This window comes from Nicotiana sylvestris, chromosome 3, assembly GCF_000393655.2.
Source record: "Nicotiana sylvestris chromosome 3, ASM39365v2, whole genome shotgun sequence".
NCBI lineage: Eukaryota > Viridiplantae > Streptophyta > Magnoliopsida > Solanales > Solanaceae > Nicotiana > Nicotiana sylvestris.
In genome coordinates, this window is record NC_091059.1 from 19,416,400 (window position 1) to 19,488,488 (window position 72,089).

Here is a 72,089-nt window from a genome sequence, read left to right on the forward strand (position 1 = left end):
ACCAACCATCCATGGCCTGAGAAGCCATGGATTCCGGTGAAAGACGGTTGAAAATGGGTTAGGAGGAGGCTAGGGTTCCGAAGAGTTTTGAGAGAGTTTGGGAGTTCAGAGGCGGCTGAGAGGTGGAAATGAAGGATTAGGGTAGGTCTTTTGAGTTTAATTATGGAAGGGTAAATTATGGCCGTTGATCTGTATGATCAACGGCCTAGATCTAAGAGGGTAGGTGGGAACCGGGTAGGGCCATTTGGATTGGGTTATGGGTTGGGTAAAATAAAAAATGGGCCTGTCCGGTTGGGGTTAGGATTGGGTCAATTTAAGGGCTAAAATTGAAATGAAATGGGGCTGTAATTGAAATGAAATGGGGCTAAATGTTAAATAGACAGTTTTCCTTTTTATTTTATAAAAAATAGTAAAAAATAATTTTAAAAGAAAATTAAAAGAACTGAGCCAATTAATAATATATAAATATCAATTTTAAAATACTGGAACCAATTTTACAATTATAAAATGCTATTAATCTTAAAGTAGGCTAGAATTGCAATTGTATGCAATTTAGTCTTTTAAATACCAAATAAATTTGTAAAAATATACAAAAATTATATTAACTATATTTTGGTATGAAAATGGGAATAAAATAAATTATTCACCAAAATTGATGATTTTGGGAATAATTATGGATTTTGTACTACTAAAATGGATAGTAAATTAATTTTAAAACTCTTTAAAAGATTGGAAAAATACTAAAACACTTGGGTATGCTTATATATGCATATATATGATATTTTGAAAGTATTTTGTATATAAAAATACATAGGGAAAAATTGGGTATCAACACCAGCTAGAGGCCATCCTAGAGATGTAGTTCAGAGTGGTGGGGCACATCCCTGATGTTATGCTTTCCTAGCCAAGGCTAAAGCTGAGTCATCTGACACTGTTATCACAAGTATTGTTCTAGTTTTCCATAGAGACGCTTCAGTTCTATTTGATCCGGGCTATTTGAGTGCTCATGTGTATGTATCCACACCTGTAGGAGATTCTATTATTAAAGATTGTGTCTATCGTTCGTGTGTAGTTACTATTGGAGTCTTGAGACTAGCTTAGATCTCCTACTTCTCGATATGCTAGATTTTGATGTCATTTTGGGTATGGATTGACTGACACCTTATCACACTATATTGAATTATCATGCCAAGACGGTGACATTAGCCTTGACGGGTTTGCCTCGATTAGAGTGGAGAGGGACTCCTGGCCATTCTACTAGTAGGGTTATCTCCTATGTGAATGCTCCACATATGGCCGAGAAGGGGTGTCTAGCTTATTTGGCTTATGTCCACGATTTTAGTGCAGAGGTTTCTTCCATGGATTTAGTACCAGTTGTTCGTGAGTTTCCAGAGGTGCTTCCTACAGATCTGCCGCGGATGCCACCTAATCTGTCATCCTATTTTTCTTCCTATATGGTTATGCCTTGTGATTCTTTGAGTGCTTTTGTGTATATATCCACACTTGTGGGAGATTCTGTTGTTGTAGATCGTGTCTATCGTTCGTGTGTAGTTACTATTGGAGTCTTGAGACTCGCTTAGATCTCCTACTTCTCGATATGGTAGATTTTGTTGTCATTTTGGGTATGGATTGACTGTCACCTTATCACGCTATATTAAATTATCACACCAAGACGGTGACCTTAGCCTTGCCGGGGTTGCTTCGATTGGAGTGGAGAGGGAATTTTGGCCATTCTACCAGTAGGGTTATCTTCTATGTGAAGGCTCGACATATGGTCGAGAAGGGGTGTCTAGCTTATTTGGCTTATGTCCGCGATTCTAGTGCAGAGGTTACTTCCATAGATTCAGTAACAGTTGTTCGTGAGTTTCCAGAGGTGCTTCCTACAGATCTGTCGCGGATACCACCTATTATGTCATCCTATTTTGCTTCCTATATGGTTATGCCTTGTGATTCTTTGAGTGCTCCTGTGTATGTATCCACACTTGTGAGAGATTCTATTGTTGTAGATCATGTCTATCATTCGTGTGTAGTTACTATTGGAGTCTTGAGACTAGCTTGGATCTCCTACTTCTCGATATGGTAAATTTTGATGTCATTTTGGGTATCGATTGACTGTCACCTTATCACTCTATATTGAATATCACGCCAAGACGGTGACCTTAGCCTTGCCAGGGTTGCCTCTATTAGAGTGGAGAGGGACTCCTAGCCATTCTACCAGCAGGGTTATCTCCTAGGTGAAGGCTCGACATATGGTCGAGAAGGGGTGTCTAGCTTATTTGGCTTATGTCCACGATTCTAGTACGGAGGTTTCTTCCATGGATTCAGTACCAGTTGTTCGTGAATTTCCAGAGGTGCTTCTTAGAGATCTGCCGCGAATGCCACCCGATTGAGATATTGACTTCTGTATTGATTTGGCTCCGGGTACTCAGTCTATTTCTATTCTGCCATATTGTATGGACCGGCCAGAGTTGAAAGAATTGAAGGAGCAGTTGCAAGATTTACTTGATAAGGGCTTCATCAGACCTAATGTCTTGCCCTGGGGTACGCCTGTGTTGTTTGTGAAGAAGAAATATGGGTAGATGAGGATATGCATAGATTACCAATAGTTGAACAAAGTCACCATCAATAACAAGTATCCACTGCCGAGGATTATGACTTATTTGATCACCTTCAGGGTGCCAAGGTGTTTTCAAAGATTGATTTGAGATCTGGCTACGATCAATTGAAGATTAGGGCATCCAATGTCCCTAAGATAGCTTTTCGGACTCGATATGGGCATTATGAGTTTTTAGTGATGTCATTTGGGCTGACAAATGCCCCGACAACATTTATGGATTTGATGAACCGGGTGTTCAAACCCTATTTGGATTCCTTTGTGATTGTGTTTATTGATGATATCTTGATCTACTCCCGCAATCTAGAGGAGCATGAGCAGCATCTTCAGGTTGTACTTCAGACTTTGAGAGATAGCCAGTTATATGCCAAGTTTTCAAAGTGCGAGTTTTGGTTGGACTTAGTCGCTTTCTTGGGGCACATAGTATCGACAGAGGGCATTCAGGTGGATCCTAAGAAGATTGAGTTAGTTCAGAATTGGCCTAGACCCTCTTCAGCTATGGAGATCTGGAGTTTCTTGGGTTTGGCGGGATATTACCGTCGGGTTTTGGAGGGGTTTTGATCTATAGCAGCCCTATTGACCAGGTTGACCTAGAAAGATGCCCCGTTCAGATGGTCAGACGAGTGTGAGGCGAGCTTTCAGAAGCTCAAGACTGTTTTGACTATGGCGCCAGTATTGGTATTGCCCAAAGGTTTAGGGTGTTACACAGTATATTGTGATGCATCTCGTATTGGACTTGGTGCGGTATTGATGCAGGATGGCAGGGTGATTGCCTATGCATCACGACAGTTGAAGGTTCATGAGAAGAATTACCATGTTCATGACTTAGAGTTGGCAGCAATTGTTCATGCACTGAAGATTTGGAGGCACTATATTTACGGCGTGTTGTGTAAGGTATTCACGGATCATCGGAGCTTGATATTTGTTCAAACAAAAATATCTTAATTTGAGGCAAAGGAGGTGGTTGGAGCTGTTGAAAGACTATGATATCACCATCTTGTATCATCTCGAGATGGCCAATGTGGTGGCCAATGCCTTGAGTAGAAAGGCAGTGAGTATGGGAAGCCTTGCATACATTCCAGTCGGTGAGAGACCGTTTGCATAAGATGTTTAGGCTTTGGCCAATCAGTTCGTGAGGTTGTATGTCTCAGAGCCCAGTCGTGTTCTAGCTTGTACAGTCACTCGGTCTTCCTTGTTTGAATGCATCAGGGAGCGGTAGTATGTTGACCCTCATTTGTTTGTCCTCAGGGACACAGTGCAGAACGGTGGTTCCAAGCAGGTTGCTGTTGGAAATGATGGAGTTTTGAGGATGCAGGGTCGTGTTTGTGTGCCCAATGTAGATGGACTTTGTGAGTTGATTCTTGAGGAGGCCCATAGTTCCCGGTATTCAATTCATTCGGGTGCCGCCAAGATGTATCAGAACTTGCGTCAATTGGTGGAGAAGGATGAAAAAGGATATAGTTGCATATGTAGCTCGGTGTCTAAATTGTCAGCAAATAACGTATGAATATCATAGACCCGACGGTTTGCTTCAGAAGATAGAGATTCCCGAGTGGAAGTAGGAGTATATCACTATGGATTTTGTTGTTGGACTCCCACGGACTCAGAGGAAGTTCGGTGTGGTATGGGTCATTGTGGACAGGCTGACCAAGTCAGCGCATTTCATTCCTGTGGTAGTTACCTATTCTTCAGAGCGGTTGGGTGAGATTTACATCCGCGAGATCATCCATCTTCATGGTGTGCCAGTGCCTATCATTTCTGATCAAGGTACGCAGTTCACCTCGCACTTCTGAAGGGCAGTACAGCGTGAGTTGGGGACACAGGTTAAGTTAAGCACAACATTTCAACCTCAGACGGACGAACCGTCCGAGCGCACTATTCAGATATTGGAGGATATGCTCCATGTTTGCGTTATAGATTTTAGGGGTTCTTGGGATCCGTTCTTGCCACTTATGAAGTTTGCCTACAACAACAACTACCAATCGAGCATTCAGATGGATCCCTATGAGGCATTTTATGGGAAGCGATGTTGATCGCCAGTTGGATGGTTCGAGCTAGGGGAGGCTCAGTTATTGGATATAGATTTGGTACAGGATGCCTTGGATAAGGTCAAGATTATTCAGGATCGACTTCGTACATCTCAGTCTATGTAGAAGAGTTATGCCGACCGCAGGGTTCGTGATATTGCATTCATGGTTGTAGAGAGAGTATTGCTCTGGGTTTCACCCATGAAGGGTGTGATGAGGTTCAGAAAGAAGGGCAAGTTGAGCCCTACATATATCGGATCCTTTGAGATTCTTGACAGAGTGGGTGAGGTGGCTTACAGGCTCGCATTGCCATCTAGTTTATCAGTAGTCCATCCGATGTTCCATGTGTCTATGCTCCGGAAGTATCACGGTTATCCGTCCCATGTATTAGATTTCAGCTCAGTCCAGTTGGACAAGGATTTAACTTATGAGGAGGAGCCGGTGGCTATTATAGCCCGGTAGGTTCGACAGTTGAGGTCAAAGAGTTATTATTCAGTTAGAGTGCAGTTGAGAGGTCAGTCGGTCGAGGCAGCTACTCGGGAGTCCGAGTAGGACATGCAGAGTAGATATCCACACCTTTTCACCAGCCCAGGTACTTTTCTATATCCGTTCGAGGATGAACGATTGTTTCAAAGGTGGAGAGTGTGATGAACCGATAGGTCATCTAGAGTTTTAAACCCTAATTTTGTATTTCAAAACCTCAAACATCTCATTTAGCCTTCCTCGATTTGCATGCGTAGTTCGGATATTTTTCTGGAAGGCTTTTATGTTAAAAACTAATAAAATATAAAATTTTGCTTTAAAATCCATTTGAGTTGACGTCGGTCAAATTTTTGAGCAAATGGACCCAGATCCGTATTTTTACGGTGTTGCTGGATCCATATCGTGATTTGGGACCTGGGCATATGCCCAGAATCGAATTCGGAGGTCCCTAGCTCGAGTTATCGCTTTTTGTCGAAAATTGAAAGTTTAAATGATGATTTTAAAGAATTTACCAATGTTTGACTATGTTGACACCGGGTCCGTATTTTAGTTCTGAAACCTGGTATAGGTCCATTTCTATATTTATGACTTGTCTATCAAATTTAGTGAGAAACGGAGTTGATTTGACGTGATTCGGACATCCGGTTTGTTAAAATAGAAGTTTTTTCATTTGATTTGGTGTCTGATTCATAGTTCCAGGCATTATTTTGGTTTTTTGATCGGGCGAGCGAGTTCGTATGAGGTTTTTGGACTTGTGTGCATAGTTGGTCTGGAGCCCTGAGGGCTCGGGTGAATTTCGGATAGACTACGGATGATTGGAACTTAAAAATTTTGCTGGTTTTTCACTTCTGCTGGTGTTTCCTTATTCACGGTCACGAATATACTCCCACGATCGTGAAGGGTAAACTGGGCTAGGGGAGACTTTATTCTACACAAACTCCAGACCTTGGTCGTGAACGCGGAGCATTGGGGGGCTTGATCTTCGCGAACGCGGCCAGTCAATCGCGAACGCATAGTGAGATAGAGGTGGAGGCTAGGAGTTGACTGTTGCTCTATGCGAATGCGATACAAGGATCGCGAACGCGGAGGCTAGGGGGCTAAGCCTACACGAACGCGTAGATCAACTCGCGATCGCATAAGCCATCTGGGATCTGCTCTTTGCGAACGCGTCAGGGTTCACATGACGCGATGAACACATGACGCCAACGATTAAACAGTCCCAAAAACAGGATTTTACTCATTCTTTCAAAATTTCAAAACTAGAAGACCCTAGAGACGATTTTCCCAAGAGTTTTTCTTCCCTAATTTATTTATAAGTAATTCTAACCTACTTCCTTTCAATTATCCATTACATTTCATAAGATTTTCCCCTAAAATCTAGGATTTTCATGGTAGAAATTGAGGGTTTGGGTAGAATTAGGGATTTTTGTAAAATTGAAAAATATACCTCAAATTGAGGTCGAATTTCGAAACAATTACTTAACCGGGCTCGGAGGTGAATGGGTAATCGTATTTTGGTTTGAATTTTGGGCTTTGACTAAGCAGGTACGGGGTCAATTTTTGACGTTTTGGGAAAAAGTTTGGAAATTCTAAATTTATGTGTTGTAATTGATTCCTTTAGTAATATTTGATATTATTGAGTCAATTATGGTTAGATACGAGTGGTTTGGAGGCATATTCTAGGGGAAAGGCCTCGATAGAGCTTTGAGTTGACTGCAGAGTGAGGTAAGTGTTGAGTTTAACCTTGATTTGAGGGAATTATGAACCCTCAAATTATGTGCTATGTGAATTTCATGTGTTGCACCGTATATGTGAGGTGACGAGTGCTTATACGCCGTCGAATTACTTGTTCCCCTAATTTCCGGCTTTTTCTTAACTGTTATATGCTTTAAATGTCTTCCATGCTTATTTGCTACATGTTAATCAGTATTTTCTCCTGTTAACAATGTTAGATCTTCTCATATCTTCATGATTCGCTGCTATTTGCCTTAATTGACTTGCTTGCCCCTTCTAATTGTCATTTACTTGACTTGTCTTGTTGTGTAGTATTATATATGTGAATTCCCATGTTGTAAAAGGTTTCCTTTTCTGGTTCAGCTTGGTATTCATTGATCATAGAGGTTCTTGTGATTTGAATTATTAATTTAACTGTGCTCATTGAGTACTTGGTACTGATATGCTGGGATCGGTTTGCACGCTGCAACAAGTGAAATAAGGATGTATTGATATGGTGTAATAAGGGTAAATTTCATCTGGTACGGTAGGATCGGATTGCAGGCCACGACGGATGAAATAAGGGTGGATTGATACGGTGAAATAAGGGTAAATTATGATACTGATATTGTTATATAGTGGGATCGGGTTGTGCGCCGCAACATATATATATATATATATATATATATATATGATTGTATATATATTTATTTATGATTGTTGATGTTGTTACAATGGAATAAGGGAGGATTTTGTATTATACGGTGGGATCGGGTTGCGCGCCGCAATAATCTATGTGTTTCTATTTTATGGAGTTGTGTTGGTTTTCGGTATTTACTTAAAGAAATTTAAGGATTGGTAATTCTAATTGACACTGATTCGTCTTTGAGGATTTAGCTATTTCCTTCAGTTAATTGCCTTATTTTGTTCCGCATTTTTCTTTTACTGTCTCTATTATATATTGTGTACAGGTTATAGTGTAGGTGACCCGCCTTATCCTCGTCACTACTTTGTCAAGGTTAGGCTCGATACTTACAGAGTACATGTGGTCGGTTGTACTCATACTACACTCTGCACTTCTTGTGCAGATTTTGGAGTCGGTCCCAGCGGTGGTTATTAGCGTGCTTGGATTGACCAGCTTTGTGGAGTCTTGAGGTATAGCTGCTCAGCGTCCGCAACTACTAGAGTCCCTTTTTTTATTAGTTGTGTACTTTCTTTCAGACAACTTTATGTTATATTCAGATCCTTATTTGTATAAGATATTTTAGTTGTTGTAGCTTCCGCACTTTACTTTGGGTTATTGCAGTTATTTCAGTTCTTTCTCATTATTTAATTTAAATTGTTGAAAATGGATAAATTGTTCTAACGTTGGCTTGCCTAGCAAGTGAAATATTAGGCGTCATCACGGTCCCGATGGTTGGAATTTTGGGTCATGACAAATATCGTTTTTTCTTTAGCACAAGCTCCCAAACAACTCGAATCTAGTTAATTAATACTTAAATAAGTCAAAACAAGCTTTAAAAACTATCCTAGTATAAAAAAAAGGTTCAATCTTCATCATATTTGAAAAGGTCAACAAAAAGTTCGTACCCCTCCCTCCCGGTCGAAATCTGAAATCAAGACCAAATCTAGGATACTCATTCTTTCACGAGTCTAAATGTTTGATTTATATAAAAATCGAACCTCAAATCGAGGTCTAAATTCCAAAAATTAACTCTCTTAAATTTTAATCCAAAATCCCAATTTCTACACTTAAATTTCTAGTTTTAAGAGTGAAAATCTATTTACTAAATCATGGAAATAAATAAAAACTAAGTCAAAATTACTAACCATTGAAGTTGGGGCAAAAATCCCTTGTAAAATCGCCTCAATCTTTGGTGTGGGTCTCAAAAATGGTAAAAAATGGCTAAAACCTCAGCCCTTTAAATACATGGGCGTTAGGTGCTATTCGGATCCATGATGCACCTCTTGCATTCGCAAAGGCCAATGGTCAACTGACCATTGCATTCGCAAATAATATTATAGGCATCGTTCACATGCAAGTTTAATATTATGAATTTTATGTACTTGTATTATATGGTAGAACTGTATAGTCATGACCCAAACCGATGGGCCACGACGAGTGCCCGAGTCCTACCTATCGAACACCCTTAAGCATGAGACTAAGATATAAACATGAATAGTATCTACTGATTATGAGAGTAACATGCGCGAGGAAAAACTATCCAAAAGACATATATACATATACGTGCGGATTATAGTGGACGAACCGACAAGGTCGCGATAGACAACTATATACCCAAAACTGAAAGCCGACAAGGCCACATACTATCCAACTGTATATAACTATCTACAGACCTCTAATAGAAATACAACTGTACAAAGATAGGACCAAGCCACGTCATACTCATATATATACAAGCATATCGTACCAAAATCAAAAGCAGCTCCAGATCAAGTGGAGCACGTCAACTCTCGCTGATTAAGGATCATAAGAAGGGGGACCATCAGCTTGCTTACCTGCACTTGTGGGCATGAAATGCAGGCCCTGTGAAATAGGGCATCAGTACGAAAAATGTACTGAGCATGTAAGGCATGAAAATCAGTAAGTAAAAGACATAGATGAAACATGGAAATAAGAAAACCATCTGTAAGTCTGAATATCTTTGTAAATTCTGAAACATTTATAATGTCATGCACGTGCATATAAATGTCGTGTCATGCATAGGTATATGTATACATAATATCATCAAGCCTCTGAGGGCATCCCATCATATCGTCTCATCCACTGTGGGCAACATCAATAACATATACCAACTAATCAGGTGGTGGTATGTATATAACGCCGTAACCTTTTCCTATATCCCATATATATATATATATATATATATATATATATATATATATATATACATATACATATATAATACACGTATATAACGCCATCTGGTCATGGGTCGATGTACCTGTATAAATGCATGAAATGAATGAAAATAGGTTAATAATCTCAATATTCCTTTCGGATAAACTTTATCAAATGCGTATTATTTTGAGACCCATGAACAGAAGATATACTAATATGTCACATGGGGAATCAAGAACATAGAGACCCCTAGTATTTCTATGAATAGAGTAGTTTATGAAAACTGTGCATTTGCTTGTTTCTTCTGTATAACTTGGATCATGCCGAAAAGAAAGAAGGGATAACCTTAACATACTTGGAGTAGGGGAAATCCGTATAATATTCTTGTAGGAGAATTTAGCCAGAAATCTTGTTGTTAGTGTCTTGTTTCTAATGTTCTATTGGTGTCTTTGTTTTTAAGAAATGAAAAATAAGCTTTGTTGAAAGCTTGAAAATGGCTAACATTTCCAAGAATGTTAAGAAGGCTAATACTTTTGGATTGCAAAATTCTAATGTCATTGAATTGTAAAGAGTTCCTAATGTTCTGATGGTAAGAATTGTGTAATGATCAATTAACTGAAGACGAAACTTTAATGTACGAAAACGCGAAATGTAACATCCTTTCCCCCTTATAAACATTCGTCCTCGAATGTTTAATTCTCCGGGACCTTTATAACCTTGGCAGAGTCGCCTTTTTAACAATACTACTACACACTCTTCCTGTAGAAACTCAATAATTCAACGCCATATAGGACCACAATAATCAATAACGACCAATGATTATAACTAACACAAGAATCCATACACGTACCTTAAGGTCGTGACGTCTCAGTCGGACCCTTCTCTGGAGGAGGAAATAAGTAGGGATATCTAGACTTTATGTCTTCCTCGGCCTCCAAAGTCTTTTCTTTCACATTGTTGTTTCTCCAAAGTACTTTCACCGAAGCTACGTCTTGTTCGTATGCCCCTATGTCCGTGCAAGCAGTGGCCCCTTGGCTCTAAGCCTGATAGTGGTCTTAGTGTAAGGAAGCAAGCAACCTAAATATGGCACATGTCGCAGGGCCCCACTCGGATGACTGGTTTTGAGGCAGGCATCTCAATCTCGATAGCTGACTGGCAGAGGGTGAAAGCCTAGAAGACGCCTAGAACTCATAAGGAATAGGCACTGTACCGGCAGCGAACTCTAAGGTTTGGCTTTTTCTTTTATTGACTTTCTTGAGTCAATGTCGCATTTCGCGTGCTTGGTTAGATCTCCTAACCTAATGTAATGAACGAGAAGGTGAAAAATTCAGTCTTAGCTAAGCATTCGAATTCTGGGTAAGAGAGGAAATCTTTCTTTCTAGGGAATCTGTGCTTACTAAGCCTTTGTTTGAAGGACCGGTCTTAAAGTGAAGTGCAAGACTAGCTGGACCCGGACTGACTAATCGCTAACATCCCGGGTTCTCTCGGGACCGGGAGAACTCTCAGTTAAGTACGGCATTCAGTAAGAAGTAAGCCAAGATGCATTGAGTTGAGAGTCAAAGGATAAAGAAGTAGAAAACCTTATAACTGAAAAAGATTCGAGTGAAAGCCAGCTGCATGAAGTCCATCAATAGTACTTTAGCTTTTCCAATCAATCTTCTTTTGATTTTATTCTCGGCTGGTTTTAGTTCTCAATCTCCGAATCTGTATGTCTAATATAGCAATGGGAGTTTCTTCATATGATAGCTTCTCTGTGACCCTTAACATTGTCAACTGACACAATTCTGGAAGGATCTCCGATACATTTACGGAGCATAGACACATGAAACACTGGATGTACAGACTCCAAGTTCGAAGGCAAGTCCAACTCATGTGCTACCTGGCCTACCTTGCGTATGATCCTATATGGTCCAATGTATCGAGGGATAAGTTTTTTTTTTCTGAACTTCATAACGCCTTTCATTGATAATACCTTTAGGAATACCCAATTGTCAACCTTAAATTCCAATTCTTGCTGCCGATTATCCGCATAAGACTTCTGACAACTTTGAGCTACTAATAGCCTTTCTTGTATAAGCTTAATTTTTTTGATTGCCTGTTGTACCAATTCTGGTCCTACTAATGTAGTTTCCCCAATATCGAACCACCCCATAGGCAACCTACACTTCTGTTCGTAAAGAGTTTCCTATAGAGCCATCTGAATACTGGAATGGTAGCTATTATTATATACGAATTCAATAAGTGGAAGATGATCATACCAGCTACCTTTGAAGTCTATTACACAAGCTCGTAACATATCTTCAAGTGTATGAATAGCACGCTCATCCTGTCCGTCTGTCTAGGGATGAAATGTTATACTAAGACTTACCTGAGTCCCCAATCCTTTTGTGGAAGGACCTCCAGAAGTTAGCTGTAAATTGAGCTCCTCCATCCGAGATAATAGATACAGGGACACCATACAGTCGTACTATCTCCTTAATATAAAGCCTTACATAATCCTCTGCGGAATATGTAGTCCTAACGGGCAGAAAATGGGCTGACTTTGTAAGCGTATCAACAATCACACATATCGAATCAAACTTACGCTAGGTACGAGGTAAGCCTACGATGAAATCCATATTGATTACTTCCCATTTCCAAGTCGGAATCTCCATAGCCTGCAATAATCCCCTGGGTTTCTGATGCTCAATCTTAACTTGCTGACAGTTAGGACATCGAGCAACAACCTCCGCTATATCCTTTTTCATTCCGTCCCACCAATATACTTCCCTGATATCATGATACATCTTTGTCACTCCTGGATGGAGAGAATAACGAGAATAGTGAGTTTCCCCTATAACCTGCTAACGCAACCCTGCAATATTAGGGACACATAATCATCCTTAATATTTGAGGACTCTATCTTCTGTAATCTCAAACAGTGTCTTCTCTTTCTGAGAGGTGGTATCCCTATAATGAACTAACACAGGATCCTCGTACTGGCGTTCCTTCACTTCAGTTACTGATGAGGGTGTTGTTGTATCCTGAATAGTAATTCCAATATCACCTAATTCTAGTAATCGAACTCTAAGACTAGCTAGCTGATGAATTTCATGGGTTATTCCCCTCTTCTCTAGCTGTAAATATGACAGGCTACCCCTCGATCTACCGCTGAGGGCGTCGGCTACCACGTTCGCCTTCCCCGGATGGTATAAAATATCAACATCATAGTCTTTAAGTAGCTACAACCATCTTCTTTGACGTAAATTCAATTCCTTTTGCCTGAAGATATACTGGAGGCTCTTATGATCCGTATAGATATCAACATGAATTCCATACAAGTAGTACCTCCACATCTTTAGTGCATGAATCACTGTGGCTAACTCTAAATCGTGGGTCGGGTAATTCTTCTCGTTCTTTCTTAGTTGTCTAGAAGCATAAGCTACAACCTTACCATGCTGCATCAGCACACAACCCAGCTCAATGCCTGAAGCGTCAAAATAGATAACGTAACCGTCGGTCCCTTCTGGGAGCGTTAGAACCAGTGCTGAATTTAATCTGTCCTTTAATGCCTGGAAATTCCATTCACAAGCGTCAGTTCATTAAAACTTTTCTCCCTTCTGAGTTAACTTTGTCAAAGGTGCTGAAAGGGAAGAAAATCCCTCTACAAATCTCCTGTAATAGCCTGCCAAACCAAGAAAGCTATGAACCTCCGTCGGTGTTGTGGGTCTAGGCCAAGTCTTTGCTGCCTCAATCTTTTGTGTATCCACCCAAATGCCTTCACCCGAAATGATATGCCTCAGGAAAGCTATAGAGTTCTACCAGAATTCACATTTAGAGAATTTTTCATACAACTTCCCTTTTTGTAGAACTCTGAGCACAGTACGCAGATGATCTACATGCTCAGCCTCTGAATGAGAATACACCAATATATCGTCAATAAATACAATTACGAATAGATCTAAAAAGGGATTGAACGCATGGTTCATCAAATCCATGAATACTATTGGGGCATTGGTCAAACCGAACGACATAACACGAAACTCAAAGTTCCCGTATCTGGTCCTAAATGTTGTCTTCGGAATATCTTCCTCCTTAAACCTTACCTGATGGTACCCGGACCTCAAGTCTATCTTTGAAAAACACTTGGCACCTTGCAACTGATGAAATAAATCATCAATCCTCGGGGGCGGGTACTTATTCTTGATTGTTACCTTATTCAACTGTATATAATCAATACACATCCGTAAGAAACCATCTTTCTTCCATACAAATAACACAGGCGATCCCCACAGTGATGTACTAGGTCTGATAAAGCCCTTTTCAAGCAAGTCCTTTAGTTGTTTCTTCAACTCTTTCAACTCTGCAGAGGCCATTCTATTGGGAGGAATAGATATTGGATGAGTATCTGGTAGTAGGTCAATAGCAAACTCAATTTCTCGCTCTTGCGGAAGACCCGAAAGTTCATCAGAAAAAATATCGGGAAACTCATTAACCACAAGGATGGACTGAATGGTTGGTGACTCTACTTCCATATCCTGAGCCCGAACTAAGTGATAAATACAGCCCTTTCTAATCATCTTCCTTGCCTTGAGATAGAAAATAAATCCACCTCTCGGTGATGTCGTATTACCTTTCCACTCCAAAATAGGCTCCCCTGGAAATTGAAATCAGACTATCTTTGATCTACAATCAACGTTGGCATGACAAGAAGCCAACCTATCCATACCCATGATAATATCATATTATACTATCTCTAACTCGATTAGGTCCTTTACGGTAGATCGGCTATAAGCTACCATTATACAACCCCTTTATACTCGCTTAGCTATCACTGAGTCCCCAACAGGTGTAGACACCTCAAAAGGTTTAACCAATTCAGGTTTTATTCCAAACTTACTAGCAACCAATGGAGTAACATATGATAAGGTGGAACCTAGGTCAATTAGTGCATATACATCATATGATGAGACTAATAATATATCTGTAACAACATCAGGCGATGACTCCTGATCCTATCGTCTTGCAAACACATAAATGTGGTTTTGAGGACCACTCGAGCTAGATGTTACGCCTATGCCTTTACCACGACTCATTGGCTCTTGTGAACCTTGCCAGGGGAGGCATATTGATGATGACGAACCATCCCACTGGCTGATCTATGCTTGCATCACCTCTCACCGGACAATCCCTCATAACGTGGTGGCCTGGATAACCACAAGTATAACAAACACCCAATCCCATACAACACTACCCAGCTTGTTGCTTACCACACTGGGCACATAGTGGCAAGGGCAGCCTCATCTGACTTGACTCACCCCTATATTGAGAACCTGAGGCCCTAGAATTCTGAATAAGCCTTAAATATGTGGAACGATCGAATCTCCTACCGCCAAACTGAGGGGGTGCGCTAGCCGATGGCTGGGCTGGATATCTCGGGTACTGTTGTCTCTGACCACCTCAAAACTCACCAGAAGGACCCGAAGACCTTGCTCTCTATTCTGGGCCCTATTATGCTCACGATCAGCCCTCTATTTCTGCTTACGCTCCTCTACACCCTAAGCGTATGCCTGAATATGAGAAATATCCATGCCTGGCTGAAGTGAGACCGACATACAATCGTTAAGCAAGTGAGGCTCTAATCCCATCACGAATCGGTGAACCCGATCCTCCATCTTAGATACAATAGTGGGAGCATACCTAGCCAACAAATCAAACTGAAGATTGTACTCCCGAACTCTCATGTTACACTACCGAAGGGGTCAAGAACCTATAAACTCTGGCCCGTCTAAGCTCTGGTGGCAGATAATGATAAAAAAAGCTTATGTAAACTCCTGGCATACTGTTGGAGGGGCATCCTCACCTCTGGACAATTCCCAAAACTTGTACCAATTAACTACAACATATCAGAGTCTATAGGAAGCTAGCTCAACTGACTCAGTCGTAGTGGCCTTCATTACCCTTAACATCCTCTGCATTCTATCAATAAATACCTGAGGGTCCTCGTTTGGATCTGCCCCAGTAAATACTAGAGGGTCTAAATTAATGAAGTCATGAACCCTTGCACTAACAGACCTATCTGCATGACCAATACCAACTTCCTGACGCCAGCCTGTGCGGCTACTACTCGGGTTAATAGCTGAATAGCATCTCTCATCTCCTGAACCGGTGCATCTGGTTAAGGAGCTAGGCGTATAGAGGCGAGCGTTGGAGCTGGTGTCCCTCAGAGCTCTTCTGGAAAGGGCGGGGTATGTGAAGTCTGAGATGGAATCTCACTATGAGACTCTCCCCAAGCCCTGGTAACTCGTGGTGCTTGACTAATAGTCTCGCCAGCCACAGACTTTCCCTTCTGGACAGCTGTAGTCTTCGGAGGCATCGCTGAAAATGTAACATATTGTTAGGAACATGAATTCTTATATCGCACGATCTAAGATAAAAAGAGAGTTTAACATCCTATATGTCCTGTAGCCTCCTATTTATAAGTGTGGTGCACAACACACCCATAAATAAGACTCTACTAGACACGGTCTGTAGACAACCCTAGGATAGAACTGCTCTGATACCACTTTTGTCATGACCCAAACCGATGGGCCACGACGAGTGCCTGAGTCCTCCCTGTCGAACACCCTTAAGCATGCGACTAAGATATAAACATGAATAATATCTGCTAAATTACAAGAGTAACATGCTCAAGGAAAACCTGTCCAAAAGGCATATATACATATACGTGCGGATTACAGTGGGATAGCCGACAAGGCCGCGATAGACATCTATATACCCAAAACTGAAAGCCGACAAGGCGACATACTATCCAACTGTACATAACTATCTACAGACCTCTAATAGAAATATAACTATACAAAGACGGGATCGAGCCACATCATACCCATATATATATATATATATATATATATATATACAATCATATCGTACCAAAATCAAAAGCACCTTCGGATCAAGTGGAGCATGCCAACTCTCGCTGATCAAGGATACTAAGAAGGGGGACCGTCAACTTGCCTACTTGCACCTGCGGGCATGAAATGCAGGCCTCGTGAAATAGGGCATCAGTACGAAAAATGTACTGAGTATGTAAGGCATAAAAATCAGTACGTAAAAGACATAGATGAAACATGGAAAAAAGAAATCCATCTGTAAATCTGATTATCTTTGAAAAATTTTGAAACATTTATAATATCATGCACGTACATATAAATGTCGTGTCATGCATAGGTATAGGTGTACATAATATTATCACGCCTCTGAAGGCATTCCATCATATCGTCTCGGCCACTGTGGGCAACATCATCAACATATACCAACTGATCAGGTGGTGGTGCGTATATAACGCCATAACCTTTTCCCATATCTCATATACATATTGTAACGACCCGACAGGTCGTTTTGAGCTTTTGCACTTTGATCACCAGTTCTCGGGCATAACTAGCCCCGTGTAATGTATTATGACTAATGTAGATTGTTGGTTTTGGTTTTCAGGAAAATTTGGAATGAATTTGAAAGAACAGTCTCAGTTGAAAGCTTTGAATTTGAAAGGTTTGACCAATAGTTGACTTATTTTAATATGATCTCGGATCAGAATTTTTATGATTTGGTTAGTTTCGTTGGGTGATTTATGACTTAGTAGCGCGATCGGAATTAATTTTGGAGGTCCGGTGAAGAAATTAGCTCATTTTGGCGAAGTTAGTGTTTTGGCGATTTCCGATTGATAGGTGAAATTTTGATCCGACGGTCGGAATGGAATTCCGAGAATTTCTGTAGCTTCGTTATGCCATTTTGGACTTGTGTGCAAAATTTGAAGTCAATCGGACGTGATTTGATAGGTTTCGGCATCGGAAATAGAAGTTGGAAATTCTAAAGTTCATAAAACTTGGATTGGAGGTTGATTCATGATTTTAGCATTGTTTGATGTGATTTGAGGCCTCAAGCAAGTCCATAATGTATTTTGGGGCTGGTTCGTTTTATTGGTCAGGGTCCCGGGGGCCTCGGGTGTGTTTCGGATGCCCAACGGGTCATTTTTGGAAGATTTTTGTCGTTTTGAGCATAAATGTAATGATCTAAAGGTTTATTTTTAGTTCTAGATATCCAAATTTGATTTCGAGACTTCCAAAATGTAAATCATGAATTATAGGAATGATCTGGAAATTTTGGTTTAATTTCATCAAGTCGCGATTGGGTTTTTGACGTGAAATGTGAGTTAATTGTTTAACGAGCGAAATGGGTATTGAACTAGGAAAACGAGTTCTGAATTGAGTTTTGATTGAAGGGTTGTGTTTATATTATTATTTGTGACTCATAGGAACGAGAATCGTCTAATTCCGAGTTCGTATGATGGAGTTAGAGCCATTTTAGTGAAAAATGGTTGTGCTACAAATTTCTTAAAAGCTGCTATATTTTCTGCAGCAGTGAACAGTACCCGCGCGTGAACAGTAACCGCGTGGGTGAACAGTGAACAATGACCTCACGCGCAAGAACAGTGCCCCCGCGTGAACAGTACCGAAAATTTCTGGATAGATTTAATGTCCAGCAGTCCGAGTTTGGTCATTTTTTTTGACTTTCAAGCTCAGATTTTGGGCGACTTTTAGCAAGAAATCTTGGGAAATCTTGAGGTAAGTCACTTGTTATTATTTCGACTCCATAATATTGAATTATCATCGAATAATCCGACTATATTACATGTTTTTGAGGAGTAAATTGAAGATTTAGGCCTAGGGATTTGAAAATAAGATTTGAAGATTTGAGGGGTCATTTGAACTCCGATTTTGGTAAATTTTATATGTACGGACTCGTGGAGAGACGAGGAATCCGGTGATGTGACTTTCGTAATTTTTCGAGAAGTGGGCCCGGGGCTCGGGTTTTGTGAATTTCGTGAATTTCGATATTTTTCGAGTCTTTTCGATTGGGTTATATTCCCTTAGCCTATTGTAATGTATTCGTTGTGGTTTTGACCAGATTCGACATGCAAAGAGGTAAATTCGAGAGACAAGGACATAGCGGAGTAGACATTGGACCGTCTTGAGGTGAGTAATGATTTTAAATGATGCACTGAGGGTTTGAAACCCCGGATTGCACAACATACTGCTATGTTGAGATGAGACACGCGTTGTATGACGAGCGCGGGGTCATTTACTATTGGGGATTGTGACTTGGTCCATCCCAGTTGATATTTTTACCGCGTAATTGATAAAGATTTATTGTTTTTCACTATGATTGGGCTTATTGCCATATTTGGGCTTCGTGCCAATTATCTGAAATCTTTTGTGAATTTACATCACTATTTTCCTCACGAATTGAAATATTATTTGAACTCAGTCCAATTGAATTATATTATTTTGTGAACTCAGCTACATTTATACTCAACTCGAGATTTAATGATATTTATAATGCTGTTGAGCTGAGCACTATTGTTTTACTGATGCCCAAGAGGCTTATGATTATTTTCTGGACTGATTGAGGCCGAGGGCCATACGTGAGGATATGTTGAGTGATGTGAGGAGGCTTTCAGGCCTCGAGTGTTATATGAGGAGGCTTTCAGGCCTCGTGTGTGATGTGTGAAGGCTTTCAGGCCTATTGATATTGCGCTTGGGCTGTAGGAGCCCCTCCGGAGTCTGTACACACCCCCAGTGAGCGCAGGGTACCCAGGTGAGTTGGGAGTGGGCCCGAGAGGCCGTTGCTTGTGTGTGGTGAGTTGGGAGTGAGCCCAAGGGGCTGATGTTGTGTGCTGGTGAGTTGGGAGTGAGCCCGAGGGGCTGATGTTGTGTGCTGGTGAGTTGGGAGTGAGCCCGAGGGGCTGATACTATACTGAGATTTACATATTGAGCCCGAGGGGCAAGCTTTTGATTTATCCTTTCTGTGGAAATTATTTGTCTTTACTGTTTTAAAAGAAGAATTATCTGATACTCACTATTTTACTGTATAACTGATTTTACTGCTTGGGATAGCGCTATATTGTGCCGTTATGAGATTTCATGTTTTCAGTCGTTATTTATTTTTATTACTCACTGGGTCGGAGTACTCACATTACTCCCTGCACCATGTGTGCAGATACAGGCAGAGCTGAGTTCGCTCCTGAGCGCTGATTCTTTCCAGACCAGGCGGTGACTAGGAGTAACGAGGTAGCTGTTGACGTCCGCAGCCCCGTTTTCTCCCTTATCTTTGTTATTTATGATAATTCCAGACTTTGTAAAATATTAGTATACTCTGTAGTAGCTCATGACTTGTAACACCCCGATTTCGGGCTGAGTTGGGAGGGTTTTCCTTGTTCTATCACGTTTATTTCGCATTTAAGATTATATTGCCCATGATTTAGACTTATTCCTGCTAAGTAATTATAAAGAGATGTACTGTTTTGTTGATTGACTGGCCTTGTCCTCACGAGAGGCGCCATCACGACCGGGTTGGGATTTTGGGTCGTGACACATATATATACATATAAATACGCGTATATAATGTCATCTGGTCATGGGTCGTTGTACCTGTATAAATGCATGAAATGCATGAAAATATGTTAATAATCTCAATATTCCCTTTGATAAATTTTATCAACTGTGTATTATTTTGAGACCCATGAACAAAAGATATAATAATATGTCACATGGGGAATCAAGAACATAGAGATCCCTAGTATTTCTATGAATAGAGTCGTTTATGAAAACTATGCGTTTGCTCATTTCTTCTATATAACTTGGATCATGCCGAAAAGAAAGAAGTGATAGCCTTAACATACCTGGAGTAGGGAAAAATTCGTATAATATTCTTGTAGGAGAATTTGATTGCAAGAAATCTTGTTGCTAATGTCTTGTTTCTAACGTTCTGTTGGTGTCTTTGTTTTCAAGAAATGAAAAATGAGCTTTGTTGAAAGCTTGAAAATGGCTAACATTTCCAAGAATGTTAAGAATATTTTTGGATTGCAAAATTCTAATGTCTTTGAATTGTAAAGAGTTCCTAATGTTCTGATGGTGAGAATTGTGTAATGATTATAAGAAATGTAGTGTCCCTTTATTGGCTAACTTAGTTGTCACCTATCAAAATAACAAAGGAGTCATTTGCCTTAGGTTGTGGCGAGCTGCCACATTTTTTGAGGGGTGGGGTAAGAATTATTAATCTTTATCCACTTATTAGGTAATTAGGCAATATCCATTACCCGATAATTAATCAATTGCCCGCATAATTAAGAATTATCTCAAATTACCTGAAAATACTACTCGCTTTTTTAATATACTTTATACATCATACTGTCACGGTCATATGGTACCTTGTATGGTACTACTCTATAAATATCGGATATTATCGCTCGACCCGTATTTTATCTCAAATCGGCAACCTTCAACGAAACTCGTTCTCTTTAATTCGTGTACCCTTTATCCTTCATGACACTTACTTATCGCTTGTTATAATTAGCATAAATACGTTAACCTCAAGATAATCTCATCCCCGAGTCTACGTCAATCAACTGAAGACGAAACTTTAACGTACGAAAACGTGAGATATAACATATATATATATATATATATATATATATATATATATATATATATATATATATATATATATATATATATAGTTCTCATCATTCATTTTGACAATTTCGGCATGTGGATTCACGTTCCTGTATTGAGGTTCTGTTTAGGTTTGTGGATTCACGTTCTTGATAGAGACATTTGTTGGTGTGTGAATTCACGTTCCTGTATTGAGATATTTATTCAGGCATATGGTTTACATACTGACTGCGTGTGAATATGAATCCATCCCTCTAGAGTCACTGACTACTGAAATTCTGCACCGGCATTGTGCGCGCAATGGACACATGAATTTATGTCGGACACATGTATTTGTGCAGGACACATGGATTTGCATCGGTTTGGTACTAAGTTTGAGTTTCTTTATTATGCATGAACATTCTAGACTCATGCAGACATTTAATCATATAATTTACATATGTGTATTCATGCATTTTATATATGCATGTAATTTGATAGTAGGTTGGACACTTGGAGAGTATCAGATTGACGTAAAGTTTGAGTCTTTATTATGTGTTGCATTTCTCCTTTATATTCCAAATTGGTACATTTGTATAAGCTTTTGGCCTTGTTATCCGAAAAAGCATGCTTATTATCCCCCTCTTTGACCGTGCACCTTATTATTGATATTTGTTGTTCCTTGATTGTTTCTCTGTTATTATATATGCTTATGAGTTGTGTCGGTTATATAAAGTGAGTATCTTTAACTAAAATTTTGTCACTATTTTGTTGAGGTTAGTCTTGATACTTACTAGGTACATGGGATCGGTTGTACCCATACTACACCTATACACCTTACGCATAGATTTTAGAGCTCAGCTGTTGCGGAGTTCGGGAGCGAGCATTGAAGATACGTTAACATTTCAGTTATTAGCTTTTATCGTGTTCATGGTAGTTTAGAACTTGTGTTTCTCTCTCTCGGTGTGTGTATATATATATATGTATTCAAATATATAATGCATTTTTTTCATACCAATATTATATTCTATATCTTAGTAGCTTATGACTTGTATTACTAATTTTTGAGGTAGTTTGCATTAAATTTGCATTCTTATTTTATTATTATTTGATGATCTTCAGTTTGAGTTGTATTTACACTGGTTGGTTTATGTAGTGGATTGGGTTAGGCGCCGTCACTATTCCAATAGAATTTTGTTGTGACATTTGATTTTAAGGTTTTAAAAAATAGAGAAAAGAGACATATCGAGCATTTGATTTAGTCTAAAATGAAAATAGAAAGGGTATTTTTGTCTTTACGAAATTTAATTTTGGTATACCTAATACATGTATTGCTATTCCATGTCGAATTATCTATAAAGTTATACATAAATTAATTAATGTATAAAATAATACATGGATTAACTATCCCTGATTCAAGAATTATTATCAAGTATTGTATAACCTAATACGAAATTTTATACTATAATTAATTTTCTTATACACCACGTCAATCGGCTAAGGGAAGTTCATAATATACAGAAGGAATTTTTACCTCCTATAGCAAAGGTTGATACCTTATTTATTTTAAATAAATATCCTTTTAAAAAATTATATTCCATAGCCACGTTTTGATTTTTATAGCCAAATATCTATTTATGGTCACCTCCTATCCATAAAATATGCTTTGTATTATTTTTCTCTCTCATTCTTTCAGATTTTCTCTACCCTTTCTCTCAATGCCAGCTTATCAAAGACTAGGGTTTTGAGATTTTAGAGAATCTTACCAGTCCCTACCCGAGCATTTAGTTCCTCATGGACTGGGTTCTTGATCAAAGAAGTCCACATGTCACTCTTTACTGTATTTGAAGACCTTTTAGCCGAAACCAATCTCTCCCCACAAGATATCGATGTTTTAATCGTTAATTGCAGTGGATTTTGCCCCACTCCCTCGCTTTCTTCCATAATTGTTAACAAGTTTTCCATGAAAGAATAGTGACATTTCCATAATTCATCTCCATTGTTTAGCAAATTTTTCAAATTCTACTATGCTTCCTAGATCTCTTTGGACTGGGTTCTTGATCGAAATGGGAATAGTGACGTTTCGAGTCAGAATTGTGGCCCTCTCGACGAAACGATATTAGAGTTATTCTTGAACAAAGACGACGGAGTTTGGGGGTGGGCAACTTGAAGAGTCTGTTTACCTTTTTTTCATTGCATTTCAATGTATCTCGCTGTATTCTATGTATTTCATTGTATTCATTGTCTTCTTTTTTTATTGTATTTCAATGTATTTCGTTGTATTCCATAATATTGTATCCTCTGTCTCGCTATATTCCATCAATGTATTCATATATTTTTTTAATTAATATAATTTATGTGTTTTTATGTATTCAGATTTATAATTGTGTTTGTTGAGTTATATTAGGAGCCTATTATGTTAATTGATTCATTTTTCGTTTAAAAATAGCTGAATAGACCATGAATTGCGCTATTTATGTTACTGTATTCACAAATACATATTGTGAATACAATTGAATATAAGCGAATACAATAATCTGTCTAGCTGCAATCCCCTGTTTCACGCCATGAATACAGTCGAATACAATAATCTGTCTAGCCGTAATCCTCTGTTTCACGCCGAAAAATGCTATTGTATTCATGAATACAGTAGCTTAAATACATGGAATACGCTCTAAAAAACCTGAAAACATAGTTATAGGAAGTAATATAATAAATGGTAGCTACAACTAGCTAATAACCACTAAAACATAGTGGTTTCTGAAAGTTTCTCTATATAGAACAACTAGAGATGTCAAGAAAAAGTGAGAAGCCCAAACAACATCTTCTACATCTAGTGAAAGTAAAAATTGCATGAGGCGTCCTATTTGGTCGCCCTCTAATTTTCTTACACACCACATCAATCAACAAAAGGAAGTTCAAAATATATAGAACAACTAGAGATGTCAAGAAAAAGTGAGAAGCCCAAACAACATCTTCTACATTTAGTGAAGGTAAAAATTGCACGGGGCATCCTATTTGGTCGCCCCATTTAACTTGTACCCACTTTTTAATTTTCTTCTTCTTCTTCTTCTTGCGTTTTTTTATACTATTGCTTAGGTGTTTTTCTTCTTAATTGTAAAATGGGTTCGTTAGATTTATTGTTGTTTTAAAAAATCAATGGTTGATGTTTGTTCTTGATGATATTTGGAGGTTATGTTTCAAATTTTATCTCATTTGGAGTAGATTTAGGTATTAAATAGTATATTGGATTGTTAAAGTTCGAATAACAAATTTTTATTTTTGGGCAATTTGCACTTCAGGCCTATTTGACCTAATGTACATGAAAACATTGGTTGCACTTCAGACCTTTTGGTCTTAATTGCATCTGAAGTGTAATTTTTTACTTTAGACTATTGGCCTTAAGTGTAGGAAAACGTTTGTTGCACTTCAGAACTTTTGCCCTTAAGTGCATATGAAGTGCAATTTTTCACTTTAGGCTTATTGGTTTTAGGTGCATGAAACCATTGGTTGCATTTCAGATCTATTTGGCCTTAATTAAGTGCATCTGAAGTGTAATTTTTCACTTCAGACTTATTGGCCTTAAGTGTAGAAAAACGTTTGTTGCACTTCAAACCTTTTGGCCTTAAGTACATATGAAATGCAATTTTTCACTTCAGACTTGTTGGCCTTAAGTGCATAAAATCATTGGTTGCACTTCAGACCTATTTGGCCTTACGTGCATCTGAATTGTAATTTTTTTCACTTCAGACTAATTTTTTCAACTTCAAACCCGATACCTGAAGTTGATCGTAAAGTGGGTAGACTTGCAAATATTTTTGCAAAGTGGGTATAGGTTCAATTGTGACCCCAAAATCCAGTAAAAATAGCACGGTATAGCTAGTTTTCGGACTGGTCATTCAAAAATAGCCAGCGTTTACGAAGTCAATGAAAAATAGCCACTATTTTGCTGCAACAGAGACCGGTCCAGCATAATATACTGGAGTTCGGTGCACCTGTGTATGAACTCCAGCATATTATGCTGGACCGGTATACTTTGCTGACTCCAGTATAATATACTGGAGACTGGAGCACCGGTGCTCCAAACTCCAGTATATTATACTAGACAATTATGCTTGCTGGACTCTAGTATATTATGCTGGAGTTCTAGTGTACTTATGCTGGAACTCCATCATATTATGCTGGAGTTCTAGCATACTTATCCTGGAACTCCAATATAATATACTCGCATATTTTTCGGGTTTGAACAACGTTTTCGCTCAGATTTATCTTTGCATGAAAAGTGGCTAAATTTTGATTACTTTTGAAACTGAGCTATTTTTGAACGACCAGTTGTAAATCTGGCTATTTTTGAATTTCTCCCCAAAATCGGGTATAGATGCAAAAAACCCTTCGTGAAGAGCCCACTCAATTAACATAGACTATTTGGTAGATATGACACCCTGTAGCCACTATAAAAGGCCACTATTTAGAAATTAGCCAGTGTATCCTGTATTTCACGTTTTCAGTTCAATTTTCAGGAAAAAAATATCCCGAGTTATCCCGAAGTTAAAGATTTTAATTTAAAATTTCAGGATAAAATAAATACTGGCTAATCTCTAAATAGTATCCCTAAGAATGACTATAGGTGCACTTGAAAAAAAGTTTTGTCTAATCTTCTCAAAGGAGTTACTTGGGTGTCTCCAATAAAAAATAAAAATAAAAAGATTTTACTGGGGTAAACTGATTAATTTATATTTTTTTTTGACATACCTAGGCATTTGAAAAGCTAAAGTATTTGTAAGCAAAATTAGGGTAAAAGTCATAAGATGGTTATCCTCTAAAGTTATACTCTCTATCATTTTATGAGAAATTGTTTGACCGGACAAGAAATTTAAAAAATTAATACATGTAAACGAATTATAATGTAAAAAGTATAAAATTATCCTTTTAAATAAATAATGGTGAGAGTTCGACGTGTTCGTTTTCATTTTTTCTTATTTCAAGTGAATTTCAACATATATACCTTTACAAAGTACAATAAAAATAATAAGATTAAATAATTCCTGTTGAATTTTTTTAAATAATTTCTAAAATAAAAAATTGTCAAAAAGAAAAGAAAAAAAAAAAGAATCCTTTTTTGTTACTTTTATTGCTTCGCACTCAAAAAGATGGTTAATGGGTCCCGCACTAACCGTTGGTCTTTCCAAGTTCTCTCCTCTAACGTAGGAATGCATGGAGGAAGCTAAACATTCCCACCAAAAGCAAAATTTTCTGATCATTTTTCTCAAACCCTAAGCTTAACCCTAATCCAAATTGAACCCTTCATGTCTTTTTGCAATTTCAAGATAAATTTGCCATATATCTACCGACTGGGATTTTGTTCTATTAAATTTGGATCAATCATATGCTAAAATCTGAAAATTTGAAAGGTATTGGTTGAGGCAAAAAAAAAAAGAAAGTATTTTGATTAAGGAGGGGATTTTGTTAAAACAATGTCAAATTTATATGGAGATTACAACCAAAAGATTGATTATGTATTCAAGATTGTATTGATTGGAGATTCTGCAGTAGGGAAATCACAACTATTGGCTAGATTTGCTAGGAATGAATTCAGTTTGGATTCAAAAGCTACAATTGGGGTTGAATTTCAGACAAAGACTCTAATTATTGATCAGAAGACCGTCAAGGCACAGATTTGGGATACTGCTGGCCAAGAAAGGTCTACATTTCCTTTCTCCTTATTTACTAATGTTACCCTTTCTTTACCAAAAAAAAAAAAACTAATTAATTTGTATAGCATAACTATAGATTCGTTCTTTTTCAATTATAAGTTTAGGTTCATTCATATTGTTTTTTGACAGACCTTACAAGTTTCAGGATTTGAGTAGAAGTTGTCAAATTACTAGAAGGATAAAGATTGAAGGCAGGGTGGTGGGGAGGGTGAGAGAGCAGTAATATTTTCATTAACGGACTCTTCTTCACCGGTTAATTGAAAATTGTCAACAATTCAGTAATAATTAAAGAACTCGTCATGGTTCATGACAGGGGTGGACCTAGTGCATAGACTACGGGTTCCTGGAAACCCAGTAACTCTTGCGTAGACCCTGTATTAATATTAAGAAATTCACTAAATATTGGTAAATATCTGACTGTGAACCCAGTTATTATTGTATATTAATCTGAAATTACGGTAGAAACCCATAAGCCTCAAATCCTAGATCCGCATCTGGTTCATGAGTATGGGTTATAATGCAAAAATAAATAATTTGACTATTTAGAATTGATATTCTTTAGGCACCTAGTGGATTAATGTTTTCAGGGCAATACCAACTAGAGTTGTACTTCGAACGACTAATTAGGCTTCAGGTGTATATAGACAACTAGGTGGGATGCTAATAAAGTGACTCACTCTCTTGTCCGGATAACTTTATTATATGCAACTCGTATAACTTGGGATTCCTACCAGTCATGTTTAGCAGCTGTTCTTTATTTGATGCTTCTCCTTTAGAGACCAAAGATGTTCCCTTGATGTAACTTTGCTTTGGCTTGGTTGTTGAATATATATCTCCTGCCTTATAAAAAACTCTGAGGTGGTCACTCTTCAACTAAGGGTTTGGAATATATGTCCTTGAGATATACTATACAAATGAGAATTCGGCCTATTAAAACAAATAATGTTGAACAAAGAAGAAGAAGAGAGTATAATTAACAAAAAGTAGAATTTTGAAGAGATTACACCATTAAGAATCTTGATACAATTAGCTAAACTGATGGATATCGATCTCGAGGATCTTTCTCAAATCTAAAATTATGCATAATACAAATTATTAAAAGAAGAGAACATTGAACACACAATAAGCACAATCGATCATTTCGAGAAACATACATCAACCTTTGGAAGAGGAAATGGAATGCTCAAGATTGGAGGACTAAGAGGAGATAAAAGTCATGGAAATGGTGGACATAGTAATTAGTAATGGGTTGGTGGAGGAAATGTTGATGAGGGTGGAGGTGAAGCATAGGCGATTATTTGCTCATAATTCTCATGTAGTAGAGGTGAGACATAGATCAGAGTTTGCTTATGGCAGTTTGTTGGTGGTGGAGGTGAGTAGTCTGATGGTGATTGTTCATACGTCTTTGGTGGAGATAGCGAGTTGTAGGTTGTTAGTGATTGCTCATAGTATTTTGGTGGGAGTGGAGGAAATTTATAGGAAGGCGTAGATCTTTTGTAGTATGGTGGAGGTGGAGACTTATAATAAGTTGGTGATTTCTCGAAATATTTTAGTGGTGGTAGTGGTGGAGAATTGTATGAAGATGGTTGCTCATAGTATTTTAGTGGAAGTGGTAGAGATTTGTAAGGAGATGATGATTGCTCATAGTATTTGGAGGGAGTGGAGGTGACTTGTAGTATGAAGGTGATTTCTCATAATAAGTTGGTGGTGGTGGAGATTTGTAGTAAACTGACAACTTGTAATATTTTGCAAGTGGAGGGGGGCCTATAATATTTAGTAGGAGCAGGTGACTTGTAGTACTTTGTAGGTGATGGCGATTTGTAGTACTTTGCAATCAATGATGACTTGTAGTAGTGCTTTGAAAGAGGCGGTGACTTGTAGTAGTTCTTTGAAGGAGCTAGCGACTTGTAGTAGTTCTTTGAAGGAGCCGACAATTCGGAGTAATACTTTAAAGGAACATGTGACTTGTAGTAATGCTTTGAAGGAGCTAGCGACTTATAGTATTGCTTTGACGGAGATGCTGACTTGTAGTTGTTCTTTGAAGGAGCTGGCGACTTGTAATACTTTGAAGGGGATGACAACTTATAGTAGTGCTTTGAAGGAGTTGGCGTTTTGTAGTAGTTCTTTGGAGGAGTAGGTGATTTGTTCTAGTTCTTTGAAGGAGCAGGTGTCGTGTAGTAGTTCTTTGAATGAGCATGTTTCTTGTATTAACTCTTTGAAGGAGTAGGTGACTTGCTTTGAAGGAATAGGCGACTTATAATAGTCGTGCTTCGAAGGAACATGTGATTTGCAGTAGTAGTGCGATGAAGAATGTTCAGCAAATTTTTCTGGATTTTTGTAGCAAGGAGCGGGTATATGATAGTTAGATGGAGATGGTGATTTGTAGTACTTCTTAGAGTTGTAAGGAGGTGAGGGAGAAGTATAACCATAAGAGTAATCAGCAAAAATAGTGCCGACTGCTAAGCAAATTGCCAAAGCAGCTGCCAGTAGGGGCTATTGTCCCAAATTCCCTAAGCTTCTCATTTTGATTTTGCAACCAACTATACTTGGAGAAGTGAAAGATAGAACTAATAAGAGTTGGGCATTGCCCCTATCTCCAAAGAAAAGCAAAAGAACAACAAAAATGCAACAGTTATTAGCATATTATATGCGCTCCTATACAAGCAAAGCCACTTTAAGACTGACATACGAAAGTCATCACCGGAAAAAGAAAAGAAAAAAAAGAAGAAATTGTGAACTGCAGATACATCCCAAGTATTATAATATCTAAAACTTAGACCCCTATATGACAGATATCCTACAGCAAAATAATGATGCTATTCTTATTTTGATGAAAACATTTAAACCCATTATATATAAAATAATTTTAAAAAGAAAGAACACTACACAAAGGAACATTCATCTAACTATAAAAATTTAAGATAATTTGGAACAGAACAATAAATAAGCAACTAACATAGATTGAGAAATTCATATCTAATAAAATAATCTTAATATTTTAAAAATTCAAATAGGTTCCATGTTTAAAGTGTAAGAAAGTTAGTACAAATAACTGGTATATCTTATTAAGTAATGTGCTAAGGCAATACATAAATTCTAGTACTGGTGGAAGTCAAAAGGTGCAAAAATTTTAAGCTTGAAGATGAAACTGACAATTAAAATAACAAATAAGATAACTCACACAGAATGTGAAAATGCTCGACAATAATGCTAGTATTGGACTACTGGTGAAGGAGAAATGAACAAACAAAATAAAAAATGACATGTAAGCCAGAAGGCTGACATTATATTTCTGTACGCTAACCGTCATTGGTTGTATCAAAGGGTAGCAGTATTAAGATTAGGGAGAGCGTGAAAAACGCTATCTTGGAAATTTACATTGTACATGTTGAGATGGTTAAAAAAAAGTGCAGCCCGGTGCACGAAGCATCCCGCATGCACACAAGGTCTAGGGAAGGGCCACAACCCAAGGGGTATGATATAGGCAGCTTACCCTGATGCAACCATAAGTGACTGATTCCACGCTTAGAACCCGTGACCTATAGGTCACACGGAGACAACTTTACCATTGCTCCAAGGCTCTCCTTCAACATGTTGAGATGGTGATTGGTGAAAATTGTTATTTTACAATTTACATGCCAATGCCCAGTTGATGGACATATTATCCAGGTTTGGGATGGTTGCTGGAAGTAACGACTGCTAGAGGTTTCAAAGACTTAGTTCCTATACAAAGCTGGTTATTCCTGATCTTGTTGGTTAGAAATACTCAAGAGAATTTAGTCTAGTTGAGAAGCTACTCCCTCGATCTGACATTGTATCTATCTTACATTGCTTTCTTGTACAATATAAGAAAAGTAAAAGGCTTTCTGTGCTCTTTAACATTGCCCTTTTACATGTAATCACTAAAAGAAGCTCTAATAAGCTTCTAGAATGGGTAGTTTGGGAATAATGGTTACCTTTTTCGGAGAGGTGACAACATTCTGGGACATCTTGAAAAGAAAAGAGCGATCAAATGATATGAGGTATAGGTTTATTGCTAAGTGTAGTTTACGCTGTGAATTACTAGAACATATCTTCTCATTATCTGCAGTGACATGAAATAGTGTTGTCATAGTTCTAACAGTAAAATTCTGTCAGGTATAGAGCAGTGACTAGTGCATATTATCGAGGTGCAGTTGGCGCAATGTTAGTCTACGACTTGACAAAACGTCAATCATTTGATCATATGGCTAGATGGCTGGAGGAATTAAGGGGTCATGCCGATAAGAACATTGTTATAATGCTCATCGCAAACAAATGTGATCTAGGGAGTCTTCGAGCAGTACCAATTGAAGATGCTCAAGAATTCGCAGAAAGGGAGAATCTTTTCTTCATGGAAACATCAGCACTTGAATCCACCAACGTCGAGACTGCATTTATGTCAATATTAAAAGAAATCTATCAAATCGTTGGCAAGAAAACTCTCACTGCAGAAGAAGGTGCAGAGTACCCAAAGTCACAATCTCTCAAGGGAACAAGGATCATAGTTCCTGGCCAGGATTCAGATTCTGGTGGCAGAGGTGGCTGCTGCATGTCCTCCTCCTGATCTTTGGTTTCAGGTTTTTGACTATATTTCTGTCTTCTTTTTGTTGATTTTCTTATTTTATCAAATGCTATTATTAGTGGGGCGTCTTGTTGTAGAAATATGGAACTATAGTTTCAGGATGAGGGTACGTGGATGACAACGTTTGTCTGGCGTATGTGCATGTACATGGTATTGTAGGATTATAAATTCCATTCTTAATTTAAGCCGAATAGCCCAGAACATCAGCCATTACATGCAATTTCAATTACCAGAGGCATTAAGCTGTTTTTCAAGGCAACTTTCCATTCCATTGTAGAGCGGTGAGACTTTTGCAACGATAATACATTTGGTGTCCTTATTCTAATATAATTTACACCACAAATTTTCCCGACGTGGGTTACCTAAAGGGAATCCATCTATGATTAGCTATTTACAAGTCAATTTTCTGGGGGTAGCCAAGGAATGAGCTTATAATGAGACTTTTCTTGTCTCTTTACTTATCATTAGTCATGACAATGAACTCTATAGCTCTTAGCTTGTTATTGTAATTTGGGGTGATAAGCTGTTATTATTACCGAAAGCATTGTTTATGTTTAGCCACCATTGAGTTCTCACATCATGGGTGATAGGTTATTTGGTATCCTTATATGGTTTTCGACAATACTCACCTCATGAGCTAGCTTTTAAGGCTGAGTTAGGCCTAAGGTTTATTTTCTTATCATAATATAAGAGTCAGGCTGATCCCAATTCATGATTTATACGATGTTGGGCCCCATCTTTAATTGTTCACGCTCCAAATGTCCGGTCAGTGTTTAGTTCCCACATATGCGTTGATGGGTTATTTGGTTTCTTTTATCCCTGATGTTGAGTTTGTCCTAAGGTCCATCTCTTATCAAAATTCCAATGTCTAAATGAAAAGAAACATTGGCTAAATTCCAGGTCCGCTTATCTTTCGCATTGTTATTATCATTATTAATGCATTCATTGTTCATCATTCGTAAGGATTGTTTTGTAGGATCGAGGATGGTGTCCAAATTGATTCCAGAAGTTAACTAGAAGCAGCTTGACAGTGTATAAAACATGATCAATGGTTTCAATATGGATGCTGCAAGTTTGGCATAATGCTTCATTTGGAGTAATGCCTCTATATATCATGGAGCACTTTGGTTGTTAGAAGTTTGTCATGACAAGCTAGCAGGGGAAGAATTTGTGCATGTTTAGAGTTTTTAGTTTCCATAACCATTTATAGTTTTGGTTGTGATTTATTGTTGTAATGAGGTAAGACAATTCTATAAGCTGAATTAGTGCTAGGGGGTTCCATCAGCGGTATATTTCCAAAATATGGAGTCCGTTCTCTACACTATTGACTATTGCTTTATGTATGTACTATGAATTAGGTAAAGTTATGGAAAAGAAATGTTGGATAAAGAGATCATATTATTGGATAAAAATAGTGTGTTAAAGCTCTTTCCTCTTGATTGTTTAAAGGTCCAAATAAAATTTCGATTAGGAGTGTTGTGTTTTATTCAAGGGTCGTTCCAGAAATTGATACTTCCCATTTCCAAGTTCAGAGGTTCAAACATCCCAACCTGAATTATGTATTTTTTGACCTCTTAAGATGGACTTTCACATATGTAATACGTTAAAATAGCACGGGCTAGCCAGTTTTCGGACTAGTCATTGAAAAATAGCCAGCCTTTTGCAAAGTCATTGAAAAATAGCCATTATTTTGCTGCAACACGGAAAGTTCCAGAATAATATACTGGAAATCGGTGCACCTGTGTATTAACTTTCAGCATATTATGCTGGACCGGTATATTATACTGGAACTCCAGTATAATATACTGGAGTTCCAGCATACTTATGCATTATACTGGAATTCCAGTATATTATGCTGGAGTATTTTCCGGATTTTGAATAGTGTTTTTGTTCAGATTTATCTTTACATGAAAAGTGGCTAAATTTCTATTACTTTTGAAAATGTGGCTATTTTTGAATGACCACTTATAAATCTGGCTATTTTTAAATTTCTTCCATGTAATACACAACAGTTGGATATTCAAGACTTAGAGCTCCATCGAATATATCAGCCCATACAATAAAGATCGCTAGAGACGATTAAAACCACGATTTAATCAGCCTTCTTACCAGTTTACAGGATCTTATCGAGCTATGAGAGCTCCAGGTGAGCTTCAGCATATATAGCCAGCAAATAAAGCTAGTGACATGCGCAAGATTTGGCAATTAGTCTACTCAGTGCAATTCAGATTAGAGTTTCGAATACCGTATAGTTGAAATAAAAATTAAATTTTTTTATTGAACCAGGTAACTACTCGTGTGGTATGAGTGAGAGTTATGTTATGCTCTTCTTCCAAAAAAAATTTACATTTTGGTGTTATATTCTTTTTTATACAATAATAACATACGTAATCCTACAAATGGGATATAGGGAGGGTAGTATATATGCAGATAGAGATGTTTCCAATAGACCCTCAACTTCACTTTCTGCATCTTGTCCACCATGAAGGCCACTCTCACCTTGTCCCGATTATCTTCATTCTTAATCATATCTCTCCTAGTATGCCCGCATATCCATCTCAACATCCTCATTTTCGCTACTTACATCTTCTGGATATGGGAGTTCTTGACTCGCCAATACTCCACCCCATACAACATAGTCTGTCTAACAACCACTTTATAGAACTTACCTTTAAGTCTTTGTGGCACATTCTTGTTATACAAGACATCACTTGCGAGCCTCTATTTTATCCACTCCGCTCGAATATGATGTGTGACATCCTCAATAATCTCCCAAATACCATGGATTTTTGACCCATGATACTTGAAACTTCCTCTCTTGGGGATGACTTATGTATCATGCCTCACTTCCACGTCAGCCTCATGAGTTGCATCAGTAAAAATGTACTCCAAATATTTTATTTTAGTCTTGCTCAACCTGAACCTTTAAACTCTAGGGTTTATCTCTAAACCTCCATCCTAGCGTTAACTTCGACTTGCATTTTGTCAATTAGTACTATGTCATCCGCAAATAACATGCACAATCGCACCTCCATTTAAATGTGTCATATCAATTCATCTATCACCAAGAAAAATAAAAATATTCTAAGAGTTGATACTTGGTGCAGCCCCATCACAACTGAGAAGTGCCCCGAGTCTCCTCTCACTGTCCTTACCTGGATCTTGGCTCCATTGTACATGTCTTTAATCCCCCTAGTGTATGCTACAGGTAGGCCTATAGCCTCCAAACATCTCCATAGAACCTCTCTTTTTTGTCATATGCTTTTTCTAGGACAATGAATATCATACATAAGTCCCTCTTCCTTTTCTTATATTGTTCCACCAATCTCTTTACAAGATGAATGGCTTTATAGTCGGTCGTCCCGACATGAATTCAAACTGGTTTTTGGAAATAAAAACGCCCCTCCTCACCCCTCATCTCCGCCACTTTCTCCCAAACATTTATAATCTGGCTTAGCAGCTTGATACCCCTATAGTTGTTCTAATTTTGAATATCGCCCTTGTTCTTGTATAACAGAATCATTGTACTTCACCCATGCTCTTTCTGAATTTCACCAGGACCTCGCCAGACGAGGTCGCTCTTCCCCTGCGCATCTTACGCTTAACATTCTCAAATTTCTCGACCTTTATACACCTACAATACCCAAGTCTAGGTGACTCTCAGGATGCTCCAAATCACCCAGTATAATATTTTTGTCCCCCTCTTTATTCAAGAGTTTATGGAAGTATGTCTATCATATTCATCTAATTGTGACTCTTCCACCAATACTTTATCTTTCTCGTCTTTGATGCACTTCACTTGATCCAGGACCTCTCTCTCTCTCTCTCTCTCTCTCTCTCTCTCTCTCTCTCTCTCGCTCTCTCTCTCTCTCTCTCTCTTTCTCTCGCCTTGACTAGTTTGTACAACTTCTTATCCCCACCTTTGTGCTCAATTTCTTCATACAAGTGTCCAAGTACTGCCATTTTCGTTGCCGTAATTGCTAAGTTTGCCTCCTTCTTCGCTATCATATACCTTTTCATATTCGTCCTCTTATGTTCTTCTCTTTAAGTAGATAAAATAAAATTCTCTTTAATTACATATACGTTTACATGTAAAACGGTACAGTTAAATTTGTAACGTGATTTATAGACACATGAATTAATTTGATCCACGAATATAAAATAAATAAGAACATAAATAAGATTATCAAAATAACTTGAAGAAAATACAAGCATGGCTATAGACTTAGCTTCTCCGAAAGCAATGATCAGAGAAATATCAAGACCAAAAGAAAGAGAGTAATTGATAGAATAAGAACAGATTATAGCTTTTTGTGTACAAGATGTTTTTGTGTCCTATAATGAATACAAATTCCCCTATTTATAACTATATTCAGGGAGACAAGATCCTTAAATCAAGCTCTTCTTTAATATGAATAAAACCTCTCTTGATGGTTGTATAACGATTGATCATTAATACAGAGATTCTTTGTAACAGTTGCTTATTGAATGATGTCTTAATCAACCGATGTCTTACTTTCAAATCTTCGTTCTCGATTCAAATGCCTTCAGAACTTATTTAGTATTGGTTATATGTTTGTATCTGGTGTGAACTATTTTCTTACTCATATCTTACATGTCTTATTTTCACGTGTCAACTCGTTGAGCATCCACCTATCATTTACTCCTTACAGATAGTCCCCTTACTTTCTAGTAACAAGACTTTATGTTATCGGTAAGTAGATAAGGCTCCCTTTTCTTGGCTTGAAAGTTCCCAAACGGTTTCTAACACTTGAAGGAGGCATGTCTCCTCCCATTTAATGAGTCTAACACCTGTTATCCCGTGATTCGACAAATATTTTCCCAGTTTTTGAGGTAATCATGACCATAAATTCTGCCACCTACAAACTTCTCCACTACTCATCACTTTTACCTTTCATTTTTACAAACTCTTCTTCTTCGAATTTCCTTGGAACCTTACTGTAAAAACCCCACTTTCTTAGTAAAATCTTCTTACCCAGTTTTTATACCACCATGTCTTCCATTACTTTTGCCTCGAGAAACTCTGTTTTACTCATCGGTGGTGGCCCTTCTAAAAAGAACTAAACCAAAGAAGTTGATGCCGAACCCGAACCTCCTACCGTCAACACAACCATACCTTCTCAACTACACTCTGAATTGGAATGTTAAGTACAGAAGAAAACAATCAACCCCAAAAGTGATAGAAATTGGTATGTCCACAGATATCTTTCTTCCATTTTCCATGTTAGCATTCCCCTTGTAAAGGAAGATTGCAACTAGAATAGTATCAAAATCTTTGCCCCCAATAAGGTGGAAAGGGTCATCTTTAGCAAACCCGAGTTTATGTATGTTTATACTTTATACATACCATTTTACTTTAAAATTGGATCAATATTGATCCCATAATTTTAGAATTTTTCCACCACTGTCAAATCTGCTTGGCATAGGTGATTACATCAATATGGCGTACGGTGGCTTGCCTTCGAAAACTGTGCTCCCAGATCGGAGAAACCCTTACTCTCACACATTTTATCTACCTCTACTCCCCAAAGAACTTCCGTGGAGGTGTGGTTAAACTCAGCAAATGTGGTCACCATGCCATCGACCGAAATCATTCCGTAGAGTGCATATATATGCCTAATGAACCGGTAATCATAACAGAAATCCAACTTCCTTTCTTTTCGCATGGAAACAACCAACATGCCAATCTTATTTCAAACCGTAGGGAATTACTCTTCATGCCAACGTCATATCAACCATATGAAAATACTCATCGTGCCAAACATTATCTTAAGCCCTCAATCATCATCTCTTTTTACTGATAAAGAAGCTAAAGTATCATGAAAATAATAGGTATAGATATATGTTCATGATAATACAGTCAAGTTAAGTATGTAAACAGTCTAAAAAATAATACGTTAAATTCTTTTAAGATCCATATGATCTATCATGATTTCTAACACAGATAATTAAATTTATTAGTCATCGAATTAAGTGAAGCATAAATCAAGGGATCACTAAGTTCAACAAGGCACAAAGAAGTATAATACCCCCCTCCCCGCCCGAGTGTCACGACCCAAAAAATCAGTAGTCATGATGGCACCTAACTCGACCCGCTAGGTAAGCCAACTAACAAAAGATACAAGCCAATTGAATTTATAGGAAAGTAAAATAGGATTATATGGCCTTTTACAAATTTACCCAAGAACTGGTAGTACAAATCATGAGCTTTATTTACCTTGAAAATGGTAATTACAATTAGATTTGATTTTGTGGTTCTAAAAATACGTGATTTATTTGTATGCTAGTTGTTAGGTAGTAGATACTAAATATGAGACTAGAAAATAAGATAAGAGCTTAAAGGTAGTATGTTAAGCAAACCGAGAGGCAGAGAATCGGGGGCCTCGAGCTGGCCTATACGGGGCCTCGGGGTCAAGCTAAGCGTTAGGCAATGACTGGCTGATGAAGGTCTAACAATTCTAAGAGCTTTGGTAAGAGCTCTTTATGACCAATAATGAGTAATAAATGAAGAACAATTAATAAAACACAATAAATGTAAGCAATAAATGTAAGTAATAGAATCAAGGGATAATATGTTTAAGTTAAAGAGCAGACAATGTTCTTGTATTCAATATTGAATGTTGTATTTTGTATGTTTTTACAAAATGACAAGGGTCCCCTTTATATATGAGGGAGAATCCCAACATAGTACAAATGCATTTATTATAAAGATATATGGGTGGTACAACCATTTAATGCCATGATACGGGTTTTGAACTAGCCTAATAGACTTGGTCAACTTTAATCTAATGCCTTGGAAACTTCCTGTTTGTTCAGCATAGCCATTGATTTGCATTGCCTCGAGGTTGATCATAGAGACCCTCGGGGTCGAACCCCAAGATGAGCCTCAAGCCTTCTAGGGGAGGTCTTTACGAGGTGCCATAACGATCATAAAATCGGACTCTCTGATTTTTACCGTATACAAATAGTCCCCGCATTTCTTAAAATGAAAATGATAAGAAACGGTCTTGACATCGACTTTCTCGAGCTGATGATGTCACGCTTATGACGTAAGCTTTTGTGATAACTAAAACGTCCCATCGGTTCATCTTTCCAGAAGTGTTCAATGCACCGCCGGTTTATTTTCTCAAAGAGATAATATCACCGCCAATCCGTCTCCCAAAAAAACATTGATTGTGCATGTCGATACATTTCCCAAAGGCATTGATTGCACCGTCGGTTAAGCTACCACCTTTCTATAAATGGAAGATTTCTTGAACCAAAACTCCATCCAGTCATTCTTCAATAACCTTTAACTCTTTTCTTCTTTCATCCTCATCCAACTCTATTTTCCATGTTTCAAGCCCGTGACTGTAAGGCCACATGGCAGTGTTCTTGCAGTTATACCATGGATTCTTTCAAGAGCTTTTCCCCACTGAGTGGGATCGTACTAATTTGTTGTTGTTGTTGTTGTTGTTGTTGGCTAATCGGGTCCATCCCTACACCGCTACAGAGTGGCGAGAGCGGTCGAAGCAGCTTTTACTCGAGAAGGTCGGGATCGAATCCACAGGGAGCTACAACAATGTTTGGAGTTGGATTTCTATCTAATCTAGAAGTGTGTAGTGCTCTTGATTACACTTACAATCATATTTGTTTGTTTGTTACTTCTAATTTTATACTAATGATGTGCAGAATTAAGTTAAGTATAAATGATTGTAAGGTTTTCTAAATGGTTAAAGAGGCACTAGGGAAGTGACTTCCCCCTAGGTGAATACTTGACGGGTTCTAAAGCCTAAGGCACAGTTGTTATGTTTGGGATCACGATATAGCCAATGCACGAAGCTACTCACTCTATACCTCTCGGTAGCTTGAGTGACTTTGCCCTAATTGACTTTCTCAAGACCAATTGGGTGTCAAAATTGTACAAGCAATATAGGCTCAAGTCGGGTATTACTATCTCTAGGTTTAACCCTTTAATTGGGACTATCCATCTCTTGAATACGCCCCAATTCCTTGTTGGCCTAATTTTCCTAGACTCAAACTCTCTTTCTCAAGAAGAGCCCAAGTCAAAAGGGCACAAATTAGTATTTGCAACCACTAATTCAACATGGAAAACACTAATCAGGCCAAATATCAACGACTCATAAACATCTAAGCCCTAAAACAAGAGAACCATCAAATACATATACTAGGGTTGAGCCACAACCCTAGCTAATGGGTCTAGCTACTCATAATAATATAAGAAATCAGATATTGAGATGAAGAATAACACATAAAATATAATTACAAGCTAAGATTCGAAGATTCAATGTTAAACTAGCTACACAATTGCTCAAAATAGCTAAAAACACTGTGCACGTGCTCAACTACAGATAAGATAACCTAAAAATCTGAAGAAGAAGTATTTATACAAGGCCGAATTTCTGGACAAAAATACCCCTAACGGAGGTACCGCGGTCCGCAAGTAATGGACTGCGGCCGCGGTGGGGCTTTTAGCTTCAAATCTTTGTTCTCTAAATCTTGCCACCGTGGACCACAATAAATGGACCACGACTGCGATGGATTTACTGCTACCGCACAAAATACACCACGATCAGCCAGTTTTGAAACTTCCAAAATCCTAGCTCTCTGAATCTCTTCTTCGCGGACCGCAACAAATGGATTGAGGCCGCAATGAGGCTACCACAGCCGCGAGAAATCTACCGCGAGACACATTGCTTGGAACTCCAGGATTGCATCTTCTCTGAAATTTGCCACCGCGGACCGCACTAAATGAACCGCGGTCGCGGTGGGTTTATTGCATCCGCAGTGGATTTACTGTTGCAGCGGTTCTTTGACTTGTTCTTGGCACTTGTGCAGGTTTTTCTTCTTTTTGAGATAGTTTTGACTTCCTTGTCACTTTTTGATCAAACACTGCAAATTAGCACAACATGTAAGCTTTCTAGATTACTTATATATATTTTCAATCCAAAACTCAAGCAAAAAGGAGTATAAAATATATTAGAATCTCTAGTTATCAACTCCCCCAAACTTAAGCTTTTGCTTGTCCTCAAGCAAACAAAGTAAGTCCCACCTCTTTAAGAATAAAACCAAGAAAATTCAGCTAACATAAAGTGACCTTATTTAGCATCAATTGGGACTAACAATTGCCCTCAATTCAAATGAATCATTAACACCATTCAACCTTTTAAGCACCATGGTTTTAGTGCGACACAAAAGCATCAAGAGTTGACTCAACTCATCAAGGAAACTCTTTCTACTACTTTGGTCATTGTGGAACCCAAACTCATACTCCTCATTCTTCCTTAAGCAAAACCTCACTTTTAGATTGTAGCACTTAAAACGAGGATTATGAAAAACACACTCATCTCTCTCAAAGAAAGGTCACAAGTCCGGTTCTAAGTACCATACTTGCCCCTTATGTGAGTCACCACTAATGTAAGCTTCACTCAACTCAAGATCATATAGGGTTTTGTGGGGATATAATGAAGGATTTTGGTTCAGGGTAGGAAATATTTGGTCTAAGTAGGTTTCATCTTCCCTTAAGCACTTCATTTGCTTCATTTTGTCACATATTCTCTTGACTCTTTGAGTCATTTACTTCTTTCTTATGGGTTAGAGAGACACACGGTCACTCTTTCTTTTTCATTTCAAACCTTTTTCTCCTTTCTAATCTTTTCACGCCTTTCATCTTTTTACTTTTATTGAATCCCTTCATTTCTTCTACATTGTTCATTCTTTTTGACTTTTTGATTTTCTTTCTTTTTTCTTTTTTCTTTGTTTTTTCATTTTGTACTTTTTACCACTTTTTGCATTCCTCGTCTCTCCCTCCAAACTTATGCTTTTGCCTTGTGCTAAGGAAAGATTGGGTGCCAAGAGAGGGTCTTTTTAGAACGGGTAAAGGCTTGTATCATGGTCTTTAAAAGAAAAACGGTTATGGCTCAAAGGGGTTGACTAGGGATATTATCATTGGTAGGCTATGGATGTTTTCAAGATACCATTTGGATCAATGAGATCCTATAATCACTTCTCAAGTCAAACTACACTTAGGTTTTCACCTAGACAAACATTTAGGGCAAGGTCTAGACTCAATGGCACTGGATCTGGACTTGCAAATCAAATTCTCACCACACAAGCTATAGGATTTCTAAAGAGACAGAGTCGAGGGCCCACAACAACCTTCGTAAAGATTTGAGCAACGTAGATTGTCCCAAAAAATCACTTGATGATTATCAGCCAACACAAAGTCTCAAGGTCACAACTGTCACCATCCTATACACAACAATTTGTTTTTGACCATAAGATCAAAGGCAAATGTGTTAGGCCCAAATGAAGCTTTGCTTGAGGCACTATTACTCACTAGCTACTATTTACACAAAAACGAAAATAAAATAGACTCAAACCCTTAAGAAGGTTGTCATGTCATCCATCATCGGGAAGAGCCACTCGGTTCACACAAATTCCACCTTTGGAAAGAATCGTGACATTAAGAAAACCAAAGGCTTATTGAACGCAAAATTCAAATTAAGAAGCTACGAACTGAAAAAGAAGCTACTAAAATGAAGTAAGAAGCTATGAAAGAAAATGTGGAAGGTAAACTAAATATCTACAATAGGGAATTTAAACGAATATACATAAGAGGGAATGAATATATACATAAGAAAGTAACTTTATATACAAATCAAGATTGCAAAATACGAAAAGTGAAATAAACTGGTAAAATTATATACAAACCAAAAGTGAAAAAGCATAACAAAAATGAAAATAGTATCATAATTACAGTCCAACATCATCAAAATAGGGCTACCCCTTCAAATGAAAGCTAGCATTGTCCTCAATGCTAACTAGCCAAAAATAGCTCAAGAAAAAGATAGAGAGTAAAGAAAACTCCCTATTGGTCCTCCGTCTGCATGGGGTTATGAGCCTGGGTCCTTGGGTCCTGTGACTGCTCGGGAACCTCTGAATGGATCCCCTGTAACCTGTGCCTTCTCTGGGACCTGAGGCTGCTCTAAGACCTGAAGCTGGCTAGAGGAACCTCCCTGCGGGTCCTCCAACTCAATCACTGCATCATCCGTCAGGGGGATCACTCTCCTCATATTTGGTGCCCTCTCCAACTCCTGCTCTTGCTCTGGCTTAGTCTGAGCTGCTGGAGGCTGGTCATGCAATAGTAGCTCCAATGGTAGATGATCAACAACCTTCATCTTCTCCACTTCTACCCTCAACTCCTTCACAAACTCCTTTGAGGCTCAAGTCTTTCTCAGCTTCTTTGTCTCATTGGTTAGCTCCTTCAGTGACTTTCTATGAGCACCTATAGCATCCAGAATCAACTACTGGTTCTCCAGGAGCTTCTTCTGGTTGTCTAGAAGCTCCTTGAGAGTCTCCTCCACTGAAGCTGGAACCTATGGCTGTGGGGGTATGGACTAGGCTGCCACCGACCTAGAAAGCACAGACAGCTTAGAAGTAGCTCCCTGCATCCAGTTGTTGATACTGGCAAGTGTTTGGCTCAAAGGGTGGGTAGTCAATGGGTAGGCTGAGGATGATGGGATATCTAGAGCAGTGGATGTAGAGGGTCCTGAGGCAATATCTGGTGTGGCTGTGGGAGGCTGAGAAGAATGGACTACTACTACTGGCTCTTCAGACTGGCCAGTAGAAGTAGTGGCTTTGCCTTTAGGATCTTTGGCTTTGGGGTTGTCATCAGCCTTTAGGCTATACCATGAAAAGGGCATTTTTGGTTTCACCTTCACGTCAAACTTCCTTTTCTCCACATCCTGATCCTCAAAATACATTGTAAGGAAGTTCAGGAAGGGGTATGATCTGTCACCCTCATTGTCCACCCTAGTGATCACCCTAAACATAACATTCCCAATATTGATCGGGAACCCCTGCCATAATAGAAGCCACCAATATCGCCCGTGAGACCGGCAGAGAGTTCTCATGGGTAGTGGGGTCCTGCCTGCTGCATACAAACGTTTCCCACCCCTTCGCCTCGAAATTTAAAGTTTTCCTCAAAATTGGAACTCCTGATGTCAACCATGCTGGGGGGGTACCTGTCAGCACCTAATTTTTGCCCTACATGAAAATAACTCCTAAAAATAAACCAAAAATAATTTTAAGGGATATTAGAAGTTTTTCTTTATTTAGTTGCATTTCATGCTTTTTTTAATATTTTTTAAAATCATAGAAAAATCATAACAATTGTCACGTTTTAATTTCATGCCATCTTATGTTCAATTTGCATGTAGGAATAAATTTTATTAAGAAAAATCACAAAAATGATCAGTTTACATATTTAGCTTTTAGTCTTTAGAGAGTAGTATTTTTATTTGATTTTAAGTTAATTAGTTGTTTTAATAGATAAACAATTTTAATTTTTACAAATTATATTGATTTAGGATTTTATTAGATTTTAAAATCAAAGAAAAAGAAAATAGGAAAAAGATTTTGATTTAGTCTTAGGGTATTGGGCCAAAGTTAACTAGCCCAAATTCATGACCCAAATCCCTTCAAGCCCAAAACCCAATACCCAATACCAATTTCCCTTCCCTTTTTAATTAAAACCTAGACCTAACATTAAGGAGACTTAGACAAGAGAATATCAGATAGAGACCTAAATAAGAACCTGGGTCCGTGGGTTCAGTGACTGCTCGGGAACCTGTGACTGTATCCCTGTAACCTGTGCCTGCTCTGGGTCCTGAGGCTGCTCTGAGACCTAAATCTGGCTAGAGGAACGTCCAACTCAATCACTGCATCATCCGTCTGAGGATCACTCTCCTCCTCTTTGGTGCCCTCTCCAACTCCTGCTCATGCTCTGGCTCAGTCTGATCTGCTGGAGGCTGGTCATGCAACAGTAGCTCCAATGGTAGATGATCAGCAGCCTTCATCTTCTCCACATTTAGCCTCAACTCCTTCACAGACTCCTTTAAGGCCTGAGTCTTTCTCAGCTTCTTTGTCTCTTTGGTTAGCTCCTTCAGTGACTTTCCATGAGCACCTATAGCATCCAGAATCAACTCCTGGTTCTCCAAAAGCTTCTTCTGGTTGTCAAAAAGCTCCTTGAGAGTCTCCTCCTATGAAGCTGGAACCTGTGGTTGTGGAGGTATGGACTGGGCTGCCAGCTAGAAAGCACAAACAACTTAGAAGTAGCTGCCTGCATCCAGTTATTGATACTGGCAAGTGTTTGGCTCAAATGATGGGCAGTCAATGGGTAGGCTGAGAATGATGGGATATCTGGAGTGGTGGAAGTAGAGGGTCATGAGGCAATATCTGGTGTAGCTGTGGGAGGCTGAGAAGAATGGACTACTACTACTGGCTCTTCAGACTGGCCAGTAGAAGTAGTGGCTTTGCCTTCAGGTTTTTGTCTTTGGGGTTGTCATCAGACTTTAGGCTATACCATGAAAAGGGCATTTTTGGTTTCACCTTCACGTCAAACTTCCTTTTCTCCACATCCTGGTCCTCAAAATACATTGTAAGGAAGTTCGGGAAGGGGTATGATCTTTTACCCTCATTGACCACCCTAGTGATCACCCGAGACATAGCATTCCCAATATTGATCGGGAACCCCGCCATAATAGAAGCAACCAATATCGCCCGGGAGATCGGCAGAGAGTTCTTACGGGTAGTGGGGTCCAGCCTACTGCATACAAACGTCTCCCACCCATTCACCTCGAAATTTAAAGTTTTCCTCAAAATTTGAACTCCTGATGTCAACCATGCTGGGGTGGTACTTGGGAGTGCCAGGTATTCTGCTAACCACAGACGGGCTGCCTCATCCAATGCCACCTTTTCTAAGTGTAATGATTCATCTTCCTGAGGAAAGCCCAGGTAGTCATTAATTATCTTCCCATCAAACTTCATTGTCAAATTCCGCACCTTAGTCACTTTAGTGACCTTTTTTTATGTGGGAGGCATTTGTGTAAAATTCCTTGACTAAGTGATAGTTTGCATCCCAGACTTTGCTCGTAAAATACTCCCAGCCCGGTCTTTTTCTGAATTGCCTCTTCACATTAGGGTTGTAGGTAGAAGATCCCACTCAATGAATTTTCGTTCAAGAATCAATTTCCTCTAGGGCCACCACTCTCGAAACTTGTGGTATGCAATCTCACTAATAAATCTTCTTTGCCAAGCCTCCATGTTTCTAATTCTTTCCACACCCCTTGTTTGGGGTTCTCCCCCTTCTTCTTCATCAATGGTATCCTCCCCGGGTGTTGAAGCTGTGGGTGAAGTAGATGTTGCACTATCACTGCTCTCTGCTGGTCCCTCAGACGACTCAGAAGAAACTTGAACTGAAGCTTGAGCAGTAGGAGAGGCTGGAGGTGTGGGCACATCTCTGAACCTAAACCTCCCCGCGAAGTCAGTTACATACTCCGGCACTGAATCAGACTCAGATGCCTCCCCGGAGGGCAAATACTCACTTCCCTCTAAATGGGAAGTAGCTCTATCTGCAGCCTTGATTTGTTTTCTTGTTTCCCCAATTACTTTCCGAACCTGTAGGTCAATTTTATCATTATTCGTCCCCTACCCCGGGAGGACTCCCCTCTTTCTTTTTGTTTGTCACCACCTCCTCTTGATTTAACCATTGTCTGCAAGGAGAATTCAGTTAATGTTTGTTAGTATCAATGCCAGAAGAAGTAGTAAAGAGTATGATTGAAAATAGTTGACCACGGACAGCATAAAATGCATTGCAGCCGCAAAGGTACCACCACAGACCGTGAAAAATAGCACTGCGGACCATAGTGGGGTGGGATTCAGACTACCCACCCTCTGAATAAGGGTCACCGTAGACCGCAAAAAATGATGCATGGCCGCGGTAAAGCACCGTGAACCGCAAAAAATGCCACCGCGGACCGCAGTGATCAAGGCTTAAAATCTCTCAAAAGATGATTGACCGCGGACCGCAACGGTCAAATTTCTAGGCTCAACACCTAGGGTTTCAAAGTTTTGTGCATTTTAGCATTAATCAACAAATTATCAATCCACTAGGTAGTTAATCACCATTTCTAACTAATTAAAATCTAATCTAGTTAACATTATAGAACCCTAAGTTAAAAATTGAAAGAAAAAAGAAAGAAGAAGAAGTAAGAACTAACAAATTAAAAGAAAATAAAAATCAAATTAAAGACTAAGGTTAGATTTGAAGTACCAGAAGTGAGATGCAATACAGATGAAGCTCAGTTCTTGTGTTGTGCAAATCAGTTCGTGAGTGAACAATACTCAATATTGTATGAGAGTGCAAGGAGCAAAGAGTGTAAAGGGGGCCTGAGATCCTACTTATAGAAAAAGACATGGGACCCACACTACTTACCCACCGCAGACCGCGAAAAATCCACCGCAGACCGCGGTAATTAAACACAAAAAGGCACTGATAGGGACTTCACCGTGGATCGCAGAAAATGCACCGCGACCGCGGTAAGGCACCGCGGACCGCATAAAATGCATTGCGGCCGCGGTTGAAACTTCAGAGAACTAACACTTTTGCACATTTAGCACTGCAGACCGCAATCAAATTTTGCCCCCCCTCCCGATAAGGACATTGCGGCCGCGAAAAATGCAATGTGGCAGTGGTCCAAACTTAAGAGAGTGCAACATTTTTCAAATTTGGTCTCGCACTACATCAAAACAGCCCTACACACATCTCACAACCAGTTAGTCCAAAAGAAAATCCTACACTAAGAAGAAAATCAAAGAAAAACAAAAAGAAGACACATGGGTTGCCTCCCAATAAGCGCTTGATTTAACGTCGTGGCACGACGCAAGTTACCATCAAATCACTTTAGATGGATCAGTGCCACCACGTGGCTATCATCAATCTTGCCAAGGTAGTGTTTGACTCTATGCCCATTAACTCTGAAGATCTCTCCATATTTGTTTTTCAAGTCAAGTGCACCAAACGAAGTCACAAGCACCACTTCAAAAGGTCCACTCCATTTCGACTTAAGCTTTCCCAAAAATAGACGTAACTAAGAATTGAACAAGAGAACCAAATCACCCACTTTGAACTCCTTGCCATGAGCATACTTGTCATGTAGTTACTTCATCTTGTCCTTATACAAGGACGAACTGGAGTAGGCATGAAATCGGAATTCATTAAGTTCATTAAGCTGCTCCACACTAAGATTTGCTGCCACATCCCATTCAAGATTTAGCTTCCTCAAAGCCCACATAGCCTTGTGCTCTAACTCGACTGGTAGATGGCAAAATTTCCCAAACACCAACCAGTACAGAGACATACCAATCAGAGTCTTGTTAGTAGTCCTATAAGCCCATAAAGCATCATCCAATTTCTTTGACCAATCGGTCCTATTTTCATTGACCGTCTTTGACAATATACTCTTGATTTCCCTGTTTGAGACTTCAACTTGGCCACTCGCCTGAGGATGATAAGAGGTAAAAACTTTGTGATTGACACTGTACTTTGCAAGCAAAGTGTCAAAAGCTCTATTGTAAAAATGAGACCCCCCATCACTTATGATTTCTTGATGAGTGCCAAACCTAGTAAAAATACTCTTCTTTAGAAACGAAACAACAATTCGAGCCTCATTATTGGGTAAAGCCACGGCCTCAACCCACTTTGAAATATATCAACTGCCACTAGAATGTATGTGTTTCCACATAAACTAACAAACGGGCCTATGAAATCAGTGCCCCACACATTGAAGATATCAACTTCGAGAATAGTGGTGAGAGGCATCTCATCCTTCTTTGAAATTTCACCCGCTCTTTGACATTCATCGCATCTCTTCACAAGTTCACTTGCATCCTTATACCATGTTGGCCAGTAAAAACCATAACTAAGAACCTTTGAAGTTGTCCTCGCCTAACCATGATGACCACCATAGGGAGAGGAATGCCAAGCCTCTAGAATACTCAATTGCTCCTCCTCCGTGACACATCTTCGGATCACACCGTTAGTGTATATCTTGAACAAGAAAGGCTAATCCCAACAATAATCCAAACTATCTTGTTTAAGCTTTTTCCTTTGGTTAGAAAAGAGCACAGTACAATACCAATCACGAGGAAATTGGCAACATCCGCAAACCATGGCATTCTATTCACTGACGAAGAGGAGTTGCTCATCAAGAAAATCATTGATTTTAAGGCCATCATGGGGCCTCCCCTCCTCCTCCAAGAGGAACAACTGGTTCGCCACTTGGTTTACACACCCTTTCCGGTCCACAATCTCCAAATCAAACTCTTGAAGCAATAAGACCCATCTCATCAACCGTGCTTTGGAATCCTTCTTCGTTATCAAGTATTAGAGTGCAGCATGGTCGGCATAAACTATCACCTTGGCACCCATGATATAAGGCCTAAATTTCTCCATTGCGAACACAATAGCTAACAACTCTTTTTCTATCACCATGTAATTCACTTGAGCATCATTCATTGATTTACTCGCATAATACACCGGGTGAAACATTTTATTCACTCTTTGACCCAAGACTGTCCCAACCCCAACATCACTCGCGTCACACATGAGCTCAAAAGGTAAGCTCCAATTGGGTGGGATAATAATAGGAGTGGTGTTCAACTTGTACTTGAGGAGTTCAAAAGCTATCATGCATTCCTCATTGAACACAAACTTGACATCTTTTTTCAATAACTTGCACAAAAGATTCACTACCTTAGAAAAGTCTTTAATGAATCTTCGGTAGAACCCCGTATGCCCAAGAAAACTTCTAACCCCCTTGACTGAGGTAGGAGGAGGAAGCTTTGAGATCACTTCAATTTTAGCCTTGTCCACCTCTATGACGTGCTTTGAAAACTTATGGCCGAGGACAATGCCTTCCTCGACCATAAAGTGGCTCTCCCAATTAAGCACAAGATTGGTTTCTTCACACCGGGCCAACACCCTGTCAAGATTCTTCAAACATTCACCAAACGAGTCACCCACAACACTGAAGTCGTCCATGAACACCACTAAAATGTCCTCCACCATGTCGGTAAATATGGCCATCATACACCGCTAGAATGTAGCCGGTGCATTACACAACCCAAATGGAATCCTAAAAAAGGCAAAGGTACCATACGGACACGTGAAGGTGGTTTTCTTCTGATCTTCCGGAGCAATCAAAATTTGGTTGTACCCAGAATACCCATCCAAGAAACAGTAGAAAGTCACGCCCAGCAAGTCTATCTATCATCTAGTCAAGAAAAGACAAGGAAAGTGATCCTTGCGGGTCACTTTATTTAACTTGCGGTAATCCATGCACACCCTCCATCTGGTGACAGTCCTGGCAGGAATCAACTCATTTTGCGCATTGGTAACCACGGTCATACCACCCTTCTTCGGCACACATTGCACCGGCGAAGTCCAAGAACTATTAGAGATGGGGTACACAACCCCGACATCCAACCACTTGATCACCTCCTTTTTCACAACCTCTTGCATCGCCTCATTCAACCTCCTTTGATGTTTCACGGAGGGCTTTGCATCATCTTCGAGAATAATCTTGTGTATGCAAAAGGCGGGGCTTATTCTCCGAATATTAGCTAAAGTCCATCCAATTTCCTTCTTCTATTTTTGGAGCACCACTAAAATGGCATCTACCTCCATGTTATTAAGACAAGAGGAAATAATAACTGGCAAAGTTGAACTAGGACCTAAGAATTCATACCTGAGGTGTGGAGGCAACGACTTCAACTCCAACACGGGAGGTTCCTCGATTGAGGGATTTGTTGGTGGAGTCTTCCTATTCTCAAGATCCAAAGAGAGCTTTCGAGGTTCATAAGAGTAAGAGCCCATTCCATGTAAAGCATTGACACACTCCACTCGGCCTTCATCCTCATTTACATCAAGATTCAAGTATACCGCCTCTAGAGGGTCCTCCACATTGATCATTACACTAGTATCATCAACTATCACTGTCGTGACAAGATCCATGAAAGAGCACACTTCAGTACTGTTGGGCTGCTTCATTGACTTGCACACATAAAAGACCACTTTTTCATCACCCACCCGGAAGGTGATTTCCCCTGCTTCCACATCAACTAAGGCTTTCCCAGTTGCAAGGAAAGGTCTTCCCAATATGATCGGAACCTTATAATCTACCTCACAATCCAAGATCACAAAATTAGCAGGCAAAATGAACTTGTCCACCCGAATAAGAACATCATCTACAATACCAAACGACCTCTTCATAGTTTTATCCGCCATTTATAACCTCATTGAAGTAGCCCTGGGTTGCCCAATACCCAAAGTTTTAAACACAGTGTAAGGCATCAAATTGATACTTGCACCCAAATCATATAGAGCTTTTGCAAAGTTGGCACTCCCAATGGAGCAAGGAATGCTGAAAGCGTCGGGATCTTCTAGCTTCAGAGCCATAAAGTGCACTATTGCACTAACTTGGTGGGTCATATTGATGCTCTCACAATCCATGAATCTTTTCTTTGTCACCAAGTCTTTCATGAACTTGGCGTAACCCGACATTTGTTCTAGAGCCTCCACCAAAGGCACATTAATGGATAAGCTCTTCATCATGTCAATAAATTTCTTAAACTGGTTCTCATTTTTTTGCTTCGCGAGCCTTTGAGGATAAGGTGGAGGTGGCCTTGGCAAAGGAGCCTTGGCTTTAGGCACAACCATTTCTGGCATGTCTATTACGTGTTCCCTAGACGGGTTCACGTCATTCTGAGTTTCCACCTCGTTATCTTGGATATCAATCCTCACTTCCTCATTCAAGTTCACATCCGTCACATTCTCAACCACTAAAGGGATATCATCCTCTTGCAACTTAACTTCATCACTCAAAATTTCTTTTTGTTTAGAGGCATTCACATCACCGGCTCATCCACTTCTTGTAGTTACCGCCATTACATACCCGACATTATTCCCACCCTTCAGGTTGACTACCGTATTACTAGGTAGAGCCCCCTTAGGGAGAGTATTCAAGGATTGTGAGATTTAGCCTAATTGAACCACCAAGTTTCTGATTGAGTTATTGTGGGATGCCAACTAGGCATTAGAGTCAGTATTCTTTTTCATCATCTGTTCAAACATCATTTCAATTTTTCCCATTTTATTATTGGAAGAACTAGGACCTTGGGATGAAAATGGGGGTGAATTATTTGGTTGTTGATACATCAGGGGCCTTTGAAAGCCTTGCCCCCAATTTCCTTGATTGACATTGTTCCAACCACCCTGATTGTTATTGCCACCCCAATTGTTGTTGTTGCCACTCCAATTACCCTGATTATTTTGGTTATTGTTCTGGTTGCCCCAATTTGAATTTTGGTTGTTGTTCCCCTAATTACTATTCCCTTGTTGTTATTGATTTCCCCAATTTCTTGGGGTCACTATTGTTGTTGGTTAGAAGAATTGCCCCTTTGGCCCCGATAGTTGTTCACGTATTGCACTTCTTCATTCTGCTCATTATACCCATTATCTTGGAACCCACCACTATTTTGGTCATATTGATCCGAACTCCCTTGATTATGTTGACCTCTTTGTCTTTTTTTGTTCACTAACATGTTGACACCCTCCATAGCATTTACTTGTCGTGGAGTTTTAACCTGCTGTAATTGTGCCTTTGCTAGCTGGTTCATTGTTGTTGTCAATTCCGCTATTGCCTGCCCATGATCATGGAGCTCTTTGTGCAAGTGAATGACCGTGGAGTCACCCTATGGCACATTGGCTCTACTTTTCCAAGCGGAGGACGTGTCAGCCATCTTATCCAATATTGCATTAGCCTCATCATACGGCGTGTTCATGAAATTGCCCCCGATGAGTTGGTTCACTATGCACTGATTTGTTGTGTTAATGCCTTGGTAGAATGTCAGTTGTATCATTACCTCAGTCATATCATTATTTGGGCATTCATTTACAATATTCCGGTATCTCTCCCATATCTCATGCAGTGGTTCATTGGGCTCCTATTTGAAAGCCAAGATTTCATCCCTCAAGGTTGCCATGTGGCCCGGCGAGAAAAACTTTGCAATGAATTTATCTGCCAACTCATCCCAAGTAGTGATGGAATGGTTGGGAAGCCTTTCAAGCCAGTCCAAAGCTTTCCCTCTAAGTGAAAAAGGGAATAATCTCAACCGAAGTGCATCCTCTAACACATTTGTTTGCTTGCTCCCCCAACAGGTATCAATAAATCCTTTAAGATGTTTGTAAGCATTCTGATGAGGAGCACCTATGAAATACCCTCACTGCTCCAACAAAGTCAGCATCACATTTGTAAATTGGAAATTGCCCACCCGGATCCGGGGTGGGACTAGCATATCCTTGGTTTGGAAGTATCCGAGGAACCACTCTTGGAGGTGGAGGGGGAGGGTCTGGAACATTATCATTGTCCTGACGGCCTCTCATTTGTCCTTGAGGTACTAGAGACACCTCATCTTCACCATTATCATCAACCTTCTCCCTTGGGATCACATTTCCAAGAGGGTAATTGTTGTTGTTTGCCGCCATTTTGTACCTAAATTGACGACAAACACAAATTAGTATCACAGAAGGAAAGAAAAACAATACACAAAACTATTTAGATAGATAGCCAAAACCGCTTAGCTCCCCGACAACAGCGCCAAAAAGTGATCGGGTCCAACCCTACACCACTACAGAGTGGCGAGAGCGGTCAAAGCAGCTTTTACCCGAGAAGGTCGGGATTGAATCCACAGGGAGCTACAATAATGTTTGGAGTTGGATTTCTATCTAATCTAGCAGTGTGTAGTGCTCTTAATTACATTTTCTATCATATTTGTTTGTTTGTTACTTCTAATTTTATACTAATGATGTGCGAAATTAAGCTTAGTATAAATGCTTATAAGGTTTTCTAAATGGTTAAAGAGACACTAGGGAAGTGACTTCCCCCTAGGTGAATACTTGACGGGTTCTAAAGCCTAAGGCACAGCTGTTATGTTTGGGATCACGATATAGCCAATGCACGAAGCTACTCAATCTATACCTCTCGGTAGCTTGAGTGACTTTGCCCTCATTGACTTTCTCACGACCAATTGAGTGTCAAAATTGTGCAAGCAATATAGACTCAAGTCGGGTATTACTATCTCTAGGTTTAACCCTTTAATTGGGGCTATCAATCTCTTGAATACGCCCCAATTCCTTGTTGGCCTGATTTTCCTAAACTCAAACTCTCTTTCTTAAGAAGAGACCAAGTCAAAAAGGAACAAATTAGTGTTTGCAACCACTAATTCAATATGGAAAACACAAATCAGGCCAAATATCAACCACTCATAAACATCTAAGCCCCAAAACAAGAGACCCATCAAATACCCACACTAGGGTTGAGCCACAACCCTAGCTAATGGGTCTAGCTACTCATAATAATGGAAGAAATAAGATATTGAGATGAAGAATAACCCATAAAATATAATTACAAGCTAAGATTCGAAGATTCAATGTTAAACTAGCTACAGAATTGCTCAAAATAGCTAAAACGTTGTTCATGTGCTCAGTTACAGATAAGATAACCTAAAATTTTAAAAAAGAAGTATTTATACAAGGCCGAATTTTTTGGACAAAAATACCCCTAACGGAGGTATCGCGGTCCGCAAGAAATAGACTGCGGCCGCGGTGGGGCTTTTAGCTTCAAATCTCTGTTCTCTGAATCTAGCCACCGCGGACCGCAATAAATGGACTGTGACCGCGATGGATTTACCGCTGCAACACAAAATGCACCGCGGTCAGCGGTGTTTTGAAACTTCCAAAATCCTAGCTCTCTAAATCCCTTCTCCACGAACCGCAACAAATGGATTGCAGCCTCAATGAGGCTACCGTGACTATGAAGAATCTACCGTGGGCCACATTGCTTGGAACTCCAGGATTGCATCTTTTTTGAACTTTGCCACCGCGGACCTCACTAAATGGACCGCGGTCGCGGTGGGTTTATTGCAGCCGTAGTGGATTTACTGCTGCCCGGTGCCTTGACTTGTTCTTGGCACTTGTGCAGGTTTCATTTCTTTTTGAGCTGGTTTTGACTTCCTTGTCACTTTTTGACCAAACACTGCAAACAAGCACAACATGTAAGCTTTCGGGATTACTTGTATACATTTTCAATCCAAAACTCAAGCAAAAAGGAGTATAAAATATACTAGAATCCTTAGTTATCATTGGCCCGAAATAATGAGAGGGGGATCTCAAATTATCCCCGTATTAGAGGATATGTGGACCGTAAACTACTGCTCATCTCTCTTAACTTCAACTTGGTGTGGCACTTCACTCCTTTTGCTTTTCATGGAGTGAGGCGGTGCCATCCACTGACTTTTGCATCCCACACCGGTGCAATGTCTCAAGAAGTGGCTTCCCAATAGTAATGCTGGCGAGACCCATACTCGCCAAATTTTTCACCAAGCCACAATTTTCCCTGCCTGTCAAAAGCTTTTGCTCTTTGATGGGCTACAACCTCTTCCTCATCTTTTTCTGGTTCTTTGAGATTCTTGAAGACGCCATTTGGAAGATCGAAATGGGGTCCCCGAGGAAATGGTTCTCGCAGATATTGCTTCTGAGGATGTACCTCCGAGAATAGATTAGACTTTTAGCTGTTATTTTTTGCTTCTTTGTTTTTGTGTAAGGACCCTCGTGGGCTTTTGTAATCATCGTTTGTGAGCATGTGATTTTTGCCCTATATGAAATACTCCTATAAAATCAAAAAAATAGATTTTTTTCAATTATTCGCAATTTTTATAGGATTTTTGTCGGATTTTATTAATTGTTTGCATTTTTGTGCACATTTAATTTTGTTAAAAAAATCATTAAAATGTCAAAAATACCATGAATTTCATTTAGATTTTGTTTTTATATTTTTAGGATTCATTAGTTAATTATTTATTTTACTGAAAATGAAAATCACAAAAAATGGCTCATTTTTACATTTTGTTTTTAATTCTTAGACTAGTGATTTTTCTCTTTTAGTTTAGGATCAAGTAATTGTTATAAAATTTTAATTAGATAATTAGCTTAATTTTACATTTTAAACTAAATTAGGATTTTAATTAAATAAAAAGAAAAAGAAAAACAAAGAAAAGGGAAACAAGAAAAGAATTGAGGAAAAGGGATTTGTTTTGAATTTGGGCCATTTTAATACCCAAATCCGTTCCCAAACTTACCCAGGTCCAAGCCCAAATCACCAGCCTACCCGGTCCACCCCTGATAAAATGAAACAATGTCGTTTGCTTGGTTTCAATCCCAACCGTTCATCTCTCATGATCTAACGGCTAGGAACTGGCCGTTCAATTCATTTATAACTATCTGAACTCCAGACCCCCCCATTGAACTCCCTCATTTCACCTTCGTCTTTATCTCTGTTGAAACCATAGCCGCACCCCATTCCCTCACCGGAACCGCCGCCGGAAATCGCCCCACGGCGGCGGCGGCACCCCAAACCTCATTAAATTAACACCCTGTAACCTCCTTTCCCTCCCCTTTCCAAATCTCCAACCCATCTCCCTCAAAGCCTTACCAAATGTTTCGAATCTTAGATCTAAGATCGGAATCCCAAAACCCTAAATCACTCAAACGGCCCCAAAATCACACCCCACAATCCTTACACCCTTCTGAACCATAAACTACAATCAATTTCCCGAAAACCCCAGCCAATTTCTTCGAATTTCAAATCTGAAATCCTGAACCCTAGTTTTTCCTTTCTTTTGATTTTTCTTTGGTTAATTTGTGTTGGTGTGAATCCAAAACCTCCATTAGTCAACTGTTCTAGTTGAGAACAGTCGATTAATGGTAGTTTATGTTCATTTCACCTCGGTGAAGTTCAATCGAATCCCTGACTGGTCCGGTTGGAACAAGTCTGGTAATCCCTTTGCCCTTCTGTTCTTCTTTCCTTTTCTAATTATCCCTTTCATCTCATTTCTTCTAATTTAACCGCATGATTTAGGTTTTCTCTTCTTTTCTTCGACTGTTAGTTTCATTAATTGCATGTTTAAGATTTCGTCATTAGGAATTTAATTTTGCCTAGGTTCAGATTTGATTAGGTTTAGCATGTTTAGGTTCTCAAGATCTGCTTGTTTTGATTTTCCTGTATGTTTGTTCTTCTTGCAAGTTTTATTTCAGTGTTAGTTAAGATAATTAAGATGGTTTTAAAGGTTAATCAATTGCATATTTAGCCGATTCCTGTTTGTTTTAGCTTTAGATGGATTCAACCTTATTTTAATTAAATTTAGTTAGTTTTGATTTCTGGTTTTCCTTGCATAAGCATGTTGGCTTTCGATAGTTATTTGAGTGTGAGTTAAATGCATTGTTTGTTGAGGATTAGTTGATTTTAAATTTGTCAATTAGGTTTAAAGCTTAGAATTGGAATCTAAGCTTAGTATAATATTAGAAATAAAGGGTAGATACCCTAGGTTTACAAATTAAGGCAACCTAATCACTTGGATGTTTCTAGAAGGTCATAAGATTGCTGGAATTGAATTGAAGTCAAAATATAGGTTAGAGTTGAAATAGTCAATAATTGAAGGGTTAAAATTGGATTTTCACATAGATTAAATATCAAAAGGTTCTAGGTCTTTGGACAGCTACCCCCATTTTTAGTAAAAGATGCTAAAATTGGGTGGGAAAAAGGACATACAGCTGTCAAAGATGTTGTACTATTCTAAAATTTCAGAATTTAGGTTAGAATAAACCCTTTTGATGCCATTTTTGTACACTCTATGAAGGAACAACATTCACTCATTCACACACACACAATCCAGCATAGGCCACCCAAAAATCTTCTTTTAAAAAAATGCAAGAAATTTTGGAAAAAGAGCTTCATTTCGACTGACTTTCCTTCCTTGTTTTTTTCGCTGAGTTTCCAAGAGGATTTGAAAACAGAAATAGCCCTCTGTGTCCCTAAGTTCATTATATTTGCCATTAAAAGTTGTTTTTGGTTCAATATTCTAGTTTGCTTTTGGTTGCTGCTCTATTGATGTTGTTCTTCTAGCTGCTGCTCGCATTGCTTTTGTTAGATTTGGCTTTCCTACCTTGGTTATTTGACCTTTATTTGGTCCTTTACCAGCTAGTTTTTTACACTTAGGTATGTTTTTTTATATCCTGTAATCACCTGGTTGGAATTGCTGAATGTTAATCTGGTGTTTTAAATGCCCTATCCTATGTTTAGTTCGTTTGTTTGTTTTTAATGTCCATGATTCCTTTAGATGTATTGATGTTTTTCTTTACTAGCATGTTTGAACATTTTTACTTAGCCTAGTTCTTATGTGAATGAATCATTTTTAAGTGTAGTGAGTAGTGTGTGCCTACTAATTTAATAAGGTCCAGAAGGTTAAGTTGGTTGGTTTGATCACAAGTTGTTCAAATCCATCCAATGAGTAGACTAAATCAATGAAGCTGGTTCATGTGATTCTGTAGCTATATTGCAAGGAGGTAGTATAACAAATGTATATGTTTTCTGTTTAAATTTTAGCCAGAATTGTAAAGTTATTTTAATGCTCACAAAGTCATTTATGTAATAGACCCATTTGAGTTTAAAGCATCAGTTTCCTCCTGTTAAATGCATTAAGGCATGGTTATTTTGTAATATCGAATTGGATGAAGATTTCATTTGTAAAAAACATGCTAAGTGCTTTGCATTTCATGTAATGTACATATTGGGCCAGACTTGCAACAAGGCCCAATATGGGGATCACTTGAGCAAGTCTGGGCCCAGGCGAATGGGCCTGGGCATTAAGCCTAACAGTGTGATCTTTAATTGTGAATTTCCTTTGAGAATCATAGTGTAAACAAATATTGTTATGCCTTGCAAATCATGTGATTAATTTTTAAACTAGAATTGTGTTTGATCTTTAAATTCTAATTTTTTTTTTACTTAAATAGCGAATTGAAATATAATTGTTATAAATGGGCAAGTATGATTAAATGTAGAGCTGGATAGGCCAGCTAGAAAACATGTAGCAGCTGTGCCCGCTTAAATATAAGCCCAATGTTGGTCGTTTGATTCGGACTCAGCAAAACGTCTTTGAGTCTTTTCACTTCTAGGCCAAACGCCAACCCAATACAACTCTAAATTGTTGTTTCTCTTTAAATAAATAATTAATGGACATTGCTGGCCCAAACCCCTTATCAACCTTGACTAAAACCCTAGCTTTTCACCTTGAGATTGTCTGTGATTAAAAGCTTCTTAGTGAATTTCAAATTAGGATTAAAATATGAGTATCCGTAGTTTTTCTTAGTGAAACATAAATTTTGTAAAATAAATCGAGGTGTTCCATACACAAACAAAATCCATAAGCTATGGCCCTCGCATTAATATTAACTTAGTATTAAACAATCTTAAACACTAGTAGCTTGCTTTAGGCGCGACTTAGACTATTATCGTGATTATGTATACGTTCACGTAACATAATTATGAATTTCGTTCTAAAAAAATAAATCTAGGTATGTGTTCGCGCAACTTCGACCAAAACTTTCTTAAATAATTAACAAAGTGTGATTAATTATGGACACGTACGCGTGACATGATTTTTGATGCACCAAACGAAATGAGTACACGTACGCGTGACTCAATTCTTTAATTACGAATAATCAAGCAATTAAAAAGCGATAAAAGGTAAAAATGTACATAGATCGTAAAATGGGTAATTAAACAATTTATTTAAGCCAAGTATACATTTCTAAGCGACCGTGCTAGAACCACGAAACCCAGGAATGCCTAACACCTTCTCCCAGGTTAACAGAATTCTTTATCTAGAATTTCTTGTTCGCAGACTTTTAAAGAAAGCCGAAAATTTCCTCGATTTGGGATTTAAAAATAAACTAGTGACTTGGGACACCAAAAAATAAATTATTCCAAGTGGCGACTCTAAAAATTAAATAAAAATAATCCTATTTCGATTAATATCACTTTAATTGGAAAAACTCCCTTATATCCCCTCTCGGGTGATAAAAAGGAGGTGTGACATCACTTATTAATACAAAAATGTTTCTTCAATTGTCTTCGATTTGTGCTGGATTTCCCTTTATCTGCGTTTGTAAAGAATCTGAGCATGTGACTTTGCCGATTGGTCCGAATGCCAGACCCGGGCATAGGTATTTCCTTGGTTCTTGATTGGTTAATATGATATCCCTGAAACCCTTTGCCGTTCCTCAAACTAAGCCTGGATTGACTTGATACAAACTTAGGCCAACAGAAACCCCGACTTCGAATTGAGTGAGAGTGGGGCCTCAGATTTTAGAACGAAATTTAGCCTTTTAGGCCCCGTTGATAGTCCTCGAGGGAGAATTTGCTTGATCATCTGAGAATAAAGATAGCCCTTAGACTTTCACAGACAGTCCCCGAGAGAGAGTTTTATTGAGCTCGGTCGTCCTCAAAAACTTGATTTGAACTTAGAGTGAAGATAGCCCTAAGGCATTACAAATAGACCCCGGATGAGGATACGCTTGGACTCATATGGCCCCTAGGCTAAAGTAACCAAGAGAGCGTTTAACTTGATATGAAGGCGAAAATAGCCCTGAGGCTTTATTAATAATTCTTGAGAGAGAACTGGCTTGGGCTCAGGTAGTCCGAGGGCTAAAGAATCGGGTGAACGACCCGCACTTGTAATAGCAGAAATTCTCGAGATAGGGTACCATCTTGATATTAGGTTTATACGAATAGCTCCTCATAGCTCATAGTTACAGTAGTAGAGATCCTCGAGATTGGGCATCGTCTCGAGGCTAGATTGATGTTGATAGCTTCTTAGAGCCCACTTTTATTTGATAGAGGTCCTCGAGATCGGGCACCATCTCAAAGATAGATTGGCATTGATGAACCCTTAGAGCTCACTGTTATGGTAACATAGATCCTCGAGATCGGGTACTATCTCGAGGCTAGATTGGCACAGGAGTCTTTGACCCCTCGAACATTGTATCACAAGGTCATTCGTATGGCTCGGTCACGAAGCGACCGGGATGGTCCCGCCGGTACACTTCTCCGAAAGTGATAATGGACTAGTTAGAATTAATTGGCTTTTAGAGTAGGCAGACAATCTCCTCTTGCTTTATATATGAGTTTGCTTTATCCTTATTTGAGGGTTCCACTACTTTGAGCAGTTGTCCTTTTTATAGAGCTCTCCTTCCTTGCGTCAGCCTTTTCGTCATTTTAATTCAAAGTTTTCGCCTGAGTTTTCATTTCCCTTCTCCTATTTTGCCATAGCTATGTCTGCTACGCCCAAATCCGTTCACTAAGAAGAGGAGGGTTCCGCCTCTGCTTCCCGCTTGGTCGATGATACACCGCCAGTGTCTGGTGAGCTAACCTCAAGATGCTTTGTCTCGAAGAGGGACCTTTCGTTAGAGAGACCTCCCAATGTTGAGGGTCATCGGGACCATGCATTGAGATTCACTTCATCGATAGGAGAGGAACACCTCGAGGCAGTGAGGAGAGACTGCAGATGGGGGGAAAAGGTGGTACTGCAGGTACCTTCCCTGGAAGAGAATATCACGGCTCACGCAGAGGGGTTTTTGAAAGTATACACGTACCCCTTCATGTTGGTCCCTCTCGATAGAGTCGTGCTTGACTTCTGTCAAAGATATCGGGTTACCCTGGTGTCATACCTCCTTTTTACCTACACCCCCGGGAGGGTATAAGGGAGTATTTCCAATTTAAGTGACAATCGAAACGAGATTATTTCATTTAAAGATTCAGAGTTGCCACTTGGGAGATTTATGGTATCCCAAGTCACCGGTTCCAATCCCGAATCGAGGAAAAGATTGACTCTGTTTAATAGTCCGCGAACCAAAAATCCGAGTAAGGAATTCTGTTAACCCGGGAGAAGATATTAGGCATTCCCGAGTTCCGTGATTCTAGCACGGTTGCTCAATTGTTATAATTGGCCTATTTACTTGATTTTAGTACATGTTTTAACCTATGGTGCAATTTTAACTTTATAACCGCTTTTATTTATTTTAGGAAAGATTCAACTTCATTTAAAATGCGTCTTGAACCATGTCACATAAATGCACCCGCGGTCCACGACACATTTTATCTAACATCGTTGAGATTTGGATTTGGGACATATAAATGCACACCCAAGTTTAGGAAAGTAATTTAAATTACGCGCCTAAAGCAACTACGCCTTTTCAAGTTTGCGAGGGCCATGGAAAATTCAACTAAATGGCACACCTCGAATTATTTTAAGAAAGAAAAAAAAGGTTATATATATTTTAAAGGAAAACTAAAGGTGCTCTTGTTTTTTGCTAATTTAGAACTAGTTATCACAACTACGTCACGGACCGTACCCGTAGTTATAATAATTTCATTGTGTGCTTAAAGCAAACTACGGTGTTTATGAATATTCCAAAGTTATGAAATTTATGTGGAAGGGTATAAGGTTTGATGATTATAATCATGGAATAAATAGGGACATTAGGCTAGCGTGGTATTCATGCTCACTATTAAGCCCCAAGTTAGAATAACCAACAACTTGAACATTTACCAAACGGAAATCAGACTAGTAGTTAACCAGTTCACTTAGTCTATTATCTTTTCAGGAGAATTACCCTCTTTATAACATTACTAGAGGAAGTTTCCTATTGCTAACACATGGATCTTCCGTCTATCTTGTTCTTACTCTCTAAATTCAATTAATGACTCTAGATCATAAAATCAATATTTCTATGATGTAAAAGATTGACTTTAAGATCTTTCCTTCATCTCTGACTTGACTTTAACAGGAAAATGCAATTGTTCTTTGTTTGAGCTTAAAACCAATAAGGTGAGTGAGTTTATTCGTGCAAAATTATAGTCATTTTATTAAAAGAGAAGGAAAAAAAGAATTGATGTGCCTTAAGTTAACAAAAGTCAAATTTCTCCAACGAAACTAGAGCTTTTTTAATCAAATGAAACTTCACTGCTCTTTCTTTCCAGAACCCAAGAAAATTTCAAACTTTTGCAATTAGCAAAGACCTTAGATTAAAATCAATATCTCCCTTTAGCACCAAATTATTAACCAAAACAGATCTAAGTGTAAACATCACTTTTGAATTGCCTAAGATATACAAAATATACAAAGTAGACAAGCTGATTGAGGCAATTTTCAGCTACGGTTAATTGAAACTCAAAGAGTTAACACAAGAAGTGTAGACGATCAAAACCAATAATCAACTAACCAAGAAAACGGACCAGCGATTCAGAACATCTTTAACCAAACAAACAGGGCATTCAGCCATATTGAACTCAATATCAAAACAAGTAAAAGGAAAACGAAAAAAACCAGACCTGAAATCAAAACTTCAATTAACGGAAATTTCCAGCAACTTACACAAGCAATGTGAGCCAAATGAAGGCAAGAAGCAACATCTATAAAAATGAAACCCAGCTACCAGCGAAGCTGCACAGTCCGGCGACCAAACCAGCCAATCTCGGCAGCAAACGGAAACCATAAAGTTGAAAACAAAATGCAGAAAAATCAGCTTTGAAGATCCGACGGCTTGAAGCTAAAGTCGATTTTGGAAACAACTTAATGGACTGAACTCAAACTCAAGAGAACGGGAGCAGTGAACAAAGGTGGAGCTGCTGCGTCATTTTTCAGAGAGAAAGGGATGAAGTTCGATTTTTTTGTGTGAATCGCCTGTGGAAAAAATGAAGAGGAAGGTCAAGGGATTTGGAATGTGAAGGATGAGGAGGGTCCTTTTTTTGTTCTTAATCCTCCTGCTATGCGCAGCTTTTTGCCCCTTTTCTTTTTTGGTAGATCTGATTGTCCCCCTCTCCTTTTAGGTGTTAGTACTATTATATAGTAGTAGGGATTAGGTTAGAGGTATGGGCCTAGGAGTTATGGGCTAGGAAATTGGACCAAAGACTAAAAGAAATGGACTACAAGATTCATAACGACGGGATAAACCAACCCAAAACTAATTCCCCCTTCTAAAATTATATACAATTATAATATAAAATATAAAACTAATTTTGATTAATTAAACTAAACTATATTAAAACATGAAACTATTTTTGTATTTTCAAGATTATATATAAAAATAAAAATAAGCTATTTTATTTAAATTCATGAAAGATGCGTAAACTAAAATATTTTTTGTAAGTTTCATTTTCTTGTGATAAAATAAGGTAAAAAAGTAAAAATGAGTTAAAATAGCTATATTAAGCCTAAATTAAATATTTGCGTGCTAAGATATGGAAAATCTTGGGGAGGGCCAAAAATCACATGTCTACAGCTGCCCCTCTTTGACTGGAAACGCAAAGAATTTTCAGACAAAGAATGACTAGACAGGTTTTTTGACCCGACCCTTATTTCAGGAGAAAAAAAACTAAGAGGAAGGAGAATATGACCGAGCCCTGGTATCTGAGCTGCTTACATATCCTTGGCTATAAAGGAATCAGGCCACATGTAGTTCAGAAGTGAATGAGGTGATGGAGTGTGTAAAGAGGATGAGAGAGTCGAGTGAGGTTCCGTCCGAGGCTCCGGTCCGTGGTCCTGTATCAAAATTTAAAAAAAACTAACTAAGCCTATCAGCTTCGAGTTACAAAATTCCTATCTATAGTCTTCTGAAGCTTGATCTTGAGTCTTGGTTGGTTCTTCATGCGGACTCTGATCTGAATCTTGATGCTTGTTAGCCGTAGGTGTTGGTTCAATCTTCTTCAACTTTTCAAACCAAGATGGGACATGTAGAGCTTGTGACCTCAGCCCTGTCTTGAGCAGCTCACATCTTTCATTAACTTCTGCATTTGGATTCACTTCTTGTCTTTCTTTTTGTTTTTTTTGTTTTTATTTTGGATTGTGACTTAACTTCTGTTGATCATCTTGGCCTGCTGACTCGCATTCTTGACGCGGGCTTCTTTTGTTGCTGACCTGAATTGCATTCTGAATTGAATTCCCTTATTTTCCAGGCGGGCACCTAATTGCTGAACTTGAACCATCTTCTCTTGTTACTTGACACTATTTTCCCTTGCACCTTGAACCATTTTCCCTTGAAACTTGTACTGTCTTCCTTCGAAACTGCTTTCCCTTGAAACTTGAATTGCCTTCCTTCGAAACTGCTTTCCCTTAAAACTTGAGTTGTCTTCCCTTGTTCTCCAAGTGGGCGCCTGATTACAACAAAACAAACAAAACAAAAGAAATTTTTCTTGCCCCAATTTGCACTAGAAAGATTTGTGAGTTGTTAGCAAAATTGTAAACCACTTGTACTATTTATGCAATGATGAGAGCAAACTAAAGAATAGACTAGGAAAACTATAAACTAAGCTTGACTGAAGTAAAGACTGACCCTATTCTCCAGGCGGAGCCCCCCTGATTTCAAGAAAACTAAAAATTGACCCCTTTTTTTTCAGACTTCCTTCTTTTTTCCCTTTTTTTTCATTTTTTTAGACTTCTCTTTTTCTTAAATTATTATCCTAGGAGAAAATTCATCGGACTAGGTTTTCTATATTAGGAGAAAGATTCATCCGACTAAGACATTTATCCTAGGAGAAAGTTCATCAGACTAGGTTTTCATATCTTAGGAGAAAGATTCATCATAAATAAGATTTTGTATCCTAGGAGAAAATTCATCAGACTAGGTTTTCTATCTTAGGAGAAATATTCATCAGACTAAGACATTTATCCCAGGAGAAAATTCATCAAACTAGGTCCTTTTTCTCTTTTATTTTTGTTTTTTGGTATCTTAGGAGAAAGATTCATCCGACTAAAACAATTATCCTAGGAGAAAATTCATCAAACTAGGTTTTCTATCTTAGGAGAAAGATTCATCAGACTAAGATTTCTATCCTAGGAGAAAGTTCATCAGACTAGGTCCTTTTCTCTTTTTTTTTTTTTTGGGTATCTTAGGAGAAAGATTCATCAGACTAAGATGTTTACCCTAGGAGAAAATTCATCAGACTAGGTTTTCTATCTTAGGAGAAAAATTCATCAGACTAAGATCTTGATCCTAGGAGAAGATTCATCATACTAGGTTTTCTATCTTAGGAGGAAAATTCTTCAGACTAAGACATCTATCCTAGGAGAAAGTTCATCAGACTAGGTCTTCTATCTTAGGAGAAAAATTCATCAGACTAAGATTTTGATCCTAGGAGAAGGTTCATCAGACTAGGATTTCGATTGGGAGGAAAATCCATCAGACTAGGACTTTTATCCTAGGAGGAAAAATGTGAAGATAAATGGCAAGATTTTATGCACAATAGCAAGACAAATAAAGGCAAAGATTTGAGAAACTTCCCTTTGTCGGCTCCTCTCGTCTTTCCTTTTTCTTCTCTTTTTTTATTTCTTTTCCTTTTCCTTTTTTCTCTTTTTGAATCACTTTTCTTGCACTGCTTTGTTCCTGTTTCATACAAAGAAAAATTTATCAGTTTTGAAAATGGTGGTCGGTTTGTGGCTTTGAGTTTTGGGCAGCTTGACTTTTGCTCAATCAGCTTGAGTCGGTCTCAAAAGACTTTTGTTCTGCACCAACTCTGATTGTTTCACACCAGTACCATTTGTATTTGCAGCTCAAACAGCCTTATCCCAATTGGAGATCTTTTCTTAGATGACCTTTTCTGATATCTTGAATGACTTTCTGCTTTTGAGCAATTTGTCTGCCAGAGAGAATCACAAGTTATCTTTGCTTACGCCAAATAGGCTGACAAGAGTCTTTTGGGGGAGCCTTTGCATAAATCCTCAAGGCACGTTGACAGTAACAACCGAGTGTACTGGCCAAATTTACTTTGTACAACTGAAAAGCTGGTAGCAGATTTTGAAATCTTTTCTTGCTTGTTTTGACAAGGACTGACTCAGAGAGAAGGACACAATGCTATAAACAAACAATATTAACAAGAAATGCCCCTGTCAGAAGGACAGAATGAAGAGTTTTTTTTCAATAACTAGCCTTAATGGTCATGACATGCATTTTAGACTCAACGGCCTGATCTACCAAACTAATCCAATCTTCCCTTTTGCCATTCTTATGAGCTTTGAAGTCGGGCTTGTTCGTGCCAATTCTTTGCATTAGCTTTGCGACTCACTTTCGACTAGTGGTGCCCCAAGGGGTTTTCACCAACAAGTCTCTCTCATTTATTCATCTCTGCTTACCGTCGCTTATAGTGCCCGTGAGGGTTTTCACTAATAAGACTCTCTCATTTTTTCTTTTTCTTTCTCTCTTTTTGTGAGCAACTCGATGATGTTCTACGTCGTGTGACAACTGTTGCTCATTGCATGCGTCTCTTGGCATTCTTGAAGGCATATCAGGAGGTCTTTATTTGGAAGGATTTTGGATAGGGTTGGAAAGAAAGGTCGGCATGAAGGATCAAAATAAACTCAAAATGAGGGGTTGTAGACTTACAACTCTTGGAATCGACTCTTTCAAAAATGAAATAAAATCTTTGCCCCAGTTTCAGATCCTGGGGATTTTTGGATTTTTCTATTTTTTCTATTTTTTTCTTTTTCTTCTAAATTCTTATTTGGTTGGACCGAACCGTGAGGCTACCTACGTATCCTTATTTTAAAGGAATCGGGTCTAACTTAGTTCAAACATCTGACCTAAACTATTTTTCATCTTTCTTTTTGTTTCTCTTTTCCTTTTTCTTTTTTTTTCTTCTCTTTTTTCTCTTTTTTTTCTTTTCTTTTTTTTTTTCTTTTTTTTCGTTTGCCCCAGCTTCTATTTTTGAAGGCATGGACCTTTGACAATTCTTTTTTTTCTTAACTTTTTAAGAATTGCCCAGTTTGTACTCTTGGGACATGTATTTTTTTTTACTCTAAACTTGATTCCAAAAGAGGGGAGTCAAAGAAAAATAACACAGGCTCAAAAGGGGTAGCAAAAGATATAAAATGTTTGGGTAGCATAAAAAGGGCCTCTCAACCTCAAGAACGTCAAACATGGTATCTTTTCGTGATCGCAGCATTGACAAACATGTCTATCTTCTTGGTGTGCCATGGTCACAAGATATTTTTTCATCCCTTAGTGACAAACTTTCCAAAAAACTTCAATTGATTAAACATTCTTAGACCCGATCTTCACACTGATTTGAAGGTGAATTTTACTCGACCTTAGTATTCCAACTCTTTATTCATCCTCAAAAGTATTTTTTTTAGTTATCGAATTCCAGATTAAATCAGCTCCTAAGATCTGGCCAAAATTTCTGCATGCATGTCATGTCATTAGAACTAGCGAGAAAAGAACTAGGAATAGAATGACACAAAAGGACAAACTGTATTTTATTGAGTAAAGGATGAAAGGGTTTTACAACTAAACAAGCAACCTAAAATACGAGTTACAACCCTAAAATAACCCGAATAATGAAAATAGCAACAGAATAGACATACAAGACCACAAAAACAGAATGGAGGGATATAAGGGTTTGATTCAATAAAGCAAATAAAATCTGTATCACAACCCTGAAATAACCCAGATAATAGAAAATACATCAAAACAAGCTACCAAGATTCCTTCCTAGTGCGGAGGGAATGACTTTTCAATTGCTAGGCTTGGCATTTAGCCACAAATTTGCTCATCAGAATCAGCAGAGCCTTCTCCAATTTCAACATCATTAACTTCAGTTAGCAAGTTCCCGAGAGGATTCTCATACTCCATGTCACCAGGCATCATCCCCACAAAGTGTGCATCATGATGTGCAGGTAAAGGATTCTGCGCGATATTCTGGATGTCAGTGCCTTGGATCACAATTAGGTTTTCCTGGATCATCCTTTCTATTTCTCTTTTCAAATCCCGACAACTTTCAACATTGTTCCCTTAGGCATTGGAATGATATTCACACCTTTTAGATGGGTCAAATCTCCTTGCACGTGGGTCCACACGATTTGGAGGAATGGGTGCAATCATGTCATGATTCTTTAACTTCTCAAATAAGCTTGCATAGGACTCTCCTATTGGTGTAAAATTATCTTTCAATGTTTGTTACCTTCTATACCCCTGGCAGGGATGTGTGTTATAGGGCACTTGAAAATTTTGTGAAGGCTGGTAGAGATTTTGTGATGCTCGTGCTCGCCTTCTGGGGTGTTTTGGTGGCTGGGCAATATACTGAGGTGGAACAACAGAGTGTTGTGGGTTCTGAGGGGGATAGTAATGCTCAGGGGAGTTATCGGAAAACAAACGAGGTTGGTCATACCTTCGAGACGCTCTCCTAGGACCTCTTCTCGACCCTGATGTCATCATGATTTCTTCAACCTTCTCATTCGTGTAACTAAAATTATCAGATTTGATATGGACAGCCTGAGTTATGGCTTTGAGAACTGCTTGACTTATAATTTTGCCTGTCTTAAAACCATTCTCAACCATTTCCCCCATTTTGATTGCTTCCGAGAAGGATTTACCCACTACGGACATCATATTTTGAAAATAATATGGCTCTTGAGCTTGAAGAAAGACAGTGATTAGTTCGTGGTCGTCCATGGGTGGCTTAACTCTGGCTGCTTGTTCTCTCCATTTGATGGCATATTCCCTGAAACTTTCAGTTGGTTTCTTCTTCAGGGTTGAAAGGGAAATGCGGTCTGGGGCGATGTCGATGTTGTATTGGAACTGTTTGACAAAGGCATGTGCTATGTCATCCCAGGCATACCAGCGAGACGTGTCTTAATCCATAAACCATTCGGAGGCTACTCCCGTAAGGCTTTCCCCAAAATAAGCCATCAACAATTCTTCATTTCTTCCCACACCTCTCAGTTGATTGCAATACCTTTTCAGGTGGGCTATGGGGTCTCCATGTCCATCATACTTTTCAAATTTGGGAGTCTTGAAACCAGGCGACAAGTGGATATCGGGGAACATGCATAGATCTTTGAAGGCAACACTCTTTTGACCTGTCAACCCTTGCATATTTTTCAACCGTTGTTCTAAGCTTTTAACTCTTTGGGTCATTTCTTCCTGTACCATCTTTCGGGCAGGCTTCTCAATGTTTGCATGAAGATCAAACGAGTACGAGTGGTACTCAGGAGAGTGGTACAGCTCTTGCTGTGTAGCGAATTGTGACTCATGACGAGGCTGTCCTTGACCACTGGCCCATGGTTGACACATTTCGTTTATTTGCTATTTCAGTATTCTATTTTTCTCAAACACAGTAGACTCTTGTTGAACCCTCTGACCCTGAGTCTCTTGAGCACTTGTAACAGTTGCGATGTCAGTTATCATTTTTCCTTGGATCTTATGTTTCCAGCTTACCACAAACCGACCACCTCAACTTTCTTCACAATTCACAACAAAACATGTTAGAATGGACTCAGTCGGTCCTTATTATTATCAATATTTTTCATTTTGTTTTTCATTTTTTTCTATTTTTTTCTTTTTTCTTTTCAATGGTTGATCGAACCTGATGTGGGTTGCCTACGTATCATGTGGGAACATAAATCAGATCTTGTGTAGTTCGGGAAGATCATTAATAAAGTAAATAAACTAACTCTTTTTTTTGAATTTTTATTTTATCTTTTCGAAAGAAAGACTTATAAAGAAGAAAGGGAATATTTTTGGATTTTGATTTTTTTGCAAAGAAAGACTTCTAAAGAAGAAAAATTCTTTTTTTGAATTTTTTTTCTGGAATTTCGAAAGAAAAACTTCTAAAGAAGAAAGAAAATATTTTTGGAATTTTATTTTGAATTTATGAAAGAAATGCTTCTAAAAAAAGAAAATATTTTTGAATTTTGAATTTTCCTTTCCATTTTTTTTGTATATTTTGTTTAAAAACAATTAGAGTCTAAAAGAAAGGCTTTCTAAAGAAGCAAGTAATGGAAAATATTTTTGGATTTTTTGAAAATTGGGGTCTCAAAAAAAAGACTTTTTCTAGAGAGGAAGTAAAGGAAAATATTTTTGGATTTTTTGAAAATTAGGGGCCGGAACCGATGAGGTTTGCCTACGTATCTCACATCCGGTGAGAATCAGACCCGCGTAGTTCGCCCATTTTTGATGGAACAGAAAAATATGACTTATTTTGAAATGACTTTTCTCTTTTTTTTTTCAAAATTTCAACAGAATTTCAGGGAAATTCAAATACCTACCTCTCATTCTCTTTTCTTTTCTCTTTTCTTTTCGATTTTCATTTTTTTTCATTTTCTTTTCCTATTCTAGAAGCCAGTCAGCATGCAAGCCGAAATAGACAGATACGCAAGTAGCATGTAAGATGCATCAGGATGGTCTTTTCATTTCGGGTACACATGTCCTAGACAGACCCAACCCCTGTGTTGAGTCTCTAAAGTCAAATGCACATGATGCAAACAAACGTTCCTACTAGGGATCCGGCATGAGGCTGAGTTATTCTAGGTTCAAAACCTGGGTATGTGTTCTAGACTGTGTACCCGAGCGGACAACTCGAGCCGAGGAGGGGGCTACGTACCGGGAACCAAAAGGCCATCCGGCTTAGTAACTTGTCTGAGCCTCTTTCTTATTTCAAGGTATGACACTAACAGAATAGGGAGTCTCGACCAGCAAGCACATCCCCGAAGATGAGAAGAGAAGGGTTTCGTAGTAGTTTATATACAGTTTAGATAATATCAAAGCGGTAAAAGCAATATTTAGCACATTGGGCCCAAACATGTAATAGAATCATATAACCAAATATAACAATTCATTTAAGCTCAAATTCTTGAACCCTGAACCAGAGATTCTGGGTTCGATCCCCAGTAGAGTCGCCAGAGCTGTCACACCTCCTTTTTACCTACACCCCCGGGAGGGTATAAGGGAGTTTTTCCAATTTAAGTGACAATCAAAACGGGATTATTTCATTTAAAGATTCAGAGTCGCCTCTTGGGAGATTTATGGTGTCCCAAGTCACCGGTTCCAATCCCGAATTGAGGAAAAGATTGACTTTGTTTAACAGTCTGCGAACCAGAAATCCGACTAAGGAATTCTGTTAACCCGGGAGAAGGTATTAGGCATTCCCGAGTTCCGTGGTTCTAGCATGGTCGCTAAACTATTATAATTGGCCTATTTACTTGATTTTAGTACATATTTTAACCTATGGTGCAATTTTAACTTTCTAACCGCTTTTATTTATTTTAGGAAATATTCAACGTCATTTAAAACGCGTCTTGAACCATGTCACATAAATGCACCCGCGGTCCACGACACATTTTATCTAACGTCGTTGAGATTTGGATTTGGGCCACATAAATGCACACCCGAGTTTAGGAAAGTAATTTATATTACGCGCCTAAAGCAACTACGCCTTTTCAAGTTTGCGAGGGCCATGGAAAATTCAACTAAATGGCACACCTCGAATTATTTTAAGAAAGAAAAAAAATATTATATATATTTTAAAGGCAAACTAAAGGTGCTCTTGTTTTTTGCTAATTTAAAACTAGTTATCACAACCACGTCACGGGAACCGTACTCGTAGTTGTAATAATTTCATTGTGTGCTTAAAGCAAACTACGGTGTTCATGAATATTCCGAAGTTATGAAATTTATTTGTGAAAGGGTATAAGGTTTGATGATTATAATCATGGAATAAATAGGGACATTAGGCTAGTGTGGTATTCATGCTCACTATTAAGCCCCAAGTTAGAATAACCAACAACTTGAACATTTACCAAACGGAAATCAGACTAGTAGTTAACCAGTTCACTTAGTCCATTTTCTTTTCAGGAGAATTACCCTCTTTATAACATTACTAGAGGAAGTTTCATATTGCTAACACATGGATCTTCCATCTATTTTGTTCTTACTCTCAAAATTCAACTAATGACTCTAGATCATAAAATCAATACTTCCATGATGTAAACGATTGACTTTAAGATCTTTC

General features: G+C 38.7%; 2 protein-coding genes and 1 pseudogene across 2 annotated transcripts; 1 reads left to right on the forward strand and 2 right to left on the reverse strand.

The window, feature by feature from the left end:
• Nucleotides 1-11,435: 11,435 nt before the first annotated feature.
• On the reverse strand, nt 11,436-14,214 carry LOC138887119 (uncharacterized). Its single transcript, XM_070168835.1, has 5 exons — nt 13,894-14,214; nt 13,129-13,251; nt 12,598-12,723; nt 12,328-12,540; nt 11,436-11,867 (listed from the first exon to the last, which is right to left on the reverse strand). The coding sequence occupies exons 1-5, from the start codon at nt 14,212-14,214 to the stop codon at nt 11,436-11,438; spliced, it is 1,215 nt and encodes a 404-aa protein (XP_070024936.1).
• A 12,342-nt stretch (nt 14,215-26,556) lies between these two features.
• LOC104215107 (ras-related protein RABA4d-like) lies at nt 26,557-32,914 on the forward strand. Its single transcript, XM_009764856.2, has 3 exons — nt 26,557-26,872; nt 31,023-31,483; nt 32,465-32,914. Exons 1-2 carry the CDS (start codon nt 26,646-26,648, stop codon nt 31,468-31,470), a joined length of 675 nt encoding a protein of 224 aa, XP_009763158.1. The 5' UTR covers nt 26,557-26,645; the 3' UTR covers nt 31,471-31,483; nt 32,465-32,914.
• LOC138886813 (extensin-1-like) lies at nt 28,124-29,408 on the reverse strand (annotated as a pseudogene).
• Nucleotides 32,915-72,089: the final 39,175 nt, after the last annotated feature.

Excerpts from the sequence above, each read along its gene's own strand:
- LOC104215107 (XM_009764856.2), top strand. The coding sequence starts at position 26,646 with ATGTCAAATTTATATGGAGATTACAACCAAAAGATTGATTATGTATTC. Across the intron at positions 26,873-31,022 it reads GATACTGCTGGCCAAGAAAG|GTATAGAGCAGTGACTAGTG; the intron begins GTCTACATTTCC and ends AAATTCTGTCAG.
- LOC138887119 (XM_070168835.1), bottom strand. The coding sequence starts at position 14,214 with ATGGAAGTAGAGTCACCAACCATTCAGTCCATCCTTGTGGTTAATGAG. Across the intron at positions 13,252-13,893 it reads ATTATATACAGTTGAATAAG|GCATTAAAGGACAGATTAAA; the intron begins GTAACAATCAAG and ends TGGAATTTCCAG. Across the intron at positions 12,724-13,128 it reads TGCTGATGCAGCATGGTAAG|GATACAACAACACCCTCATC; the intron begins GTTGTAGCTTAT and ends ATTACTATTCAG.